Source organism: Ambystoma mexicanum, chromosome 10 (assembly GCF_040938575.1).
Source record: "Ambystoma mexicanum isolate Mex_15411 chromosome 10, UKY_AmexF1_1, whole genome shotgun sequence".
NCBI lineage: Eukaryota > Metazoa > Chordata > Amphibia > Caudata > Ambystomatidae > Ambystoma > Ambystoma mexicanum.
This window is the reverse complement of record NC_090932.1, coordinates 437,423,105-437,495,193: the sequence shown is the minus strand read 5'-3', so window position 1 is coordinate 437,495,193 and position 72,089 is coordinate 437,423,105.

Below are 72,089 nucleotides of genomic sequence, written 5' to 3'. Positions count from 1 at the left end.
GAACTGCTATCTTCCCCCCCTCCTAGTGAGGCGAACTAGTCCTTCCCCGAGCCTCGTGTGTCTGCTCGATTGGGCATCTGCCCCCGCTTGTATCTACCATGTAATATGTAGCCGCTCATGTACCTGCTACCATATTCACCTGTACACTTTGCTGATTGTCTGTTCTTTCGCTATGCCAATAAAGAAAGTTTAAAAAGAAAATATATTGATGTATGCACTGGTGTTTGACATCACTCCTAATTATTTACTGTTTTTTTATCAATGGTGATAAATGATTTACAGGTGTGCTCTATTATTATACTCCTGGTAATTTCAATGCATCATCACTATGGTTTCATTAGAGTAACTGTTAATTGTTTCTTAATCCTGATAATATTCTATTTTTCTTGATAATTTCAATGAATAAAACCATCACTTCTTGGAGCCCTCCGTGAGCTTAATTAGTTAATTCATCTTTTCTTTAAAAAATCCATTCTCTGTCGTCCGAATCTATTGGCAATTAAACTATCCGAAACATTGTTTAAAAAGGCATAGTTTCTTAATGGCTTCTCCGGAACATTGCTGGGAATCTTGTCTCTACTGCAACTCTCTCTCCCTACAGGCACTCCAGCGTCGGCTCGTCAGGTGGGAGGAGTTGTTCCAGCGACTTCTTCCAACACATTTACAGCAGATCATCGACAAAAAAAAGAAGCGGGTTGTAAGTTCTTCCTTTTTTCGGGCACCCAGGCCAGGGGATTCCTGGCCAGGGGATTCCTTTCCAGGGTCTTCTGTTTCCGGGAGAGGTCCAAGTGGCTCTTGTAGCAGGGTTCTCTCTGAGGTGTCCTGAAAGGGATCAAACCTGGATTGTCGAGGTTTCGCTGAGGCTCCCTGTCAAGGGGCTAAAACTGACAGATTTTTCTCACAGGTTCCCCACCTGGCATTTCTGGGGTTCTTCAACCTGGTTATTCCCAAGGTTTCCCAGTCTGGGACCTAGTCTCGAGGTTTCCTCTAAAGTGACTACAAATACTGGGGGTCACTCCCGAGGATCCACAAATAGGGACATTAATAAAAACCAGCAGGATCGCGGGGTCCCATTTAGGGACTCTGGCTACTGGGTGTGACCCTAAGCATTCCCACAAGTAATCTTGTGGTCGTACTGGTCCTGCTGAGGGGGCAAAGATGGAGGGAAAGGGCCCTAAATCTTCAAGCACTGGCCATGCCGTAGCTCCCTCACAGAAGGCTAATACTTCTGCCAAGACTAAAGGGGCTGAAAAGGGTTCCAGGTCTTCAAGTACCTGCTATGCTGAGGTTCCCATGTCAGAGGGCTAAAACTGATTCCAAAGCCCCTACAGTCCCTATAGTGACAATGGCCTCAGAAAAACCTGTGACACAGAACACTTCAGGCAGTACCAAAATGGCGGCCCAACCCACGCAGCCTGAGTCAGCCATTTTGATGAGCTCCTCCAAACCAACATTTTAAACGGCTGGTACAGAGGGGCCTGATTTTGGGGCCGAGCAGCTTTTCCACGAAACATTGATAATAGAAACCCTTTTTGCCCATCATCTGACTGGCGTACAAGGTTTCTGCGGCCACACACAGTCTCGCTTCCTGCCATGTCCACTCCTTTAGTTTATGTGGATGCATCTGGAGGAGGGCCATCTTGGCTACCGGCTTCTACCCACTCCTCTGCCTAGACCTTCCTCTGGGGATGCGTTCATTGGCAGAATCCAGGCCCTCATGCACACAAATCTGATCAAGGCTTCCTTTAAGGATCTGTTCAAAGAAATATATCCTAAGCCTCTCGAGCCACAGTCTGCTCCTCCTCCTCCTCAGCAGGTTTTGGTAGTGCCTAGTCTGCTTCCAGTGGGGTCCCCTCCTACACTGCCACCATTGCCTCTGCTTTTACCAGTTCTTACATAATCAGTTGTGCAAATGGATATGTCCAAGGTATCTGAGGTACCAATCAGTATTCTGTTCCCGCCAAAACAAACAGCCTAAGAGCATGCAGACCAGGATAGTGAAGACCCACCCTACTCCACCAGAGCTTTTCATGACCGAGTCTTGGGTATGATGGTGTTGCTGGAAATTCCAGTACCCAAGCCTCCAATCCACAAGAAGGAGTATTCTCAGGAGCGTTAACTCTTACTGCACAGGAGCATGCAGGTCTTTTTCTTCAAAAAGATGTGCTAGGTGAAGCCCGTGGGAAAAACCTAATTTCCAGGCAGCATATTAATAAAAAAATCAACGCTTGCTACAAGCTCCACTCATCAGAGGACATACCATTGACTGCTTGTCCGCTCCCTTCGTCAACAGTAGTGGAAGCAGCTACACTCCAAGCTAAGCCTTCTTCACCATCCTCCATGGCTGCTTCTCAGGTCCTGTCCAAGGAGGAGAAAATTCTAGATGGCATCAGGACATTTTCTCTTTTCCCAATGCAGGTCTTCAGCTGCGTCAAGCGAATACTGAAGTCATTCTGGCAGTGGCACACCTCAAGCTATGGAGAAAGCTTTCGGCATTTCAAGATTATATCCCACAGGACAAGATAGAAGATTTTAAATAAAACCTATCCGATGCCCGAGTTCTGGATCAGGATATGCTGGACCCTGTGGCCCATCATGTAGATACGTCTGCTCTGGGCCTTATGTTCGGAATAGACAATTCTCGAAATAGGTTCAGGACAAGGTATTCAACCTCCTCTTTGAAGTGAAAGAGCCGATGAGGAACTCAACAAGACAAAGGCAAGAACATTGATGGCTAAATCTTTGTTGGTCCTAGCAAAACAACCTCCAGTTAAAGCACCCTATACACAGAGGTCGGGGGCACAGACAAGGTCCTTTTCAGGATTTAGAGGTTTCCAGGAGCATCGATTAGACCAAGCAGAAGGTTCCTCTGGTGGGTCTCGGCGCAAGCGGCAAAGACAAAGTGGCCGGTTTTTCTCTCGGTCATCAGCCTCCTCCTTGGCAACAGGAGTTCTCGCCTCTAATAAATCATCCAAATGATGTTTTCCATCGGTAAAACAAGACTTCAGTGGGAGGACGTATATCATCTCATCTGGAGGTGTGGAAGACCATCACAGAAGACAGATGGGTTTTGTCTGTCACCCGAGGTGTCTTCCACCTTCCCCTCCCTCATACCCCACCTTGTCACCCTCCTCTTCACATACCCGGTCTCCCTTCTCAGAGCCGAGGTACCAAAACCTCTGAACCACAAAGTGGTGGAACCTGTTCCCTTGTGGGTGCAAGGGAAGGGCTATTACTCCCGCCTGTTTACAGTGCCCAAACCCAAACAGGCTGGCCTGCCACTATCCTCGACCTCTCCAACTTCAACCTTTTCCTTCCCCAAGAGAAATTCATGATGATCACGCCCAGTCAGATAAGGTCCTCTCTTCAGAAGGTAGTTTGGCTCTGTGTGGTAGATCTCCAGGATTTCCATGGGAACAGAACTGTTCCAATATTGAGTGCTGCCGTTTAGTCTCAGCTTGGCACTGCATGTCTTTACAAAGATGATGTTGATCATCGCAGCGTTCCTCAGACTGCAGGTAGTTCATGTCGTGTGGTGTATTATTCCAGGCAAGAAGCGGCAGGGAAATAGTTCAGTGCAGGGGGTTAACTCACCCTCACACATGCTGGCAAATCCACCACGAAAACAGCCCAGTGACCACCCAGCAACCCTGGCACCCTTCTCCCAAGCTCCCAGCATGGAGGGTGATGCCCAGCCAGAGCCGCAGCCAAGAGCCAAAACACCCCAGCCAATCAAGCAAACTGAACGCTGTCAATAAGGAGACACAAAGCACAAAACATGGAACTGAGCTTCCCCAATCTCACCAAGCTCACCAGTAGTTCATTGTGAATGAACACCATGTCTTTTCAGAGCACCAGAACGTCCATGCCCACAGCACTCCTCCAAATGCTACACACCTGCACGCGATAACTGGAGCAGGAGCGGGAGGCAAACAAGAGAAAGAGCATAGGCTGATAGCCCCCAGCCCCAAGTGTCTCTCCCCGATGTTCCTGCTGTTCCCACTGTCCCCCAGGAGGCCACACCACACAGGGGTGGGGAACTTACTTGGCCGCATTCGACAGAAATCACCAAAACATATCCTTTTTCCCAGATTTGGAAGCCAATGAAGGCAAGTTGTGGGATGAAAAGAAAGTAAATAAAGCCATGCCTAATGGAAGAAGTCCCATCACATATGCTTCAGGTTTGCTAGCATCATGGGGTATATGATCCAATGAGTGAAATGGAAGATGCTATGGATCCAGTGTAGGTCCTAAAAGATCGTGGGCTTCACACAACTCTGCAGAAACCTTTGCAATCTTAATTGGGAAGCTACGCCAGTCAATGGTTAAACATGTAAAGATAATCTCTGTCATACATGACATTGACAAATGAAGTTTGTCCAGTAGTTGGACCGCAATGACCCAAATAGTCACAGTTTAGGGACGCCTATATCCAAACACTCTAGGGATCAGACAAAATCCTGCCAGTCCTGTCTGGATGCTGTCTCAGCTATTCAGTATCTAGAAAATCATATATTAGAATAAGGCTTCTACGAATAGATGACAGCTTAATTTGGTACAACAAGGCATCTATTTTCGTTGAAATGTAATTGTGGATCTTGCATCTTTTTCCACAGGGATAGGCCGTAGCCCGTTACTTTGTTTCTAGCTGTATTTTGATACTAGCTAAAGTTTTGTGGCACTACCTTGCATCTTTTTCCCAGGGATAGTGCTGTAGTCTGGTATTTTGAATCTAGTCACTGTTTTGTGCCAATACCTTGCATCTTTTCCCACAGGAACAGTGTTTAAGGCCTGCACTTTGAATTTCACTTCTGTTTTGTGCCACAACCCTGCATCTTTTCCAACAGGTGCAATGTTGTTGGCTTGCATTTTGAACCTCTCTGCTCTCTGGTGCTACTGTCCTGAACCTTTCCCTCGGGGATGGTGCTGTAGGCTTGCATTTCAAAGCCTACAGGTACTCCCTGGTAGGTATAACACTACATCTAAATGGAACATACCCATATCTTGCCCGGGGCACGGCCACTCACCGGAATACATCTGCAGAAATTCACAATGCACATCACCTCTGCCATTAAAGTGCAGCTGAGCCCCATAACAAAGTCAAAGATTCGGTCCAGCTGGACAAATAATGAGTCTCCTTGACTCACCTACTCTCCTAACAGTCTATCACACCACCCATCCACTAGCCAAATCTCCATGGGTCGCTACCAGGGACTTAGCCATCCCTCCCTATTTTTGTGATGGCTAAAATGCACACAAGAATTCTAAATATTGTCCTTTCAATTCTCATATCTCGAACTTTGGTCCTCCAAAGACGTTCACCCTACAGCACTTTGCGGGTCAATGGACTCAAATGGGAATGGGAGTAATTTATTCCGGCGCCTAGCAATGGGTAATTCCCGGGTCCACCTGGGCAGTAATGCCCCAGTAATTGCCCATTGCCAGGCGCCGAAAAAAAATTGACAACACGAACCCACAAACACCTTTCCAACTATGCTGCACCCTTACGCCTTGCTTTAAAAAACATATTTCTCCTGGTATTGTTTTATGTATAAGATATGTATGGTTATTATCACTTCCTCCATTTTTAGCATAGTGATTTTCAGTGAAAAGGAATTTTTACCTCTTTATTTTCAGTACTCTTATATGGTGCTGAGTTATTTTTCCTGTGTACTGAAAATCTGCAAGTATAGCACCATGTCTTCTTCTGTGAAATGGCAGTGGGGCTTGCATTCCTTGCTGAAAGCGAAAGATTCTGAAATATGGATTTTTCATTTAGGTCTCCCTTTCTTTCATTAACTCACGCCCCCTGACATTGGAGCATTTCTAAACATGTCCTAATCAGCACAGTTTACTGCCTGGAAATCTTTTACTCCAACTGATCAAACGTGTGAGTGCTCGCTTGTGCCTTCGTGTAGGTTGGAGCTCCATCTCAAACATAGCTACTGAATGAATGGTAACAGAACAGCTATGTTAAACAGAACAAACACATATCATCAACATTTCAAGAAAAACAAAATGTAGCCCGCCACTTACCAGATGGTAATTGAAATGTGGGAATAATTGCTGGGGTTTCTTCCAAAGCAGAAAAAGTTGCCTAGAAAAAATAAACAGACATGGGTAAATGAACACAAGTCTGTGCCACAATGTTAAATGAAGCAGCATTATGTCACACTTGTTCATTCAATATCATCTTTTTAATGTTCTACTCTTTATATTGGATTTCGGTACATGCAATTGTATGGGAGCGAGGGGTCCTCAGGCCCCCTCGCATCGTATGCTCCTCAGTACAAGGCTTGTACTTGTAGGCCGGTAGTGGTATTGCCCCTTGCTCTTATGTAAAGTTAACCACGGTTGACCGCTACATAGATGGGACTACTGAGCAGGTCACGGGGCATCCATCTTTTGTGCCCCCTTCCGACTCCATCTTGGGTAAACAGGCCTCACTGCGATAGTACAGCAATGCTCAGCTCCCCTTCCACCACAGCAGCCAAGGACAGAGACACACACACACAAGGCGCGCAGGCAGCTGGCTGGCCCCCACCCTTGCACTCCCCCTGCAAAGGAAAGCTCTGCGCTTCCATTCTCACGCTGAAGCCGGAGAAAGTTGCAACAATCAAATGCTACAGTTTTCTTCCTCTGAGATCACTGTTCGCCTGAGAACCGGCATGTGAACCAGGATGAGCTAAGCACTTTCTGCTCGATTCGTCCTCATAAACGTGCAAGCCACCCACCCCCATTAGAACAATTTATTGCTATCCTGACCCTGCACCCCCTGTAAGGTATTTCTTTCAAGTGCCAGACCCTCGCCTGTGCTGCGAAACCCACCCAACACACCCACTACTAACCTTAAGCATTTTTTTTTACTATATATGTTTTTACTTGTACTAATGGGTTTGAAACCTAGAAGAGATGCGAAACATAGCCTGATTCTTTTACATGCACAATAAAGGTCAAGGGCTTCAATTAAAGCCACGAATGACCCAATTGTACTGACAATGATCATTGTGTGTGACTTATGTAGAAATGTGACAAGTAGCATAAAATGTTTTAAATAATTTGTTATTTAGGATGCAACATATTAGCTTAGGTAGGGACCACAGTGACCGGACCCTGACCTGCCTGGAGCACAAGATGTTTGACGTCCGTCAGCTACTCAGCCAACCAGGAGAAAGAGATGCTACCCACACCTACATAACCACACCGTCTGGACAATCGGGTCCATTTAGTATTTTTTGTTATAGAGTTACTTTAACTAATATAAATGTTGGCACTGATGTAAATGTGGGAGAGTTTTTTGGGTTTTTTCCTAGCTGGAGAAATAAACCATCCTTTGAACTCTTGCAGCCGGGTCTCAGTGCCTCTTTCCCCACAAGGGGTTTTGTCTGCTATTTTATTTTTTCTCTCACACGTAGTAAAACGGGAAAGGCACCTACACAATAGAAATCAGACAACCAAAATATTGATCAATTTGAATGTAGAAGCACAGTAGTGTAGCCTGCTCTAGCCCGGTAGCACCAGCTCAGTAATGAGGCAGAGCGCAATTTGTTGGCTAATCATCTGCTTTACTAACTATATATATATATATATGTAATTGGTTACTCATAACACGCTTAATACCCAGAGGTTTCTAAGCACAGACCTGGGGATCGAACCTGTGTTGCTCTGCATCGTCTTTCTTCCAAGGCAAGTGCGCTGCCCCTGAGCTCTCCTCCCTATTCCGGCAGTAAATCTGCTGTAATACCACCCAATTGTATTACCGTTATGCCACTTAGTCCTGTTGATTTACCACAGGATTAAGAATGGTGGTAAATCCCCATTTTCTTAATCAATTTTTGGTGGATTTCACGCTTCTGGAATTACTGTGTGGTAAATGCATGTATTCCTGAAGGTAAAGTGAAGGATTCACCTCCAGCAACAAGCTGGAGGTGTATCTGCCACTTTTGCCTCTTTAAATCAGTAGATTTACCACAAAGTAATTCCACAGGTGGTCATTCCGCTAAAACATATAATTTGGTGGTGTGGGAAAAGTGTCTGTAATGAAATTATGGTCACTTTTTTCCTGCACCGCCAATCTTGTAAAGAGGCATATCAAGATGACCAAAATTGGAGCAAGACTTTGCATATTATGAAATGCATGTTGAATTTGAATCAGCCAAGATTATCATTGAAAAAGACCTTATGGTCAAATCAGTTGTTGGTTTAAGGCTTAGAGGCACATAATTGACTGGGCAATCTAACCATTGGAATCAAGTGGGCTTAAGGTTTATCACAACATAATTGATGTGACAATGTATTATTGGTAAGAAGTTGGATAATTGACCAAACCAGAAATCGATTGAATGGGGCTCAAGGGTTAATCCATTCTAACTAATGTGGGCAAGTAATTGATTGTAACGTAAATTGACAGAAATGTAATGAACTGATAATTGGAGTGAATCAATGGAGATCATTTTTTGAATAGACAGAGATTGATTAAAGAAGCACGTGACCTTAAAGGAACATCGGAATAAATATACATTTTAAAAATTGGATGTTCCACTTTAATAACGGCCAGGTAAATGTTTTGTACAGAAGCGTGATTAGTATAGGAAATCATTTACATATAAATTGCAGTAACTAATCTCTGCACCACAGCTGAATATAATCTGTCATATTCAGATCTGTGAGATAGGTGCTCAAAAAGCAAAAATAACATGATCAGTTGAAGCAGGTGTTGTGAAGATTGGAAGAGGCTCAGCAGCAGCAGAGTGAGATGACAAGGTGAAAAAGCGGAGAGCAGAATGAACAGCAGAGAAGAGCAGAAGTGGGAAAGTCAGAAGGCAGAAGAATACAGGAGGATTATGAATAGAACAAATAGCTCTCAAGGGCAGTGAAGAATGTTGGTTAGATCTTGAGGCGAGAGGAGAGAATAAGGAAAGCAGAAGAGATCTAAAGGAGAGGTGAGAGAGGTAAAATGGGACAGATATGTCAGTGAGGCGAGAGAGAGAAGGAGATCGAATGCACATTAAGGGAAATATTAGAACAGATGAGAAGACATGGGGCCTCATCACGAGTTGGGCCAACACTTAAACGCCACATTTAAATGCTGGCCCAATAATGAGTATGGTAATAACTGGATGCAACATTTGAAGCTCAGAGCTGGAGGTGAATGCGCCAGTGGTACGGCCATTTTCAGCTCTGTTACCGTCAGCCATTTTTGCACCGGCAGTAATAGTGCCACCCATTTCCATTGGGTCCAACTTACCACCTTACCACTATTCGTGACCCAGAGCAAATTGCGCTGGGCCGATAGCAGTAACACAAATTGCGTTAAGCGGTATCCCAGCACAATTAGAGCCAGGATACCACCCAGCTCGTGATAGAGCTCATAGAGAGATCCAGAGGGGGTTGTAGAAAGGATACAAAAAGTCAAAGGGAAGAAGTGTCTCAACATACACTTGCAAATACTTGAAGAGCCAGGTGTGAAATAGAAGAAAATAATCCAGAGCGGTGAAATGTCTAAATCATCCACTGAGGAAAACATAATCTAGGGGTGTAGGTGCAGTTGGCCAGATTATTTTGGGGCATCGAGGAGTTGGAGAAAACAGGAGATGAGATAGAAAGGGATATCGACAGGTCCTACGAATGGAGCACCTGCCTATGCTGTGCTGGCAAAGGCTGTGGCAGAGTTACTTGCCAGTATTATGATGTGCATTCCTCAAGCTCAGGCAAAATGAGATATGACTGGGGAGCAGAAAGATGTAGGAGCAAGAGAGAAAAGTGAAAGTGAAAGAGAAATGGAGGAGGAGAGAGAAAGAGAATGGGGGGAGAAATATAATGAATCAGGGATGATTCACTGCTGAGCCCATACACCACATTATTTCCCTGAGAGAGAGAAAGAGAATAGAGAGAAGAGCAGAGAGAGAGAGAGAGATTGAAAGAGAGAGGGGAAGAGACAGACTGAAAGACAGAGAAAGAGAGAGAGAGAGAGAGACAGATAGAGAGAGAGAGAGAGAGAGAGAGAGAAAGAGAGAGAGAGAGAGAGAGAGAGAGCAAGAGAGAGAGCGAGAGAGAGAGAGAGAGAGAGAGAGCGAGAGAGCTGGATAAAGAGGGGGGGTCAGTTGTTATTCACCATTGAGCTTGTGGGCTGCATAGTTAGAGAAACTACTGGTGTTTCTAAAAAATCATTAAAATGATGCAGTGAATCTTTCTGGAACAAGGGCTTTATTCTTAGCTAATGTTGTGATGGCCTTCTCAATTTGCTTTTTTTCTAAATTTTCTAATTTTGCTCTATGTACTTCATTGTTTTTTGGACAGAAAAACAAATTAAAATACTTCTGCTAAAGTGATTGTTTCCAAACTGTTTTTTTCTGTAGGGCCTTGGGAAAAGTCTGTTATGATTTCTATTTTGGGATATTCTATGTATTTCATACTCTGTCACAGTTGCTAATATATTTGATGAAATGTTTAGTTTACATCATTTCGAGTTGAAATGCTCACATCCTATTAAACATTTTTTGTCAAGGTACAGCGGTTTGGAATTCAGTTAAAAACACCTTCAGCCAGCAATGTTTCTAATGAACCCTTTATGATTTCAACTGTCCCATAATTGTATGCGCACTAATGCTTTTGTGTTTCCTTTCCAATTCCAGTAGTTTTTCTAGCAATTCTTGGAGAGGTGATTTTTTTTCCAATGTTTGAGCCCAATTTTATTGTTTCTCCTCTGATTACTGCTGGCTGCATGCTAGATCGAGTCACAGGGCATCAAAGGTTGGTATTTGCTTCCAAATATCTCTCGCATCTCATCACTTGCACCCAAAAATATTTTTGAGAATCTGCCCCAGGTTGTCTCAGTGGAAAGTTGTTGATTGCATCATGGTTTGCAATGCCTCTGCTTTTTCTTCTCCCATGCAAATGTGATGCTATGTCTCTAGAGGTGTATTTCTGCCTGTGTTGTCTTTCAGGTATGATTTAGGGGTGATTACTAAGTTAATAATCTTGGTATAACCTTTATGGATGAATAAGTGGATCTGTCTGCCACCAGATGTCCACCATTTAAAAATCCCACAATTTAACTGGTCAAAGCAAGATGAGTTTTGCAAATTGTGTATGCGTCCCAAGTGTCCCATGTGATCTGTCCTTGCTGTAGGTCAGCACTTTGTTTAAATCGATTCCCATAATCACCTCATCTCCACTCCCATTAGTTCTGCCAATACCCTCCCAGAATCCTCTCACCTCCCATTAGATCTGCCACCCATTAAAAGGATATTACTACAGAAAAACCCCTATTTCATTTCCGTATCAGAAATATAGATTACTATAGAGTTTCCCTTCACTCCAATAGCTGCAAGATCAATGCATTGTTTCCCTAGAGGTTGTTGTTTTGCAATTCTATCTTTAGTTCCCTGTGATGCCTCTAGTACTTGTACATGTTTCTTTTGGATTTCGTCATGTGAAGAACTTTGTTTGCATTGTAACTACCTCTGCTTCTGTTTGGAGAGTCGTAACTGTTAAACAATAGTATCATTTATAATATCAATTATTATAAAAAATAATAAAAAACAATAATAATAGCAATAGTAAATGATTACCTTGCAAGGCACAAGGGGCTGCAGAGGAAGGTTTATATCCGTAATGATTTCTTGGGCCAATACATCAGGGGCAAATTCTTTTCACGTGGCCAAAGATTCTGCCAATGCTTCTGGAGTGTGCACAAACTGCAGGAGCTGCAAAGAAACTGCATTGGCAACAGCCGCAAAGTGTCTTTCATCATAAAGACGTGTGTTCAGGATGGACCTATTTATGATCCATGTTGATCCACTAGTTATGTGCTTCATTATTTTGTGCCTTAGTGGACGAGAGAGTTCAGCACATTCATCCTCTGATAAATTTGGTTGTCTTTCAGAGTATTGACTGATATTGGAGAGCTGACACAGGATGTTTGAAACAATCTTTGGTAGGTGGAAGTGTAACCATGTGCCAACAGACTCTATTGGTGTAGACTCGCAGGGAGTCTTTCCTTTCCTAACATCCTTTAAAATCTTCAGGATCATAAAATCAGTCTTCAGAGCTGCAGGTGAAGTGAGTGCTACCTCTATGAAAGCATCTCTTTCAAAAGAAAAGGTGGATGACATTTTGTCTATTATTAAGTCAATTAACAATCTGACAAACATATTATTGCCCTCAGTAAAGGTTTTGTAAACCTCAAAGTCAGATCCATAGTGTTCCAAAAGACAGTTGAAAACAGTATCGGCAACAAAATTGATGCCATAGTTGTCTATTGATGGAAAACAGTCTATTGTTTCCATATTTCTTACAATAACAACATGTCTTTCTGCAAGACAAAGTGAAACGTAATTAAAAAAATGTCCCAATATCTGAGATAATGACTTTTCATATTGTTTGTCCTCCATGGGACAGTCACAAGACGTGCATATTGTAGATAGAAGTTTGCAGAGGATGCATTCTAAGAGTTCCGCAGAGTAAATGTTTAAACCCTGACAATCTCCTTTAGTTGCAAGACTGGGGGTTTCCTCATCAAAGGACTCTTCAGATTCTGAAGAAGTAGCAGCGGAGAATGACGTGTCTGAAGGTAAACATTCTTGTGGGTCTTTAGAAATCGACTCTAATATAACTGTGTGGGCAAATGTCTCTCCTTTTTTGATTTCGTTTTGCAAATCATTCTGTGACTCTGTAGCTGACGCCTCTGCGGCTAAGTTTGTATTTTCAAAAGCAAACGGCTGTGCCAGCGGGTCAGTCTCCTGTACATCAATGCCCTTTGCAGATTCAAGGTCCAGCCGATGATGTGATTGCTCAAGTTTTTTTCCCATCCAATCTTGAAATAGTGTGAGGGCTGGCAGTAAAATGCATGTTACTGAGTATGCCACCAAAAAGGCAAGTTGGTCAAATTTGATGTAAGCTTCTTCATAAGATGCCTGTGGGAAAATGCAAGTTAAAGACATATTTAGCTGTGGACAGAAGTCTGAGGTGTTGCTGACAGAGATTACCAGTACAGGCGGATCATACATTTTTATAGAAGTCATCACAAACTGTGTTAAATATTATCATTTCACTGTAAACACTCCCATTCTAAATGAGACATAAATAATGTAAGCATAGATTTCCCATTATAGAAAACATTCCTTGATGAACCCCAGTTCCTTTTCTTATAGATTTTTTCTACCACTAACACAGATAGGATGGTACAGGAAGAGGTGTAGAGGGACCATTCTCCCTTTCAAAATAATTGTCTTACATTAAAGAAAACCTCTGAAATGATTCCCAAACAGTTACCAGAAATGAACATCAAACCAGCTTATGGGGTCGGAGAGCAATACATCTTTAATTCCCTGCTATATGGATTGTACAGTTCAAAAATCTTCATCCATAACACCCCTCTGATGGCCAATACTTTGATAACCGAAGCTCTTGAAAAAGGTTCTGTAACTCAAAACTCAAAGCACACAGGGAAGCTACAGTTCTTTCAAACGCTGCCACCTGATATACATAGTTCTGCACATGTGCCTTCTCTCAGATGCAATTCCAATGGTGATTCCTTGATTTAAGGTACAAGTCTTAGGTGAACAATTTAACCCCCTCATTGCAGGGTGGAAAATGGCTGTCACGGCCTGGCAGTCCAAGTCAAGAAGGTCTCAGGGATTTCACCAGCCATGTCTACTCTAATGAGGGAGTTAATGCTGTTAGCACATGGACATCCATGTAGGGTGTTAATCATTGTTTTCTTTGGGGGAAATAGGCACTGTGCTGCTTGCACCTACCTGATTGCCATGAGAAAAAACTACACAACCAAAGTTGAGCTTGCAACAGAAATGGTAGAGGGAACTAGTTCCTTTTCTATTTTTATTGCCAGGACATGGATAGCCTTGAAGTGTAGCTAGGAGATGTGGCATGCATCAAAGTGGTGGACAGGAGGAATGTGTAGAGCTCTGAAGTGGGAGAGCTGCTGTGTGGGGTGAGGGTAGTGTGTGGGGGAGCGCGGCACTGGGCACCAGCTATAGAAAATGGCTGACCCGCATTAAGGCTAAGGTGGCCAGGAAATGCATAGGCACTTACTGAAGATTCTGCTGCCGCTCATGACCACCCGATTGACTGGCACTTCTCACACAGTTGATAAGCGAGCAAGAGTAATTCTAATGAAGTTATTAATAAAGAGAAGCAATGCTTGGCTATTAAAATGGAATCTGATGCATTTCTTTAATCCTACCCTCTTTAAGAGTACAACCTAGTTAAGAATAATGCCACAAATGGCTTACAAGAACATCCAAAGCTCAGAGGCAGTTCAAGGGTATTATTTCAGTTTTGTGATGGGCTCTAGGGCCATCCCTCTATCTTGACTAAATGCACAATTATAAATCAAACCTAGCTGTTCCTACTTCTCGGGTAAGAATATACAGAATGTTTCTTCATACTGTCTAGACTCTGCTTTATATTAGAAGAGAACTACTTAAGGGCTAGTGGCATATCAGTCTAATGTCCCACTCAGACATCCGAATGGTCCGTACACTATCTGGTGTTTAGTGATGCGAAGGGGATAGTGGATTATGCCATTCAGACACTCGCCTGATCTATACTGTTTCCTGTCAAGCACATGTGAGCCTTGAGCTATGCTGTAGCTGAGAAATGAGATGGACGTGAGTGAGTGGGAAGTGGGTTATCAACCAATGCCAGAGAGGGACCAATGAGGCAGGAAACACCAAACGTGAGGCTCTTCCTGCGCCCATCTGTGAAGCCAAAAACCTCGGGTCATCTTCGACTCCACACTCTCCTTCTCTCCTCACATCTCTGATGTTTCTAAGAAATCTCACTACCAGCTACGCCACCTCAGAGGTATTCTTCCATTCCTCTCCTTCTCCCAGAAGCTCACTGTCTCCAGAGCTATGGTAATCTCTAGGCAGGACTATTGCAACAGCCTCTTTCTAAATCTGCTTGCCTCTACTCTCCGGCCTCTGCAACTTATCCAGAACAGGATTGCAAGACTTGTCCTTGGCCTCAATCTCAGGGATCGCATCTCTCCAGGACTGAAATCTCTGCACTGGCTCCCAGTGGCTGTGAGGATTAAGTTCAAACCCCTCTGCATTGTCCACAAAGCCTTCTGGGGCCTGAGTCCTCAATACCTCCAACTCTCTCTGCCTAAATATCTTCCTTATCAAGCTCTTCGCTCATCAGCCTCCAACTCCCTTAGGGTCAGTTTCTTCTCTAAAGCAACGAGTTGGTGGTAGATCTCTCGCTTCGGCTGTGGCCTCCCTCTGGAACAGCCTCCCTGCCTCACTGAAACTTGAGGAGAACGATCTCCGGTTCCGGAAGGACCTCAAAACCTTTCTCTTTGCTTCTGCTTTTTCTCCTCCTCTCCTCTGCTGAATCCCTGGCTTAACTGCACTGGTTACCTGGCCACCCTCTGATCTTGGACCCAGGTCCCCTCCACCACCAGTCGCACATCTGCACTGCCTTCCTGGCAACCCACGCACTCAGGACTGTCTCTGTATCCCTACAGTACCACTACCAGCACTTGACACAGAATGTCTGCACTTGACCTTGCGCTTGTCACCAGCTGGCCGTACTTACTTGTTGTTATTCTATTATCCCATGTACTGCACGTTTCCCTCCTCCTCTCCCCTGCACCTTCCCATGCACTTGTGTGATCTGAATGAGACTTGGCCTAGTAGGATGGTTGTCTGTCTTCCCTCTGTTCCCCCTCCCTTGCCTCGTCGTGCCTTGAAACACTTGTGTATAGGTGTGTTATAAATGCCATATCATATCATATCATCATCATATCATATCGCCACCACTGAAGAAGAGAGGCACCACTGTCCTGGAAGGAGGACTACGGCGCTCCCAGCAGGATGAAACAGCTCACACCAGCGACATGGAAGGGGCCAGAGGAGCCCGAGAAGAGCTCACCAAGAGCATACCCCAGTAAGGGGTGAAGGAAGCGGAATAAACCAAGGGGCCAGCGGAGCCCAAGAAGTGCCAACCGAGAGCATACCGCAGAGTGGGGGAGCTGAAACAGCACAAACCAAGGAGCTAGAGAAGCCAGTATGCCACAAGGGAAAACCCTACTTCTATCTAAGGACGGAGTGATCAAAACTGCAGCAGCAGAAAGACCAGAGAGGTCTGTAGCCTGCATCGGGAAACCGAGAACATACCCCAGGACGGGATGACCAAAAACAAAACAGTCATCTGGGCTAGAACTACCCAGAGCCCACCCGGGGCTAAGAACAGTAGAAAACAACAGAAAGGTGAAGAAACAGAGAACCACATTGTGAAAGCACAGTATGTATCAGGGAACATCAGGTGTGAAGTTAGGAGGGCCCAGGATTGAATATTCTCGGATGAGGGGTACCCAGACCTCCAGTGTAAAACAGCATAGCCCTACACAAGGGATACAATCCAATGGTGAGGACGTTGTTTTTGAACATCACAAGAAGAAAGTTTGGGAGACCATTTTTTTCCATTCTAGACATTCTTTGATTGTTTGCAACTCAAGAGACATTTCAAAATCCGGGGTGAAGTAACCCATAACTAAGCTGTATTTTAGGATCCTTCGTTCTATTTTCTTTTACATAGAAGCGCATAGTATTAGGTTAGATTTAGTTCAGGACAAAAGGCTGACTTTAGTTGTGAGACATCCTGACAAGCACCTTTTTGTTATTTTGTAGCAACTGGAACTCATCTTAGAAGTAGAGACTAGAACAGGTTTTCTTTATTTTCTTTATAACTAAGCTGTATTTTAGGATCCTTCTTTCTATCTTCTTTTACATAGAAGAGCATAGTATTAGGTTAGATTTAGTTTGGGATGGAGGAATTACTTTAGTTGTGAGACATCCTGACAAGCACCTTTTTGTTATTTTGTAGCAACTGGAACTAATCTGTGAAGTAGAGACTAAAACAGGTTTTCTTTATTTTCAATAAAAGAGTGTGCAATATGCCCCTGTATCCACATCCTCTGTTTTACCAACCACACCTCACACTGTCCTAGTTGCCTAATTAACAACCCTAAACTTCAGTTTTCTTGTTTTCTTTGGTCTGTGAACCTAGCAACTTATGTGACAGAGAATTGGTGTGAGAAGTGGGATTCCAGGCATAGCCAATGAAGACCAGCTCCCAATAGGATCCCATCTGCACTACAGGGGGTCCAGCCTCCTACTAAAGGACACAAATGTGGAACCTCATAGTAGACAGAAGAGAATGGGGATAACACCATGCCTGGCCAACCCTACTTTCAAGTGCTGATAATGGTTTTGAGTCAAGACCCAGATGGGTTCTAACTTCAGAAGATCGATTGGCCAGTCAAGATGACATGGATAGAGGTGAAGAACATCCCAAATCCAACCACTAAAGTGATGCTGAGACAGACAGCTGACTTTCTGCCGGTCTACATCACCGGCCTGAATATCAAAACAATGTATGTCCTGATGTACAGATGATTTTTTTTAATTTTTGTAATTGTTATTTGGTTAACACAATAACCTTAAACACATTTTTAACACAATTCATCACATTAAATTCATCTTCATAATTAAAACATATGAAATGTTTAACAACAATGATTTCAAAAATATAAAATCACATTCATTCATTTACTACACATATTTATATCATTAAAATCCACTCCTAATAAAACATCTGTACAAATATCATCCTTACATACTCAGTCTCAGTTAATGTGCACAAAACTAATCATATAATTGACCTGATTAACATTATGCATATCCCAAAGTAGTTCTTTAAAGAACCTTAAGTCAGTGGTCACATCTTTTCTGACAATAATTATTTTCCAGTAAATCGACCAACTGACGACACTGGATTTGACTAGTGCCTAACAATATCACAGTAATTTACATGACATTATGGTCAACCTTATCCAAGAACCAGATTAAAGTGCATTAAGATGTAGATAGGCCACTTCTCATTTCAAAGAATCCAAAAAAACAGCCACAGCCAATACTATTGCAGCAGTTCTCCCTGACGGACAATATTGCCACATAGTTTGTTTATCACCTGCAAAAACCATTGATCGCAGCAGATGTTTTTACAAGGTGTCTTAACGTTTCCTTGTGCTGTTCCTTCTTATAAAATTGACAATATCCTTGATTGGCGCCCAATAGATTGTATCAAATTAATACTTCTTTGATTAAAGTTAAATTCCAGCAGAAAACCAAGAAACCTCTTCTTATTTGCATATCCGGATAGATTGAGAGATACGGAGCTAAAGTCCCCAACGTTTATGATCTCAAATCAGATTTAGAGATCGATAAGAATGCATAGAGTCCACATTGTTGGACCAGTCATGTAAATATAACCACCTTTTACTTTACATGGGTTGGTAACCAGGTCCACAACTGTTGACCCAACCATCATAAGTTGTCACAGGCAAAACAATGAAAAGGCATTAATATACCTGTCCCCAAATGTTTACAAAATAGTTTTCAAATTGAGAAACAGGGAATTCTTGGTTGGGCAGACCATTTTTCTATATAAGTTTAAGTACCTCCAACACGTCCTAACTTTTAGGGAGGAATTTCCAAGCTTGTACCTAATGGCCGAAATGGGCACACTGTTAGGGACCTGAAGAATCTTCCTCCACATTATTCCCTCCAGGACGCATAAGTAATCCAGAATCCCAAAATCTGTCAATTCAATCCCATAGAGAATTTTAGGAACCACCTTTATTTGAAGAATTTGAGTACGGGATGCAATTAACATTTTCCGTATTTGAAATCAATTTGGCGTAACTGATTTAACAAGGCAATCATGCATATTTTAAACTGTTCTCTAGTAAGCTGTTTTTGTGATTTTTTTCTGAACTGGAAAGCCCAAATAAGTAAGATGATCAACCAACTTAATCAGCAGCATTTCCAAACTCCAGCTAAACTTGGTGTCACATTTCCGCATTGCACAATTAATAACTTTTGTCTTAAATGGATTGACTTTCAGACTATGAACCTTTACAAAATTAGAAAAAGCATTGATCAGACTTTGTAGGACTTTTTGAGTGCAATCAAATAAAAAGGAAGTCATCAGCGTATGCCAGTCACATTACATTAAGATTTCCAATTTTTGAGCTTGCAAACGCTGATGACAACAAGCATTAGTCCCATATACTAATTATCAAATCTCTTGCCCGTCAAGCTGGGAGTTCAGGCTTCAATTGCAAACTCCTCAAAACTGACCTTAAAATTAAGGCACAAGGGAGTTCTTATGGGATGCTTATTCTAGCCTGACCTGGCCAAACCCATCAGTAGTTCCAGATTTCTAACAATTTAGAGCCAGAAAATACAGAAGACAAAGTGAGCACTCTCTTGAGAAACCAATCCAGCTTGCTGATATGGAAATGAGAGGTAGTGGTGTATCTGCAAGGGGAGCCCTGCCACTCTGTGAAAGATGTCTAGAGAAGCCATCTCTCTGAGAAAGCTGGGCCGGATCCAGAGTTGATGGACCTGCAAGTAACCTTATGGGAATCAATCGCGTGGCAAAAAGATGCTGCGATCAAAAAGAGTCCTGGGGGCCAGCAAGGAGCATCGGTTTGCAACCCTTGGGCAGATCCAATACGTTCCATATAGACCAAGATGGAGAGAGGCGTCAGGTCAGGCTGAGGATACAGAACAAGGGTAAACAGCAAGCTTCTTAATGCTTAGATGTGAATGTAATTTATTTAAAAAAAAGTCAATTCCAGTCTTCCTTCAGAACAATGTTCAAAACAGTAAGCATCAAACTTTCACACATATATGGTGCACAAACGTTTGACACATCATACATTTTTCAGAGAATGGAACATTTTTGAGAGAAAGATATTGTGAAAATCTTCCTTTCGACAAAATGTTGCATTTTTGCAAGGTAAATAAAAAAAGAAAATAATAAGATTTTGGGGGAGGATTTACATTTATCACAAGAGTATTTCCCTAATTCCCTCACACTAGTTTAAGACAGAAGGAAGTTGGGTGGCAAGTGTTATTTCTCATCTCATAGGGTCTGAACTGATTACAAGGCCGGTCAGACAATATCCAATTGCAGTATCCGTCAACTAATAACCATTTCTTTTACCGGCCTGTATCATGCAACATTCAGCCAATCATGGATCTAAAGGGCATGCAGGTAACTTGCACCCTAGGAGAGTGAGAGACCAATGAGATAATGGAGAACTTGGGCATTCTCTGCCAGAACAAGTCTGCTTAGAACCTGTTCTGCTTAGTGGCAACCATTTTCATTCTCTGTGCCTCGGCATGTCCCTGCCAAGTTTGTATCGTTTCCTCACGGCTCCACGGACGTCATTTAGGGGTCGCCAGGGGTCGCACTTGCGACCCCTAAGCTCTCCCTTGCTACACCTAAAAAAATAAGAAAAATGGAAGCTCCTCTCCACTCTAGAGTGGCTGGCTATCTTGTTCAGGTTTCATAAAAAAACAGGGGTTTCCACGAGTGTAACAGTTTGAGCCGTGACCCTAAATAAGAAAGACTAGGAAAAACAAATAATGTGTCTTTCTGGGAATCCATACAATAACTGCTAGACTCATTAAAGTTTTATTTCAGGCACACTTCAGGGGGTGAGTCACTGATTTAGTCTGTTCTTAAACACCTCAAATTGACAATGCAGACAAAATACTTCAAAAAGCATTTATAGTAGAATAAGCATCTATTTCAGACTATGTATTTTGCTTTTCGCAAGTTGCAGTTATAGCATTTTTTTTCTGTCGATACATATGGTGTTCCATTCTGTATGAAATGTGTATCACATTACAGTGATATTAACCATATTTTTCATAGTGTATTTAGTGTATGTCATGTCACTTACTGTTTTGTAAAGGGGTAAATGGTTGTGTTCCATCGCTGCTCGCGATGTCGCTTCGGAGTGGGGTCACATGACATCACTTCCTCTGATGTCATCAGAGGTCCAGGGTCATGTGATGTCACTTCCGCGACCCTTGGCATTTTGGTGAAATGATGTACCTGCACAGCTCCCCCTCCTTTCCCCACCTTCCACCTCTGCTCCTTGCTCCTGTGCCATCTGCCCTTCAAGGGATGTTGTCTCGTGCGTGCCTGCTATTCTGGATCATGCTTTTTTCCCCTCTTTTTTTTCTTTTTTCTACTAGGCACAATTTTGCCTGCACCAGATGGGTGGTTATTTAGCCCCACTGAGGGAGTGGCTTTTCACAGCCTGAGCATTCTCAGGTATGCCCAAAAACCTTGTTTCCACCCTGGTGTTAATTGATGGGACTTGACCTGGCATGCCACACAGGAGAGGCCCAGAAAATATGCACGTGGAACCCTCTTTTGTTTCAGCACAGAGGTTGCAAAAGGCCCTGCTTTCAACTACACACATATTACATTGCCATGAACAGGCGAGTTACCTTATTGTTCAATACAGGCTCCTTTGTTTCTTGTAGCGTCTGCTGACCTGGTTGTGTTTTAATTGATACCTAAGAAGAACACACAATATATTACTACAAAGTCTAAATTCTACAACATTTTCTACTTAAAACATCAGTGCCTAGGTATACATTGTGGAAAAAGGAAGAATGACATTTGTTGAACTTTGATTGTATTGTGTGCAAATAAAAAGGAATGTTGGTCTTAGCCATTAAATCCTGTATAACACAATCTATATTCGGTTTAGTGTTAGGTTAAATTATTAATTTATTACCAATTTGATGTTTAAATAGGAATTCAAAATTGACAACCAACAATGTTCTGTTATTTATTTTATTAATTGACTTTCTTTATTGAGATACATTCTCAAAGAAAAACATAAACATTAAAAGTTCAAACAACCAAGTGTTAAGTGACCTTCTCCAGCTGGTTCCAACCGGAAACCAATTAACAATCAATTTCTGCAAGGGCATGAAGCTCTGGTCACTACTCGATGTCTAGTTCACCGCTATCAAGCACTTAACTAGAGCCAGATCCAGGGATGAATATTTGTTTACCGTTGCCTTCTCATGGGCCGCCGACTTTATAGGAAACCTTTCTTGTACATAAGATGGTGTTGGACGAAATCTCTTCAAGAACTGTGTTCCCTGCATGGGGAGGTCCCAAACCAATCTAACAAGCTCCCCTTTCCAATATCATCCGGTCACGTAGTGTAGCTATGGCTATGGTCATGCAGCAAAGGCAACGATCGTTGGATGTTATGTTGGGCATTAAAAACACAATAAACACCTTCGGACTCATAGGAGTTGCGGTATATGGACGCTAATTGCGCTGGGATACCACCCAACACAATTTGCGTTACTGTTACTCAGTCCAGCGCAATTTGCGCTGGATCACGAGTAGTGGTAAGGCTGTAAATCACCATTGGGGCCATTGTGGACCCGATGCGGTTGGGGGGCACTATTACCGCTGGCAGTAATTGCGCCAGTGGTAATAGCTCCGAAACGGCCAAAATGTGGCGTTAAATGGATATTTTAACCTCCAGCAAAAAGTTGGAGGTAAAGCTCCAACTAACTGCCCAACTCGTGATTGGGCCTACCCTTAAATGCGGCAGTATTAGTGTTACAACTGCATTTAAGGGCTGAAGTCCAACTTGTGATGAGCTCCCTTATTGTATCTGGGAAAGGATTGTCCATTTTGTGCATTATCGTAAAGAAAATGCTTTACTTGTATTTAGTTCAGTGTGATGATTTTCTACTAGAGTAAGTAAGTAATTAATGTTTAATAGTGAAAAGAAATGCATAAGACTAGTCTTTAGAGCAATAAGGTTTCATGCGAGTCAACATGGGATAAACAGCAAAACTGTGGCAGATTTTACGCATGAAAACTACAGTTCTTCTTTTTCGGCCTTACATCATCAGGAAAGGGTTGTGGGAGTTGTCATGGTATTGCAGTGGATTACTAATATTGTACTGGAATGAGCAACAGTGAGGTGGGGAAATGCAACAGATTACTAATGGGGTATTGGGACGATCAAATGTGAATTGGGGTAATAGATAAATAGGACGAAGAAGAGAGAGGCGGGGTAATGGAAGCAATTACTAATGGGGTTCTGGGATGAAGAAGAGTGAAGCAGGGTAATGCAATGGATCATTAATGGGATACTGTGAAGCAGAAGAATGAGGCAGTTGTAATGGAGTAGTTAAGCTGCAGAAGAGAGTTATGGGGTAATTGTGTACAATGATAAGGAGGATGGTGGTTTTGGTAATGCAATGGATTTCTAATGGGGAGCTTGGATGAGGAAGAGGAAGTCTGGGTAATGCAACAGATTAACAATGGTGTACTGGGACAATGAGGAAGGAGACAGGTAATGGAGTACTGGTATGAGGATGATGGAGATGGCGATAATGTAAAGCATAACTAATGGCGTAATGGGATGGGGAAGAAGGGGTGGGGGTAATGCAACGGGTGGTACTAGGGCAAGGAATATGGTGGTGGAGGCACTGCACCAGATTATGAATGGAGCACTCGGATGATGAAGAGAGAGATGTGGGTAATGGAGTAGTGGGACGAGGAGGGAGGTAGGGTTATTTTAATGGATTATTAATGGGGTACTGGTACAAGGAAGATGGAGAGGGAGATTGTAATACATTATTAATAGGTTACTTGTAGGAAGAAGAGGGAAGCAGGAGTAATGGAGTATACATAGGAAAAAGAGTGACGTGGTAATAATGTAACATATTACTAATGGGGTACCTGGTTAATGAAGTGGGACATGGGAGTAAGGCAACACATTACTATTGTCTTACTGGGACGAGGGGGAGAAGTAGGAGTCATGCAAAAGATTACTAGTCGGGTACTGGGAAGAGGATGCTTGCAGTAATGTAATGGATTACTAATGGGGTACAGGGTTGAGGAAGAGAGAAGCAGGAATAATGGAGTACTGGGACCAGGAAGAGGCATTAAGCGGTAATGTAATGGAATACTAATGGGCTACTGGCACAAGAAATAGGGAGATTGGGTTAACACATCAGCTTACTCTTGGGGTACTGGGATGAGGAAGAAGGAAGTGGGAGTAATTCAATGGATTACTAATGCGGTACTGAGTCAAGGAGGAGTTAAGCTGGGTAATGGAGTACTGGTATAAGAAAAGGGAGATGATGATAATGCAACACATTACTAACAGGGTAATGGGACAAGGAAGAGGGATGTAGGGGTAATGCCACACATTACAAATTTAATACTGTGACAAGGAATATGGTGTTGGGGACAAGGTACTGATTATGAATGTGGTGCTGGGATGAGGAAGAGGGAGAGGATGACACTGGAGTACTGAGACGAATAAGAGGGAGATGGGCATAATTCAATAGATTACTAATGGGGTATTAGGACAAGGAAGAGAGAGCTAAGGGAAATTCAATGGTTTACAAATGTGGTATTAGGAGGATGAAGAAGAAGCTGGGGCTAATGGAATACTGAGATGAGGAAGTGAGAGGTGTGGGTAATGGAGTACTGGGCTGGGGAAGAGGGAGTTTGGGGTAATTTAATGCATTGCTAATGGGATTCTGGGATGAGAGAAATTGTGGTGGCAGTAATGTAACAGATTACTAATGGGGTACTAGGACGATGGAGAGAGTGGGATAATGCAACAGACTACTTTTAGGGTATTGGGATGAAGAAGAAGAAGGTGGGGGTAATGTAATGGATTACTAATAAGGTACTTGGGCGAGGAGGAGGGAAGCAAAGGTGATGGAGTACTGGTACGAGGAAGACAGAGATGACAATAACATATTGGATTGTTAACTCGGTAATGGGATGAGCAAGAGGGATGTGGGGGTAATGCTACAGATTACTATCCGGGTGCTTGATAGAGGAAGTGGGATGTGAGGGTAATGCAAAGATTACTGATGAAGTACTGGGACAAGGGATGTGGTGGTGGGCACAATACACCAGATTATGAATCAGGTACTGAGACGAGGGAAAGGGAAATAAGGATAATGCAGCACCTGGCTGAGGAAGAGGGAGGAGGGGTAATGGCGTACTGGGACAAGGAAGAGGGATGTGGTGGTATTTTAATGTATACTTATGGAGTACTGGAACGAGGAAGACAGAGAGGGGCTAATGTAATGCATTAATAATAGGGTGCTGTGACAAGAAAGAGGGAAATAGGGGTAATGGAGTACTGGAACAAGCGGGAGGAAAGCAGGGGTAATGGAGTACGGGTAGGAGGGCGAGTGAGGTGGCAATAATTTAACATATTACCAATGGGTAATGGGTCAAGTAAGAAGGCAGTGGGGGTAATGGATGAGGATGACGCAGGTGGGGGTAATGCAATGGATCACTGTTGGGGTACTGTGATGAGGAAAAGCGAGGGGCATACATGCCGCAGATTAATATTCGGATACTGGGATGAGGAAGAGGGAGGTGGGGGTAATGCAACAGACTACGGTTGGGTACTGGGATGAGGAAGAGGGAGGAGGGGTTAATGGAAAACTGGGTAATGGCTTTCTCATAGGTTACTGAGAAGAGGGAGGTTAGAGTAAAGGTAGGGTTACTAATGGGTTACTGTGAGGACAAGGATGAGTGAAGTGGCAAATGTGCAAAGGATTTCTATTGGGGTACTGGGACAAAGAAGAGGGATTTTGGGGCAATGTAGTACTGGGAGGAGGACGAGACAGGTGTGGTAGTGAAGTACTAGGATGAGGAAGAGGGAGATGGGGTAATGTAATGGATTTCTAATAGGGTACTGAGAAAAGGAAGATGAAGGTGGAGGAAAAGGTCGGATTAATAATGTATTACTGTGACAAGAAAGTGGGATTTGGGGGATATGCAACAGATTACTACTGGGATACTGAGACGCGGATGGGTGATGTGGAAATGGAGAGATCTTCACTGCTGACGTGCTGAGAAAATTGAGAAAGATCTTCAATTTTAAAACACAGAACGCTTGCCCAATCAAAAAAGGACTATTGAAAACATGCCTTGCCACTACTCGAGCTTCGTTTGCATGCTTTCTTTTCACGGTCATTAGCCAAAGTAAAGTTTTTAACGCTAACCCATCATCCCCAAACACTAATAGTCCCCTAATACCATAACCCCATACCTTGCAGGTGAATTTGGGAAGCAATCCTTGTATTTTTTCATAATTAACATTCACAGATTGCTTCTTAAATTAACTTAAAATACGTCTCCAGCTAGCATTTGCTATACTTGCCACATCTCAAAATTGTATATTTGTAAAGTATTTACTATTTTCTTTTGTCACTCGTAAAAAAATATATCTATTTGTCGGAAGAACACTGAATAACAAATCTACACTATCCTCAAGACCCCAACCTTCACAAATCCTGTTTGATTACCCTGCCCACGTGAACCCCACCTTCAACTCTACCTACTGACTCCTCTTATATGATTTTAGGGCTGTTTAAAAAAAGGAATCTAGATCTGAATCTCGATTTTCAAGATAATACATTTTCAGAAATGAAAAGCCATCAGCCAGCAATGCATCTTGGTAGATATAAAAAAACTTTTTCGTAGAGGACACACCACTCTGTCCACTTTTTTACAAACTACTTGACAGATTTACGTCAAACCAGCAATGGAGTTCCTTTGAGTGCTTTGCGTCCAACTTTTTTCTTATTTTGCGAAAATCCATCCGTTTGGGGTGTGCACAAAAAAAACAATAAAAAAAATGAAGCAGTTTTGTGCCTGATTCATGGAATAAAAATGTGTGGAAAAAGGGACGGCTTGCGTGCAAAACGCGCGCATGCGCCCTTTTGTCGATTCATGGAACACATTGCGCTTGGCTTACCCAAGACTTGTGCTGAATCCGTGCGGGTCCAACACGTCACTGCGACACCACAAACACGAGACGAGATGCCCTGTGAAGGCGCATATCGTCTAGTACAGTCACCTAAAAAGAGGGCAGAAGACGTGGAATAGGGAACAGCAAGGGTAAATGTGGGCGTCACGCAGGAAGTACCACAGTAAAATAATTGCAACGCCCACATGCGTGCTAACAACACGTATTCATGGAATTGAACAGTGCTCTCCGGCGCACTAATCCAGAAACACGTCCACCACGTGAAAACTGGCATAAGCGTCACCACGCACTCAAAACAATGCATAAAAAGTGAGCGCAAAAGCCCACTCATGTATACAGCTACGATGAATGTACCATTTGTCGCAGCTGTGATCGTGGGACACCGCAGGAGGAGGAGGATAGCCAAGGCACGCATTTTTTTAGCCAGGGCCAGCCTTTTTGGGATGCCTGATGAACGGTTCTATGGCAGGTATAGGTTTCCACCTCATATCATATTAGACCTGGTCACGGAGTGGGAAGATGTCCTCACATCACCCACCCTGTGCTCCTAAGCACTGAGCCCCTTGGAAAAGGTGCTCAATATACTGCATTGTTTGGCAACTGGGTCATTTTAGCGGACAACTGCCATAGTCGGGGCTTTTCACAGGCGACACAATCACGCTGCCTACACCAGGTGTTGGCAATCATGATTGCACACCCCTCAGTCCGCAGGCACAAATACATGCCCAGATCACCCACAGAATGGCAGGCCATGGTCCAGAACATTTACGGCGTGACACACTTCCCTAAAGTGCCTGGTGCCATCGATTTCACACATGTGGCCCGACATCCACATAGGGCCACAGAGCACATCGATCGCAATCGCAAGCACTGGCATTCCATCAACATGCAGGTTGTATGTGTTGCCAAGGGAATCATTACCTCTGTATATGCCAACTATCCAGGTTGCACCAATGATATTTTCATATTTAGAAAGTCACCCCTACAACGGGTCCTGGAAGCTGCGGGGAATGGCAACACATGGCTCATTGGTGAATACAAATGGCCCTGCAAATGCATGCATGTCTCACACAGACATAGCCACACCACTGACAACCCATCTCACCTCAACAGGGGACAGTGCCTGCTTTCTGAGCACCTACCTGATGATGCCAATATGGAACCCGACCACACAACCCCAGGTAAGATACAATGCAGCCCATATTGCAAATAGGGCCATAGTGTAATGCTTACCTGGTATCCACTGGGACGTCACTCAGCCTGTTCTGACCTCTTACGAACTCGAACCCTTCCCTGGAGTCTACTCGACTGGAGACTGGGCCTTGTTTTCTTGGAAAGTGTGCTCTTCATCCTGCTTTCAGCGCTGGGGCGCATTGATTGATGCGGGCTCGTTGCTGCCTAGTTACTTCACTGGCAAGAGTCCGACAGGTAAGTATAATGAGTCTTTTGAACAGTTCTCTAACTTCGTTCATTTCCTCCCTTAGATGATGGCCGGCGTCCGGGGATGGCGACGTGCTGCTGAGATGAGTAGCACGATGCGCGATGCGACCCTTTCGCATTTGTATTGAACTGAGTTCTTTTTCTGTGTCTTTTAGGTGCCGCTACGTTTCAGCGTGGATTCCGGTTATGGAGAAGAAATGCGGTGAGTAAGCGCGGTATGCGGCGCCTATAGATGTTTCCACACTAACCTGGAGTGTCTTTTCCCTCTTGCAGATGGATGAGAAGTTCCGGAGACAGAGTTCCCCCAGAGCGGCTGGGATTCAGGTAAGCATTTGAAGCTCGTACAGTCTTTAAAAATAGCAAAGATTTGCTGATAGCTTACTAATGCCTTTTTTCTGTTCTTTTCCCTTTTCCTTAGGAAGCGGCGTGCCGAGATGGGAATGACACCGCCGAAGATGCCCGCAGAACAGAAGGAGCGATGAATGATGGGCAGAGGCGCCGCAAGGTAAGGCTGTTCCTAACAGTGTTCTTGTTCTTTGAGGAGCTGAGCGCAGAAGAAAGATGAAGGCCTACTGGAGACCGATCCGAACACGGTGAGTGTCACTCTGCAGGTGCAGAAAACACAAAGCATGTTTCTCAGCCTGGGAGTGGCTTAAATTGTCTCATGGTATCCCAGGTGTCTCTGGGCTGAACCACACCCAAAAGACTAGACTGCACATGCAGTTCTGGGAACCGAAATATGTTGGGACATCCATCTTGTCCCCATCAATGCACTACAAGTCCAATCCCCAATGTTATCCTATGGGAGTGAGTGGGTCTGGTGCCACAAGTGCCAAGTCTGACTTCAAGTGGGTCTTTGGAGGGATGGAGAGGCCCTTGAGGGCCATGTAGGTGATTGTGGCCTGGACATCTTGGAGGGCTGGGGACATGAGGGGCAGGAATTATGACACATAGTGGAGCGCACATTTGTAGTGTTAAAGTCACGCTTCCGCTCACTTGACCACTCTGGTGGTGAGCTACTATATGCACCACCAGTAGTGTGCAGAATCATTGTGGCAGCATGTGTCCTGCACAACATTGCAACACGATGTGGCGTACCGATGGACATGGTGGAGCCCCCACATCCCCAACCACATGCACGGTGGCTGCGCATGGGAGGGGAAAGGGCATGTGGCGAAGCTGCCCGTACCCAGTCTGTGGCACAATTTTTCACCTAAATTCCAACCCCTGCGGAGTGCACACAGCTTGGGCATATTCCAGGTGACAATCGATGATGACAAAGGGACAATCATCTGTCCCAACCTTAACACTGACTGCTGTCTCCCAGTACATGCAAAGTTAAATTGACCCAGCACACACTAACTTTCTATAGAGTGCTGGAGGGGTTGCCTAGAATCCCCTATGTCTAAACACTCATGTAACAGTCAAATGTTACCCGTTCCTCTTGAAATGGCTGGTGGCAGTGGTTTTAGAAAAAACTACCATGATTGTTTCCGACCGCGAACACTGATAGCTAAAAATTGGGTCAGCCGTGTTTTTCAATATGGCGCTCAAGACCCCTATGTAAAAACAGACTCCGGTCATCTTTTTTTGCCGTTTCTTTTAGGAAAGGTCCTTCTAGTGTTTGTCTCTGCCCACCAAACCAAGTTTTGTCCCTTTGTTAGATGTCCTTTGGCAGCTTCAGTGCTGAAGCCCTCCTCTGGTGCCTGAGTGTCTGGGGTGGACAGAATATGAGGGAGGTGCTCGAAACCCCCTGTGCTTAGTCTCCTAGGAGACCTGAATGCACTCTGGCATGATTAGCTACCTGACTGTCGGCAAGCCACCCTGCTGGGTGAGAGACAGCTAGGCTGGAATGAATGGGAAAAAACTTTTTGAAAGCAAAAATAAAAAAAATAAAAAATAAAAATATAATTTCAGGTCTCTGGGACTTGGAAGGCAGAGTTGACCACTGGAACCAAAGAAGCGAAGACGAGCAGAAGGAAAATGACTGCTGCATCTCCCGGACCATTGATTTGCTGTTTGAAGCCCTGCTGCAGGTCCAAATTACCTAAAACTCCTTTGACAGAGAAGAACCCTCAAGGACGACTTCTTCCCTTGATCTGGTGGGAACAACCAACTCGCAAGGCACCTGGACACTGTCTCCATACTGGTCAAATTTTCATCAGAGTGCTGTTGAAAACCGGAAAGCCAGTGAGAAGGATACCCGTTTTTTGGGCTTTAAGGCCGTCACACCTTAAAACTGACGTTTAGCCAAGCTAGTGGTTTCTTCCCTGGGCAGTGCAGGAACCTCCCAACATCCTCCTTCTTGTCCCCACGACTGACGCTCAGGGACAGCAATATCTGCAGGAACTGCCAGGAACAACTGCCTCAGCTACAGCTTTTCTTCATCCACAAGGTACTGTGCAAACGCTGTGTGGAAATCCTTTATGCCGCGGTGAAAGTTCGTGAAACTTTCCCAACTTTGGAGTCTTGTTCACTCCTAAACTGACATATAACTCTTTCTCTGACAAACTACTTCTATGAACATTGGCTAAGACTTAACCGTTTACTACCAGAACTGTGCTATACTATCCAAGACACTAAACCATTGCCTTTGACCCAGGCCTATTGAATTGAATTGCCTCTTGTAGTGAACTGAAACTATTTGCCCTGCCACTGAAAATAATTGTGTTTTGATTCTTATAACTTTTGTCTTTCTACCCCTTTTGAAAGTTACTGAAGTACGATTTTGCTCCCACTTCAGGGGAGCCTAACTTGTTCAGAAACGTATTGGTTGTGTACTGTAGTGTATTATAGTGTGATATTGAGCTGATTCTTACTATTGGAATGTTTTCTAAGTAAATGTGTAAATAAATGTATATTCTTTTACCAAGAAACCTTCAGTAAGGATTTGTTTGAACTACTGTGATTGCAAGTCCTTTGTGTAACATCTTGTACTGCTTACATCCCTCTTGAGATAAGTCTGGCTGCTCAGCCACTGCTACCACATAACTGTGTAGTACTGTGTAGTACAGTCTTGTACCAAAGGTGATATTGTGCTTACACCTCTAGTCTTAATTGTGTGTAGTGTTCCCAAAAGGTACTGCATGTAATTCTGCCTAACACCCTTGCAGGTAGCTGTACCTGGGTGCTGGTGCCACGACGTTTCACAGCATGTCCCTTCCCCTATGATGCACAGATGACATCTTCCCCAGCATTTCAGTGGGCTGGGGTGGGGAGCACCACAGGCCTGGCTTTGTGAACTGGAGGGTGGCTGGTGAGGTCTGTAGCTGCCCCTGCAGTTACCTGACTCTGGCAGGTGTGGACAGCAGTTGACACTGCTGCATCTGGACCCTGTGTGCTGGAGGAAGGACGCTGCACAGCATCTCCCTTCCCCTTTGATGCAGAGATAGCATTTGCCCCTGCATCTCAGTGGACCGGGGTGGGCAGCACCACAGGCCTGGCTGTGTGACCCGCAGGCTGAGTGGTGAGGTCTGCAGCTACGCCTGCAGCTTTCTGACCCTGTTGGTTGGGGGGCATAGCTCTCCCTGCATGGGCCAGGGCACCACGGACACCTCGCTCACCTCCACCATCTCCGCCACGTCCGCCACCTCGCCCACCTCTGCCAGCTCAGCCACCTCCGCCACCCGGGCCACCTCTGACACCCCGGCCAACTTTGCCTCCCTTCCCACTAGTTGCCTTCCCAGTTATGGCACAGATGGACTAGTGCAATGGGAGGTGTAACTATCGATTGTCCTGGGCAATTTGAGTGAGGGGGCAGTGTACGTGATGTTAAACATACAAGTGTGCCCTAGCAAGGCTCGATATAACCCCTGGGGAAAAGGAGAAAAAATAAAGGGCTGCGTAATGCCCAGGCACCCCAAATATAAAATATATACGTTTACGCGACCCCTTGGCAGCCCACGTGTAAAGGAAAAATCTAACACAGTATGCTGTGAAACCCAGAAACACAATAAATGTATACGTTAAATAAGGGGTTACGCGACACACAGGGGCACCCACAGAATTCAAAATGTGTACGCAACTCACTGTAAGCCTCAGAAGTTCACATGCATGTGCACCGAGGCAATCCCCCACCAAAAACAAGAGGCTTGCATGCAGTGAGGAGATCACGTGGAAACGAGGTCCACACGTCCATCCGCTATAACGCTATAACATGTTATGCTCGCCTAAGCACTACTTTATCCTGATCCTGAACGCCACACCCAACGTTCAGCACATGTCACGTAAGTTACACGCTTAGGGCCTTTCCTCTGAATTGACGCTTAGGCGATATTTCAGCACATGTAGAGTTACTTTGTTTCAAGTTGTCAATGCGAACTACCCGGAAGACCCATGTACTGCCTACCAACCAATTTACCTGCCTCCAAGTGCCTCGAGCTGCCTCCTACGAGCCATCTGCTGCTGCCTGCCCACTGTGTGTGCCTGCTGCCCACGTGCCCTGAAATTTTGGTGCCTGCTGTACAGCCATTGCCAGTGATCCTGTCAATGGACCTGTGACCACATATGCTGATCCAGAAGACTTCCGACGTGCCAGACCACTGCTCCACAGCCCAGCACCACTTTTCCCACCCACACTTGCCTCAGGGGTTGCCATGACTGCAGCAACATCCTCGGAGGCAAATGGCAAAACCCCATGGCAGCGAGGCAGAAGGCTGTCAGCTTCTCAGCCAGGGAAGTTTAAAACTGATGGAGCAAGTCCTGGTGCATTATGATGCTCTCCTCCATAGACCATCGCAAGTCAGCAAGGAAGGACGGAGGAAGATCTGGGCAGACATCGTGGGTGCCATCAACACGGAGAGGTTGGCACCCCACGACTACCACCATCTCCACAAGCGCTGGGAGGACTACAAAGCCAAGACCCACAACAAGGCACAGCGCTTCCTCAAGGCTGGCCTAAACCAAGAGGGGCACTGGGGCCGGTTGACCACCAACAAGTGTGTCCTGGAGCAGTACTACCCAGCGCTGTATGCCCAGGTCATGGCTTTGGAACTCTGTCTGGAGTCGACTGTTAAGTGTCCATGTGTACTTGTCCACCATAGTACATGTGCATGTTGATGTATGGTTAGAGTGTTTACCTTGGCCTTATGTCTGGTATGCCTCTTGTACAGATGGCTGTCTGAATGTCCCAGACAGTGCTACTGTCAGGGCTGGCTGGGGTAGATGGTCTGGTAGCAGGAAAAGGAGCAGGAAAGGGCCTGTACATTGAATAGGAAGCTGTTTCCTTAAGTATAAACATTGTTGGTTGCCCAAGTCAAGATGGATAGAAGGAAACATTATCTGATTGGTTTAAGGAACAATGATATGTTTGCTTTGTCTGATTGGTGGAAGGATAATGGGTTGGATTCTTGGGAGGTGAGCAAGATTCTAAACTGCCTTTCATCCATAGTGATTCAGTGGCTGGTTGTACATTTATTAAGCTCCTTAAGTAAGGCCTTTCCAGAGTTCAGAGAATCCACTAAAGAAGTAAGAAAACCGGTTGCAGTGCCCGTGAGAACGTGAAGACATCAGGTAGGATTGTTCCTTTAAAAGTTCATAGACTTTCACAGAGAATGTTCAATCTAAAGTGATATATACGTTGTGAAAGAGAAACCTTGACACCAGAGAATAAGGAGGAGACATATGTGAATAACTGTGATGCAAAAAGAGAGAAGACTTAGCATCTATATATATACACACATACGTCTCTGACTCACCCGCCAGGCAGGCTGATTGTCACATTATGTGGTTCCTTCTTGAACATATGGCACAGTTCATTGATGAGACTCTGTTCCCGTTTGTTTCAGTGTTACCTTGCTATCTACGGGATACTAAGGACTTTCTGAGTCACATTACTGATATACCTTTGGAGGAGGGTCTAATGTTGGCAACTCTTGATGTTGTTTCTTTGTATACCTCCATTGATCACATGACTGGGTTGACAGCTTGCAAATATTTTTTGGACACTCGATCTCAGAATTTTGCTAGGGCACAGCTGTATCATTTTGGATATGCTTCTGTTTTGTTTAACTAACAATGTTTTTCTATTTGAGGGCTTCTTTTATCATCAGGTTAGAGGTAGTGCTATGGGCAGTACCTTTGCCCATCATACGCTAATTTGACCATGGGGTGGTGGGAGGCTACTTTTCTGTCTGATTTACTTTCATCTAGTTTCCCTACACAAATTATTGGTTGGCGGTGTTACATTGACAATGTTTTTTTTTTCAATTTGGAAAAGAAATGAAAGTGAGTGGGCATCTTTTTTGGACAGCATTAACAACAATGCTATGAATTTGAAATTCACTGAATGTCACAGTTCCACTGAGATTGTATATTTGGATGTCAGTGTGAGGCTTGACAACCGTGGCATTCATACATGCCTTTACAAAAAACCCACCAATACACTCCTCCCTCTGCATGCCACGAGTTGTCATTCGCCCTCATGTAAGAATAGCATTCCCTATGGTGAATTAATTCGCTTTCGGTGCGCCTGTACAGATATCCTTGAATTTGACTGGTGTTGCAATTTGGCTGCTGTCGGTTTTTTACAACAGGGTTACCGAAAGAAGACTATAGAAATGGCCTTTGTTAAAGCATGTGCACTTTCAAGGGAAAAGCTATTGCATGGTCCTACCAATAAGAAGAACAAGGACCATGATAATCCCCGTCTTATTGTCACATTTAATAATGCTTCTAATGATGTCCGGAAGATTATTATGAGACATTGGCGCATCCTTATGCTTGACAAAGTTCTTGGTCCAGTACTGCCGAAGTGCCCTATACTGACCTATAAACAAGCACCTTCGCTGAAGGGCAGATTGGTTTCTAGTTATTTATCTCCTGTTCAAAAAAACTCTACCATGACCAATTGGCTAACAAGTTTTCCAAAAGGGTTTACCAAGTGCCAAAAATGTAAGGCCTGTCCACACGCTACTGCCTGCAAATCCTTTATACATCCTATTACAGGCACTGAATTTAGGCTGAAACATTTTATCAACTGTGATACCCCTTTTGTATGTATGTTCTCGCGTGTCCCTGCCAAAAATGGTACATAGGGTCCACTACATGTATATTGAAGCTCAGAATTTTGAAGCACCTTAGAGCCATTAAGAATTTTGACCCTACATACCCCAAGGCCAAACATTTCAGGCAGGAACATGATAGTGATGTTCACCTACTAACGTTTTTTGCTGTGGCCCCTGTCCCGACTCAATTGAGAGGAGGTGACCGAAACCTGAAACTTAGACAATTGGAAACCAGGTTAATTTTAGACTTTGATGCTAAATACCCCAACGGTCACAACGTGGATGAGGATTTGCATACTTTTATGGGAATCTGATACTTTGTTCCTTTAGCTCTAGTTTTTCTTGTTCTTGTCTGTCTGATTTTGGTTACCTAATATTGCTTCTCTTAGGTACTAATAAGACATATTGCTCTGGCCTCGAAATGCCTTGTTTATTTTAATTTTATTATCTGTGTTATTCAACCAGATTCATTTTCTTCTAGGTTTCATGGCTTTCTTGCCATTCTGATACATTGGGGGAACGTAACTTTATGATTATGATATAGGTTTATTTTAAATCTATATTTTCTATGAATAAGGCTTTTTTTCTTTAAATCTTTTGCCTTCTCTCCTTATCTGGTATTCTATTAGGCTGAGTACTGTGTAGATTTCTTGTTTTCATATATTTGCTTTTTGACTGTGTGGGCACTTGATCAACAAAAAACCAACTACTTTTTAAAGAATTTAGGGTATATAGTGTTTTTATTTAAACCCTATCATGCAGCCATATGTATTTTGATATGGAATTTTATTGGAATCTACTTGCACTTGCACTTTAGAAGTATCAAAAAACTCTGGTTGATTGCCTACTGCTGCTAAGTCGCTATGTTTACATAAAAATGCACTTGCACTTTATGAGTATTAAAAAACTTTGGTTGATTGTCTACTGCTGCTAAGTCGGTATGCTTACATAGAAATGCACTTGCACTTTATGCTGTAGCTGTGAGCTGTCCCACTTTCGCTATTGCACTTGCACTTTATGGCCCATTTTTAGAAACATGTTTTAATTCGATGGTCGCTTTTTTTTTATAGTGATGCATTTATTTTTAACAAGCCACCAGTGGCCTCATAGCTATATTGTTATTCTATATATGGATTTCGTTGACTTTATACTGCTGCTATGTTAATATGTTTACATAAAATTGCACTTGCACTTTATGTGATAGCTATTGGCTGCACGTTTCGGAAAGTGATGTTTTCATTTCCAAAAAAGATATCTTTATGTATGCATCCATATCCATAATCCTTCATTTTCAATTATGGGACTTATATTTCAGTATCATGCTTACCACCTATTTGGTGACATTTTAAACATGTTTCTGAAATTATTTTACTGTGCAATGTATTATACTGCCATATCTAATTGTTTATATCATTGATATGTATTAGACTTTACTCCAGTCAAATATGGCCGCCCTGGTTTTTACTGCATAGTGGTTGACTTGTGGAGACAGGCAAAATGGAAGAGGGACAACTGTGCAATATGTATTGTGTTTTTTACTCTGGTTCCCTAACGTGAGCCAGCGCTCAGGGATGCGCGAAACGTGTCGTTCAGGACCCATACTTGGCGTCCTGCTTTGTTTGCTGTGTGTGTTTTGCTTATTTTCTTACCATCATTAAAACTCGTGTCTTTACATTGATTCGAGTTTGTCATTTTTGGGACCAGCAGTACCTCATGTCTGGAGTGCGTTTTTTTTCCTTTGCTGTGCTTTTCGATATATATATATATATATATATATATATATATATATATATATATATATATATATATATATATATATAAATATATATATTTTTTGTGTAAAAAGTTTTTAGTCAAGATGTTAAATCATTAAGCAATTGGTCAAGTTTCAATACTTAAGGAATTTAACTCAGTTGAAGCTGTTTAATGATTGTATAGTGTCTGAACAATATAAACACTTTTTAAAGCAATAAGAAAGAAATAAGACTGTGCGCGATAACTTTGTAATGTTGTTTTGCGTGTGGGGAAATTTCAAATGGCATTAGCGAATCTTTAGCAGCGTCGTTCATGGAAGCGCGTGTGTGGTGAGCGATAGTGCGCGTGTCCAAATGAACTGTGCGTGAGATCGTTTTTTAAAGGAAGAGTGCGAGCGCAAGTCTTTGCGTCTTCATCAGCGTTGTTCATGGAAGCGCGTTTGCGGTGTGCAATAGTGCGCGTGTCCAAATAAACTGTGCGCGAGATCACTTTTAAAGGAACACCACGAGCGTGAGTCTTCGTATCTTTTACAGTGTCGTTCAAGGAAGCGCGTGTGTGATAGTGTGCGTGTCATAATGAATTGTGCATGATACTTTTTTGAAAGAAGAGCGCAGGTGCAATCAGAAATAAGAGTGTGTACGCAGATTTAAAGCACAGGTCGATGAAAAGAACTAGCACAAGGTTTTTTCTGAGTTTTGAATGTGTGTTGTTAAAACAGTGTGTGCGCATGTTTTATTTTTCTCGTCGAATATGCGCGTGTGAATTACTAACTCATGCGCGGGAGGAGCTGCATTCAAGGAAGTTAAAGCATACCTATTTTCACGCAACACTTATTCTAAAAGGAGATTCGATAAAAGGAAAAAACTGCATTCATTAAAGCATATGAGTCCAGACTTTACAGAGCTATATGTAATGAAGCAAAAATGTAAAATATCCAAGACTGTTAAGCACTTGCAACAATCATTCACTTTAGAGTTTTAAAGAGACTATAGTGGCGCGTTTCATTGAGAGAACCAAAACAGTTTTTAAGGGTTTTCAACATAAATATTTAACCTCTTTGCCACAACAGAGTTTAAAAAAAGATACCAGAACCTACCAGAAGGTTGCAGGGCAGCAGTATCGCGTTTGTTATTTTCTCCACTTCCCCTTTCCCTTTCTTGGGGTTCACAGCTCAGCTTTTGACCAGCATCAGCTCCTGCGGAATTTTGACATGCGGGACCCTGACAGCTGCATGTCAGTCCATTCAAGCATGTGTCACATCAACAGTGTTTGTATAGCATGTAACAATGTGCACATGGTTGATTTCATGTGTCTTGACTTGGCCATGTGAGAGGTGTCACACATGGGTGCTTTTGGCAACATCATGGACATGCATGGTGCATATGTGCATGTGTCTGAAGAGTGAGTGTGTGACTGGCAACACTCCGGGCACTTGAGCATTATATTGTTTGATTGACTCATGCTGCCAAATTGAACTCTAGTGTACTCTGACGTGATAGCTCCATGGCCTGCTTCATGTCTGTCAGCTGATGTGTGTGAATGAGATGTGTATGTCCCATGGTGCATGTGAGGTGAATGCACAATTTTGAGGTGCTCATAGTGCCTTGTCCAAGGATGTGATTGTCTGTTGAGAATGCCAGACATGATTGTGCATGTGTGTTAATTGCACTAACCTGTGTATTGTAGACGGTGATGATGGTTGTGACTTTTGACAGTGCCACTCATGTACATTTGCTTTGTGCAAAACACACATATGTTCAGTACCCTGATGTTTGTGTTCTATGCCTCCCTATCCACAGCGATGATGGAAGAACAGGGCGGAGAAGGCGCTGTGGAGCAAGGCAGCAGGGAGGCCTCTACCAGGCACAGACGCAAGGCCCAGTCACGCTGCCGGCTCATATCATCTTCGGGGAGCAATGAGACTGGTGCTTCGTCTGAGACAATGGCTGCAGCTGCTGAGGGGAGGCCCAAGAGGGTGAAGTCGGTCGTGGGCTCCTTGGCAGTGGGAGTGACCGGTGAGGTAGCACAAGGGCAATCCAATGCGGAAGACGGTGGGGAGGCATCCAGGTTGGCGGAGGTGGAGGAGTAGGAAGAGGCCTCATCAGCCCAGCTCACAGGGCCCGGCAGGGGAGATTACGTGGGTATGACTGGTGCAGTCCAGACCCAAGGGCAGGAGGCTGTACAGGTCGCTATGGAGCGGCCTGTGACTGATCCTGCCCCTTGGACTGCGTCTGCACCAATGCACCTGCAGGCATGCCCTAGGCCGGACCCATCCGCAGGTGGTGAATGTTTCCATGCAAACAGAAACACCAATACCTGCGGATTAAACAATTCGGGGCAGGGTGCAACCGTTGCTAGCTGGTATCACAAGAGGTACCAGCACCATCCATGATGATGTACAGGCTTCCAATCGGGGCTTGCACGTCATCACGATGAGCTATGGCCTCTACTGAACTGGCTAGCACATTTCCTGGTCTCAAATTGGGTATGTTGGCTGGACACTGCTGCAACCCCGTCTTCGTCTTCCTCCTCTGTGTGCTAGTCCTCCTCCCTGCCTTCTTCCACCCACATACCACCAGGGCCCCCTGTGTACCTGTCCCGACCCCGGCGACCAGTCTGGTGGAGATCACATCCCTGCCAGAGTTGGGAGTTGAAGTTGGATCAGCCTAGGTGGTCACCACGCAGATCCAGCTGGCGACAGGAACTGTAGCAATGGAGGAAAAGCAGGCACCAAGGAGCAGGGCACGTGCACGACATCCCCATGGGTTGTCATAATCCCAGAGGATGTCCTTGAGGTGCAGGCACGCGGCTGTTTGGCAGCAGCAGGCTCGGAGTAGGAGGCTACAGGACTCGGGGCATTCAATCACAGGGAGTATGGTATCAGCCATCAGGTAGGAGGCAAACGTGGACCTTACACAAAGGATGTCTTCCTTGTGGTAGCTATTGGGCCAGCAAAGTGACAGTGGGCATGGGAGGCAAAGACTCACCTTGGCCAGGGTCGAGAATTCACTGTGTCGGCAGAGAGGCGGGCTGAGGGGCTCGAGGAGACTTGCAAGGACTTTGAGAGGAGCATGTTGGAGTCCCTGCAAGCCCTCGAGGGGGAGGCGGAGGTCCGCCTATGGGAAGTGGAGGCAGTGTTCTATGATGCCCTGGCCGAGACTATGAGAGAGCATGGTGAGGAGGAGGACTAGCCCGCTGCCATTGTATATAGTTATTTAGATGTAAGTTTCATTTTTTGGTTCATTTTTTGGGAGTTATTGGACTGTGCTCCACTTTTTGTATATATTTATTTTTTGGTGTGTCATTTTGTGGATTGTTTTTTCATGTTTTTGGTATGCATTTGAGACAATGGACCTCTTATACTTGTACATAGTTTTCATCTTTTTGGATCCTTTTGTGTTCACCATGATGGCATGGATTTCTTTTGATTTTGGTTTTAATTTTGAGAGTCGTTTAAGGACATGGACCACATTTTTGTGTTTGACATATATTTTTTTGTAACCTCTGTTTTTTTCATCTGGACATGCTTACCTTTTTGGTGATTTCAAGCACATTTTATTCATTTTCAGGAAATGATTGTGAATTTCTTATTTGTTTTTATATATTTCTATGGTGTTTGGTCTCAGATTTTGTGCAAGTTTGACGCTTCATTACTTTGTTATGTGTCCCTGAAGATGACCAATGTGGTTCATGTGTGTGCACACAAGCATGCATGTGTCATGTTTGACATTCGCATGAGGCCTGTCCAGGTGTGCATGACCAGTGGATGGGTGTTAAGGTGGAGTTGGAGTGGAGCTCGAAATTGACACCGGCTGGCCAGATTAACTTATTTGTCATTTTTGGTGTTTTTCTTGAGGTGTCCTTCACATGTCCGGAAAGCCACCTCTGCAACCACATTTCATCTATCAACAATTCCCAGGCACGGGCACCGTCTCAATGTCACCTGCCCAGACACATTTCTAGTGTCTGTCTTCACTCAGTTCCCCCTCCCGGGACTCTTTGTCCCTTTCTACACTTGTGTACATGTGCATTGCGAATGTCATGTGATTTGATTGGATGTCATGTCCCTCACACATGGGAGGTTCACTCTTGTGTTTATGGGGTAATAGGTTCATGTGATATGTGCTCATTGAGGCTCATGCCATGATACGCCAGGCAAATTTCTCTTAATGTGACACAAATCGAGTGTGCTTTGAATTCTGTCACGGTGTGTGTATTTGTACATGTGTTTTTTTACATTACTTTGTCACATGCTATGCGGGGCCGCTCTTTAGCATACACTTTTGTGATGTGTATGTTGGGATGTGGTTACAATCAGCAATTGTGTGTGATCAGCTGGGACACTGATGGTGTGGGCCAGGTGTATGGCTTTTCTGCTGTTTGCTTTTTTCTTTTTGTGGACAGGATGCTGAGGGTGGTGTCAGTACTTGGCATGCAAGTTCACTGACACACCATCGATGGAGTGTACATAGTGATGTCAGCATCCAGCATGCAGGTGGTGTCCAGTATACGGGGCCTGCCTGCAGGTTGCCATGATGGGTAATGGGGTTTGTGGTGTCCCATGACACAGGGCCTGCCTGCAGGTTGCCATGACAGGTAATGGGTGGGGTTGTCCCATCACATAGGGCCTACCTGCATGTTTCCATGACAGAAGATGGGGGTGGGGTGTCCCATGACACGGGGCATTCCTGCAGGACGCCGTGGCAGGTGATGGGGGGTGGGGTTGTCCCTTGTGGTGTGGACTGCCTGCGGGGTGTGGTCACGGGTGATTGGGGTCCCATGTGGTGTGGGCTGCTTGAGGGGTGTGGTCACGGGTGATGGAGGTGTCCCATTTGGTGTTGGCTGCCTGTGGGGTGTTGTCAAGGGTGATGGGTGCTAGGGAGGTCCCTTGTGGTGTGGGCTGCCTGTGGCATGTAGTCACAGGTGATGGGGGTCCCATGTGGTGTGGGCTCCCTGCAGGGTGTGGTCACGGGTGATGGGGGTGGTCCCTTGTGGTGTGGGCTGCCTGCGGGTTGTGGTCATGGGTGATGGGTGCTAGGCAGGGACCCTTTTTGTGTGGGCTGCCTGCCAGGTGTGGTCATAGGTAATGGGGGATCCCTTGTGACTTGGGCTTCCTGCGGGGTGTTGGCTGCCTGTGGGGTGTTGTCAAGGGTGATGGGTGCTAGGGAGGTCCCTTGTGGTGTGGGCTGCCTGTGGCATGTAGTCACAGGTGATGGGGGTCCCATGTGGTGTGGGCTCCCTGCAGGGTGTGGTCACGGGTGATGGGGGTGGTCCCTTGTGGTGTGGGCTGCCTGCGGGTTGTGGTCATGGGTGATGGGTGCTAGGCAGGGACCCTTTTTGTGTGGGCTGCCTTCCAGGTGTGGTCATAGGTAATGGGGGATCCCTTGTGACTTGGGCTTCCTGCGGGGTGTGGTCACGGGTGTTGGGGGTCCCATGTGGTGTGGGCTGCCTGCTGGTGTGTTCATGGGTGATGGAGGATGGGGGTCCCTTGTGGTGTGGGCTGCCTGCAGGGTATGGTCACGGGTGATGTGGGCTAGGGTGTGGCTGTCCTGTTAGGAGGGATCTGCTTCCAGTGGATTTGTGACGTGTATCGCAGGGTACGCACTGAGTTTACAAGCGATTGGGCTGGGGTGCGTCCTAGGTAATCACGTGGAAACTCAGCGCATACCCGTCCTACCCTGCCCAATCACGTGGAAACTCAGCGCATACCCCGTCTGCACCCCAGCAAATCCTGAGGAAACTGAGCGTACCCAGTCCGCACCCTAGACAAATTGTGTGGAAACTCAGCATGTACCATGTTCGCACCCCCATCAAATCACGTGGAAACGCAGCACATACCCCGTCCGCACCCCACCAAATCGCATGGAATCTCAGCGCGTACCCCATCCGCACCCAGCCAAATCACGTGGAAACTCAGCATGCACCCCGTACGCACCGAGTTATCACGCAATTTGGCTGGGGGGCTGTATGCCGGACCAGGGAGGACGTGGGTGCTTGCTCCGTGTTTGGCATTTCAGTTGCTTTTTAGTGCATGTGGGGGCATGTTGGGGGCATTACTGGTGCTGCTTGATGTTCCTTGCACCACAGCTAGTGATGCCTCTGGAATCCATGAATATGCGTGCTGCGCAATTGTTTGTTTGCGCCATGGCTGGCACACACATGGCGCCAGTTTCTTCTCGCCGCACGGTGCTTGCGCCTTTTCTGCGCTGGATTCGATGAATCAGGGCCCTTTATATCTTTTGAACCATAACACAGATTTCCATGACATTTTCCAGTTTTGGGGGAGGAGGGGTCCTGGTCAGACAATTGTTTGTAGAATTTCATACTGATCCGACATACTTTTCAGAAGAAATAGCCAGCTATTGGTATCATTTGTCAAGGGATTCCTCTTACATCAAACATTAATCTTATTAATAATAGAACTATGTTTTATGACCATTCATATAACAAAGGGATTATGTGAATAAACCACCTTATTGAAGAAGGCCAACCCATTCCCTTTTACTCATTTGTTGACCTGCACAACCTTTATTATTCAGATGTGTTTTGTTATAACAATATTATTAGCTCTATTATCAGTGTTTCATTCTTCAAACACAGTGACATTTCCCTCTGAATGTGTCCAGTCTCACTTGACCAAACCGCATATCAAATCAGCTATGTGATATTCTTTTGCATACAATACTAGAACTGATTCACAAAACAGAAAATTAACGATAGGGATAAGAAATTGTCTTCATATCCTTAAAATAATGGGAGAAAATTTGTTAAAGTGTTTTAAATGCTAAAAAGTGGCTAACTTTACACAAACTATGTTTTTTTATTAAGTTTATCTTTCACCACTAAGAATGGCTAGATTCTCTTTACAATTTTTACATTTGTGTTGGTCTTGTCAATTCGCTAATGCTAATATTTTACACATGATCTTTGAAGGTAAAATTGTTAATGATTTCTGGTTACAAAACCGGTCACTTATGTAGACGATTTTCTGATTTTCAGTTCCTTTATCTATATCACTTATATTATTAGGCCCTCCTGATGATATATATATATATATTACCGATGCTGAATCTTTAAATGTATGCAATTCTTTTATTGAATTGACTTTTTATGTAATTACTCTTAATTAGAAATCCTTTAACGATGTATCAATTTCTTCATCGTGGAACAATGGGTTCTCTAGTTTTCGGATTGAAAAAAGCTGTGCTAATTCTGTAGAAGAGTATGATAGATTCTGTTTAAAATTGTCTCTTTTTACAGACTTTTTGAATTACTCAAATTATGCTTGGTTCAAATGTAAGCAACCCAGATGTAGTAATGTTCCAGATCCACCTCAAACATGTTTAAAGTTAAATAATTGTATTATTGCTCTTGTTCCCCCTTTTCCTTGTGCCATTATGCTGTCTTTTGTCTTCCCTTATTCAAAATACAGAAAAATGTTTGTTATAAATTCATATTCACATCTTCATAACATGTATTATTATCTAATTACTCAATCATGGATATATGAATGTTTTATGGTTCATATCTTTATGGATACATCTATTATTATACTGAAAAAATTGCAATAAAATTATTAAACAAAAACAAAAGAAAGGAACTCAGTCAAACCATACTACAGGAGGAAGAGAAATATGTCTGACAAATGGTTGACTCTGGTTCTGAATGTTATTCCACGCCAGACATACGAAGAAATGGTTGCCAGAGGTGCTGTACAAGTAAAGAAATTGCACTTCCAACCCATGGCCTATGTTGGATCAGAAGTGACAATCTTTGGATACAAGAAGTGCAATATTAGCTGCAAAGGTTGTGCATGATGAACACGCCTATACTTGGCCGAACATGGACCTGGCACATTAAGATGGTGTGACTAAGCAAAATTATACATTGTCCTAGATCTCAAAGGTGAGGAGTAGGTTTCGTCCTTAAAAGCAGATAACCTGAAAACCATACTCAACAATCACAAGGCAGTGTTTTTCAAAAACGATAGGCAACATTAAGAAGTACAAGCACAGAAACAAGCTGCGCCCAGGAGCAGTTCATGTCAAACACAAAGTAAGGCCAGCCCTCAACACCGAAAGAGAAGGGCTTGAAACTCTACTGAAGAAACTACTAAAACTAAGTAAACAGAGAGACAGTCAAGGCAACTAATGCTACTAAAGAAATATCATCACAACAGCTACAACTTTGTGTAGACCTGCAAAGTCTCAACAAACAAATAATGACAGACAGATTCCACTGCCGAGCATCTCCATGCTCATCTTATTGTTATGGGATGCAAAAATATTTACTAATCTTTACTTACGGGACACCTACCATGAGATAAAACATAATAACTCTTCTAAATCCTTAACAGTGTTCATGATGTTATTCAGAACATTCAAGTATATGCATATGCCATTTGGACTCTAAATCCGCAGCCCCAGTCTTTCAGGGAATGATAGACTCCCTACTGGGGGATTTTCAAAATGTTGCCTACTTTCAGGAAGACTTATGAGAATGCGGGATGTCGAATGAAGACTGCAATTCTACCTGCAACTCTGCACAGTAGACATCCAGCTTAGCAGGGGCAATACTATACAAAGAGAAATGTACTTTCCAAGCTCACAAAGTAAAATATTTGGGTTATCCCATGTCAGACCAAGGTATCAAGCTAAAACACAACTCCTAAGCCCCTTCACTATTTCCCAAACACCAAGCCACATAGAGAGATTAAAATTGTTCTTGGGCCTATCAGAAGAGTATATTAAATTTGTGCCCAGGTTCGCTGGGAAGGTAGAGCTGCTCAGATTTCATCATAAGAAGGGGCAGGAATGTGTGTGGCCCCATACAAAGTGATTCCTTATGGACAATGAGCATGTGACTAGCTCCCTGCCTGCCACCAATGAACTCTATGATAGGAACTGTCATTACTGTTGGTGCCATTGCCTGTGGCTTGGATTCCCCCCTCACACAAAGGGCCTCATCACGAGTCGGGTGGTATACCGGCGGTATTACTGCCAGAATACCACCTGGGCTAATAGCGCTGCATTTAGGGCTACCGCCAAACTCTTGATGAGGCTGAAAAACTGAAAGAAAGAGACAACATTATGGCATTTGCATTCAAGTCCCTACCAGCAGCAGAGAGTCATTACTTTGTGATGGAAAAGGAATTGCTAGCCTGTGTATGGGCAACTGAATCATTGTGCACATGACATGCATATGGAGAAGAACACTTCACCATGATATGAACCAAATGCCCTGTGCCAAAATTATGCATTTAACATACTGCATGTTCCTGGCTGGATGAATAGATAAGCTGACCGCATGCCCAGGCTACCTTATCCACTGGGACATGCTGGATGGTTCCTAGAGGATGAATGCATTGTAGCCACATTATCCGACATACATGAAGGTGAGAGTGAACAATCTTGAAAAACCTCTGAGACAGGATGTCAAGAAATCAGAAGGATGAAGCAGCTAGTATCACCAACACCCAGCCGAGGTTCCAAAGTCAACAAAGGACACTTTGGGAACACTATCACTAAAATAAGGATATTGGTGTCCTAAAAGGACCAGGATGAGTGCCTCAAATGTCTAAACAATGACAATAGGATATAGACAAGGCAGGCCCCCTCCAAACCAATGAATAACCATTAGCATAATTGGAAAAATTTGGGTTGGACATTATTGGCCCTCTGGACATCATGGGTGAGGAATATTGCTTTGGAGTGGTCTTTATCGAATACTTCTCCTAATGGATAAACCCAGAGGAGTAACTGTAACGCTCACCTGATTCCCGCAGAGGCGCCGGTCTTGACTGGGTGAATCCCGTATCTTCAAAGGTGATGTGTAACACACGGTTGGCTCTTTGGGCTGGACCTCTGTGCACTGTATGTCTGACTCGAAGAGTAAGATGTCTGCAGATAGAAAATATGGGATTAATGAACTGGGGTTATTGGGTGCCTCTCTCCTCTTCCCTTTCTCTTCTCCTGTAGAACCCCAAAGGTTAACGCCCTCACCTTAGGTAAGTGAACGCTGAGCTCTCCATCTGCCTCGGGGCAGGGTGCCGTAACCAGTTCCTTCACTGAATAAGGGTGCAGGCCTCTTGACCTCAGAGGACTGCTGTCCGTCGTTAACTGCACGAACGGTAAGTTCTGGGCCCTTCAAATGTCTTAAAAGTCTTTTGCAATGATATCTCTTGTTTTGCAGAGTTCCGGCGATGGCGGATGGCGGGCTGATGAGAGTTGATGATCGAACCCGCGTGAGGAATAGAAGCGCCTGGAAGCACGTAGGTAAGCACTTGTAGCCTGCTTCACGATGCGCACTAACTGTCCCTTTCATCTTGCAGGTACAAGTTCGGAGCTTTAGAGAAGCTAAAGGGTGCTGGAATACCCACTGGATTCGGCGTGGGAAGGAGTGATGGCACGTGAGTAATAAAGTTGCCCAATGTCTTTAAACGCACCTTCTTTTGTCTTTCAGATGCGGGATGCAGCGCCGAAGGCCTCCGGAGCGTGCGAAGAGCTGGTAAGCTTTTGTCTTTCAGATGCCGGAATGCAGTGCGAAGACCTCCGGAACATGCGAAGAGTAGGTAAGCCTTTGTCTTTCAGATGCCGGAATGCAGCACGAGGCGTTGGTGACAGCCGATGGACCAGGTAAGAGATGCGCTTCCACTGAAGACCGTAGTGCTAACCTGTTCTTTCTTTGTCTTTACAGGTGCTGCTGTAGACTGGATTCCAGGATGGTAAGCCTTTGTTTCCTTAGGCCCAGGATCAGAAGCAGAAGACACGATGAGCGTTCTGCTGCAGAGAATGCAGAATAACGCAAAGCAAGAATCATCCATCGGGTGTGGTTTAAATAGCCTCCTGTAGTGCTTAGGTCCCTCCTTCCACAGCCACGCCTAGGTAAGAAAAGAGTTCCTGCTTTCCAGAAGAGTTCCAGTGTTCTGAACCTAGGGAGTGGCTCCTGCCCCACCCAACAGGAAAAGTAGTCCCAAACAGAAGAGGATCAGGGGCTCAACTGGCAGGTAAGTAAGCAGCATGGTCTGCTGCAGGTAAGTCCACCCAAGCATTATGAGCCCGGCGCTTCCAGCGCTGGGACTGGGCATCTTTATGAGCCTGGTGCCACTGGCGCCAGGACAGGGTCCAAAAGGTCCCAATTGGGACTGGCTGCACTCGGAACCGGGGTTATGGGTCTGCTTCCAAGGGAGTCGGGCAAGTCCTGATCTTTTGGAAGCAGAGATCATGACAGAACCCCCCCTCAAGGCCCCTCCCAAACCGGGCTTCTCCGGGGGTTTGGGCTTGTTAGGAAATGTTCGATGAAATCTTTTGATTAGACGAGGCGCGTGGACATATCCTGCAGGTTCCCAGGATCTTTCTTGGGGACCGTAGCCTTTCCAGTCAATCAGGTAAAATAGTTTAGATTTGGAGATCTTGGAATCCAGGATGCTTTGACTTCAAACTCGAGTTCTCCATCAACTAGAATAGGTTTTGGAGATGTAGTTAGTCGGGTTTGAGGTTGCACGGGTTTTAATAGAGAGACGTGGAAGACCGGATGTATCTTCATGTGAGGGGGCAAGTCCAACTTGACCGCTACTGGATTTACTATGGCAGTGATGGAATAGGGACCAAGGTATCTTAGGTTGAATGTGCGTGGTCCTTTTAGAGGTAGATATTTGGTGGATAACCAGACTTGATCTCCTACTTGATATTGGGGGGCTTCCTTCCGATGTTGGTCTGCTCCTTTCTTGTATTGTTCTTTAGCCCTTTGAAGGTGAGAAACGGCTTCCTTAAAGGCTTGGGTGATTGTAGAATGCAGGTGGTCTACTGCTGGTGTTCCAAGATCTTGGAGTGGATCCAACTCCGAGGTTCGAGGGTGACTACCGTATAAAGGAAAAAACGGGGTCTTCCCAGTTCCCGAGTGGACAGAGTTATTGTAGGCATATTCGGCTATCCAAAGGATATCTTTCCAAGTTTTTTCAGTTTGTTGTAGCATGCAGTGCAAATACTGTTCCAGAGTTTGATTGGTCCTCTCGGTTTGTCCGTCGGTTTGAGGGTGGTGGCTGGTTGAAAGTCTCACATCAATTTGAGCTGACCGACAGCAACTTCGCCAAAAATGAGAAATAAATTGACTACCTCAATCCGAAATTAGAACTGAAGGAAAACCGTGCAGTCGGACGATGTTTTCGAGAAATTCTCAGGCCAGAGTTGCTGCTGTTGGTAAGCCTTTGAGTGGAATGAAATGCGCCATCTTGGAGAATAGGTCCATGATTACTAGGATCGTATTGTATCCGGAGCATGGAGGTAGATCGGTGATGAAGTCCATAGAAAGCGTATGCCAAGGACGAGGCGGGATGTCAATAGGGCGTAAGAGGCCGGCTGGTTTTTCCTTTTGACTCTTGTTTTGGGCGCATACTCCACAGGACATTATAAAGTCTCTGATATCTTTTTTCCAAAGCGGCCACCAGAAGTAGCGCTTGATCTTTTCCGAGGTCTTGGTCATACCGGGATGTCCTTCCATTAAAGAATCGTGATAACAAGAGATTACCTTTTTCTGTAAATCTGTGCTGGGCAGGTATAACCGTTCTTGGAAATATAATAGGTTGTCCTTCACCGTAAAGTCCTTTCCCTGCAGATGCCAATTCTGTATGTCTGCTGGAGTTACCAGTAGCCTGGCTTTATCCTTAACTTCCTCTATGGCTTGTGTGGCGATTACACCTAGAATTCTTTGTTCGGGAATGATAGGTACAGGTTTAGGATTGATCAAATGTTCTTCCACTCCCATCCGAGAAAGGGCATCAGCTTTACCGTTTTTTGTACCAGGTCGAGAGGTAATTATGAAGTCAAACTCGGCAAAGAATAGTGCCCAACGGAGTTGCCTAGAGTATTGAGCTTTTGCGGTTTTCAAATATTGCAGGTTTCGGTGATCTGTAATCACAGTAACGATGTGTCGGGCCCCCAGAAGATAATGCCGCCAAGCCTTAAAGACGGACTTGATAGCTAGAAGTTCCTTATCAGTAATAGTGTAATTGATTTCAGGAGGTGAGAATTTGCGGGACCAAAATGTCACGGGATGCAACTGATTGGTTACTGGGTCCTTTTGTGATAGAACTGCCCCCATGGCAAGGCTCGAAGCATCAGTTTCAACGATGTAGGGTAGTTCTGGGCGAGGATGTTTTAAGATCGGTGCAGAGATAAATCTAGTCTTCACATTCTGGAAAGCTTGTTCCGCCTCGGTAGACCATTCAAAACGTTTGTTTTTCTTTAACAAGGCGGTGATGGGCTGGACTATTCGAGAGAATTCAGGGATAAACCTGCGGTAAAAGTTAGCGAAGCCTAACATGCTTTGAACACCTTTTACGGAGGAAGGCGATGGCCATTTGAGAATTGCATCGACCTTCTTTGAATCCATACGCACTCCGCTAGGTGATAATATGAATCCCAAGAATTCAACTTGGGTCACGTTGAAAACACATTTTTCCAACTTAGCGAAAAGTTTGTGTTGATGCAATCTCTCGAGTACCATTTTCACGTGTTTCCGATGTTCAGTTTCCGATGAAGAATAAACGAGGATGTCGTCAATGTAAACAACAACACACACATCTATGAGCTCTCTGAGGACATCGTTCAGAAAATATTGAAAGGCGGCCGGGGCATTGCAAAGTCCAAAGGGCATGACCTGATATTCAAATAGCCCATACTTGGTGCGGAAGGCCGTCTTCCATTCATCGCCCTCTTTTACTCGTACCAAGTGGTAGGCTCCTCTAAGATCCAGCTTTGTATATATGCATGCTTTTCTGACTTGGTCCAGGAGTTCAGGGATCAAAGGTAACGGATATCTATTCTTAACGGTGATCTGGTTCAGGGCGCGATAATCTATACAAGTTCTAAGGTCCCCTTCTTTTTTGGGAATGAAGAACAAAGCTGAGGAAGCAGGGGACTTGGAAGGACGAATAAACCCATTCGCTAGGTATTGATCCAGGTATTGTCAGAGGTGAAGATTCTCAGGCTCGGTGAGGGCATAAATTCTACTACAAGGAGGAGTAGATCCAGGTATCAGGTCTATCTGGCAGTCATAAGACCTATGAGGAGGTAGAGAGTTAGCCTGATCCTTCCGGAAAACATCTTGGAATTCTAGGTATTCAGGAGGTAACTGGGGAGCCTACGAGGAAATTGCTGCCAGTGCAACACCAGGTCGAGGGTGACAAGTAGAGACACATTCTGGAAACTGAACCGTTCTTGCTCGCCAATCGATCTGAGGATTGTGCTTCTCTAACCAAGGAATTCCTAGAATAATCTGGAACTGAGGGGCCTTGATCACATCGAACAAGATCTTCTCATGGTGTCCATCTTGACTGACTAGCGTCACTTCTTGGGTGGTATGCGTTACTGGTCCGGAGGCTATCTCCGTACCATCCACCGTAGTAATGACGTCCTTTACAGCCTTTGGACAAAGAGTCAGATTCATCCTCAAAACCATTTCATGATCCACATAATTGCCAATGGCACCGCTGTCGACGTAAGCTTCAATCGCATGTAATCGATCCGGATGTTCAGGGCTAATGAGGACTATAGGTATCACGAAATGCGAGGTCACGGAACTGGTTTTAACGCTCGGCAAGAGGACCTCTATTCTTGTCGGGCGAGGTCGTTTCCCTGCTCAGAGTTTGTGACCCTGGTAACTGCAGCTCCTACTGCCTTCTTGGCTGGTTTCACCGGACAGTCTCGAAGAAAGTGCCCCGAGTTTCCGCAATAGAGGCATAATTGCAGCTGTTTTTTCCTTTCCCGCTCCTTTTGTGTTAGTGGTCCTTTCAGGCCCCCTATTTGCATGGGTTCCCCGGAGTCTACTCCTTTGGTAGGAGTTGGTGGTTTGGAAAATACTCGAGCATCAAACTTGGAACGATCGGCCTTCCTGTTCTGCAGTCTGTGGTCAATTTGAACAACTAAGTCAATATAGTCCGAACAGTCTTGCGGGGGATTCACTACTTGGGCTAACACATCTTTGAGCTCTCCACGTAGACCTCTATAAAACAGCGTAATCCTTTTGTCCTCAGGCCATCGAGTTTCCACTATCAGTCTGTTGAAAGACGCAATATAAGCCAAAAGGTCTTGATCACCCTGTCGCAATGAAAGGAGCTCATTGTCCAAGGCCTGCCCCTGTGAATGTCTTGCAAACAGTTTTTCCATACTGAGCTGAAAAGCTTGAAAATCATGGAGAACCGGATCATCTTGATTAACTAGAGGGATCGACCAGTCTGCCGCATTGCCACTAAGGTACGAAAGCACGAAAGCTACCTTAGCTTGATCAGTTGGAAAGGCTGCTGGCCGGCATAAGAACTGCAACCGGCACTGATTAATGAATACTGCAAACCTCTTTGGGTCACCAGAAAATCGTTCGGGCGGAGCCAGAGGAACATTCCCAGGTAGGTTGATCTGCACTGGGTTCGTAGAGGATGTTGAAGGAAGATTTACCCCTGATGCGGGTAACGGAGTTTGTCCGGCTTGTGACTGTAGCAATTGTCTAGCAAGATCATCTGTTCGCTCCTTGGAAATAATCAGTTCCCTTCTTAGAGCATTCGTTTCCTGACGGGCAGCATGCACTTCTGCTCTTAGTTCCCCAAGTAACTGGGCTAGTTGGTCGGTATCCGAGGTTTCCATAGCGCCTGGGTGGGAGTTTTGCGGTAGGCTTTGCGTTCTGTAACGCTCACCTGATTCCCGCAGAGGCACCGGTCTTGACTGGGTGAATGCCGTATCTTCAAAGGTGATGTGTAACACACGGTTGGCTCTTTGGGCTGGACCTCTGTGCACTGTATGTCTGACTCGAAGAGTAAGATGTCTGCAGATAGAAAATATGGGATTAATGAACCCGGGGTTATTGGGTGCCTCTCTCCTCTTCCCTTTCTCTTCTCCTGTAGAACCCCAAAGGTTAACGCCCTCACCTTAGGTAAGTGAACACCGAGCTCTCCATCTGCCTCGGGGCAGGGTGCCGTAACCAGTTCCTTGACTGGATAAGGGTGCAGGCCTCTTGACCTCAGAGGACTGCTGTCCGTCGTTAACTGCACGAACGGTAAGTTCTGGGCGCTTCAAATGTCTTAAAAGTATTTTGCAATGATATCTCTTGTTTTGCAGAGTTCCGGCGATGGCGGATGGCGGGCTGATGAGAGTTGATGATCGAACCCGCGTGAGGAATAGAGGCGCCTGGAAGCACATAGGTAAGCACTTCTAGCCTGCTTCACGATGCACACTAACTGTCCCTTTTATCTTGCAGGTACAAGTTCGGAGCTTTAGAGAAGCTGAAGGGTGCTGGAATACCCACTGGATTCGGCGTGGGAAGGAGTGATGGCACGTGAGTAATAAAGTTGCCCAATGTCTTTAAACGCACCTTCTTTTGTCTTTCAGATGCGGGATGCAGCGCCGAAGGCCTCCGGAGCGTGCGAAGAGCTGGTAAGCTTTTGTCTTTCAGATGCCGGAATGCAGTGCGAAGACCTCCGGAACATGCGAAGAGTAGGTAAGCCTTTGTCTTTCAGATGCCGGAATGCAGCACGAGGCGTTGGTGACAGCCGATGGACCGTGTAAGAGATGCGCTGCCACTGAAGACCGTAGTGCTAACCTGTTCTTTCTTTGTCTTTACAGGTGCTGCTGAAGACTGGATTCCAAGATGGTAAGCCTTTGTTTCCTTAGGCCCAGGATCAGAAGCAGAAGACACGATGAGCGTTCTGCTGCAGAGAATGCAGAATAACGCAAAGCAAGATTCATCCATCGGGTGTGGTTTAAATAGCCTCCTGTAGTGCTTAGGTGTCTCCTTCCACAGCCACGCCTAGGTAAGAAAAGAGTTCCTGCTTTCCAGAAGAGTTCCAGTGTTCTGAACCTAGGGAGTGGCTCCTGCCCCACCCAACAGGAAAAGTAGTCCCAAACAGAAGAGGATCAGGGGCTCAACTGGCAGGTAAGTAAGCAGCATGGTCTGCTGCCGGTAAGTCCACCCAAGCATTATGAGCCCGGCGCTTCCAGCGCTGGGACTGGGCATCTTTATGAGCCTGGTGCCACTGGCGCCAGGACAGGGTCCAAAAGGTCCCAATTGGGACTGGCTGGCACTCGGAACCGGGGTTATGGGTCTGCTTCCAAGGGAGTCGGGCAAGTCCTGATCTTTTGGAAGCAGAGATCATGACAGTAACTTTGCTGAAAAAGTTGGGGGGGTCATGACATCTGAAGAAAAGGTGCCCACGCCAAATGAATGTGGACAAAATGGTGAGCCATGAAAGTTGGGTGGGACGAACACCTCTATCCCCCCCTAAAATTACGCCCATGGATAAACCCCACATTCATATCTAACATCATTACAACCACACTCATCTAGGTCCTTCTGAAAAATGTTTCTGAGGAAAGAATGACCAATACATATGGTATCTGACAAAGAGTTCAGTTGGTCTTCGCAGACATGAAGGAACCTTTAGCTGCCAACTGCAAAACCTAGCACAATGCACCTTTATACATCCCCTTGGCCTACGAGTATGAACAAAGGGCAAATGGGTTCCTTAAGACCAGCCTACAACTGGGCACATCCTCCAAAAAGGAGACAAATGAGACAGCGATGGAAGCCATAGCAGCATATTGACTGGCACCCATCTCAATCACAGGATTCTTCTTGTTTCTGTTGATCATGGCAAAAAGAGTATAGCCATTGTTGATTACACTAAGGCTATCACACATAATAGAAGACAACATTCGATTATTGGAGGACATATTGTGAAGAATACAAACGAAAATAAGAGCCTGGATGTTAGTCTATGACAAGAAGACACCACTAAGAAGTCCATCCTTCAAGGTGGAGGATAAGATGAAAATGAAGAGAAACCTTGAGATAGCATACACACTTAATAAATATGGCACACGATAGAGGGTGGTGAAAGTGGGCTCAAGCCATGCAGTCACAGACAATGAGGAAAAAAGTAACATGCTGAGTCTTTTTGAAAAGGACACATATCTGAGGTTGACCCACGCTATTATTTTCTGGCAGAGGATCAGAGGAAGTCACAAACAAAAAAAACAAAAAAGATCCAATGCACCTTTGAATCAAACTGTATTTTGCCAATCATTGTCTAAGCAATAAATGATTTATTGAGAGCATACAAAAAACTGCAAAAAGTACAAGAGTTTAAAGAACATGGAGTGCAAAATTGCTGGTGCTGTTGCTCTTGCAGCTACAGATCTGAGAGCGGGCCCAGAAACCACCACCCTTTGAAGAACTTGTCCAAGAGGTGCATACTCTGGAAGGAGTCATGGAGGACGCAGTACACAGTCTGTCGAGCCAACTGGTATCTCCATAGACTACTCTGAGTCATCAAGTGGAGAAATTGTGCCAAACCATCCAGGCCATGCAGCTGCAGAGGGTGCAGTCAAGCCACCGCCTATAATGACATCCAGTCCACCAGAAAACTGAAGAGGCTCTACACTACCATCCTGATAGAGAGAACACTAGCTCTTCCTGCACGTCCAAGAACCATGGCACCTCTATGTGACCAACAGCATACCACACCACTCCAGTCTTGGGAGTTCCGCCACAGGTGTGAACAGGAGGGCCACACCTTCTGTATGTGCATGAACCCACCAGATTATATCCAAGGCATGACAAGGTTCCTGACATTGAACCCTCCAACACACGCAAAGGTGGGAAACACCACCGAAGACCAGATAGCAGAGCACCTGAATCCGCAATACTACTATGCTCTGACCTCACAGAGACACACAATAAGTCTGGGCCAAAAGACAGGTCCAAGGCTGCAGTTACAGTGGTCAAGTCGTCTACAAACCAGCCAGACAGGCTAGTCCATACGAGAGGAAGATCACCTGTAGTCAAACTGCCAGCAAGAGCAGAACCCGAACATTATTGGCAATACCTGATGAGCTTGTAGGACCCTCAGCCACCGTGAATATTGCCATCGCTGGACGATGAGCACAAGCGCTTCTGGATAGCAGCTCACAGGTGATCATCATCTATGAGCCGTTCCACAGAAAACACCTGGCGCATATCCCATTGGATCCATTCAGCTGGACTGAACCTTCTCGGCATGGGAGACAGTTTCAATGCGAAATAGCTTGAGTTATTACTTCTATCAAAACCCTTGCTCTGGTCTGCAGCAGTCGGAGTGAAGATACCGCAACACCGGTGGTGATTGGAAGTACTTTCTTGATGTTGGACGCACTGGTTGCATTATGTCAGGAGATGGCTGGACCACGATATGCGCGCATGTTGTCCATGCACCCCATGTGTCAACAGCCATACTTGCCGAGAGTGATGCGGTCCAGAGCTCCACCTAATGGACCCATTGTAGATGTTCACAACACTCAGTTTGTGCAGATCACAATCCCAGCACACACCACAGTGTTGGTTCCTGGCAGAGTGTGACTCAAAAGGGAATAACAACCAAAATGTCTGGTGATGGAAGAATCACAATGTGGGGAGCTCCCAGGGGGTTTACTGGTACAGCAGACCCTGGTGACAACAGATGGAATGGACCTGAAATCCATCAAGGTACTGGTCATTAATGTGACCAAAAGAATCATCCACTTACCAGGATGCACCATCATCACACAGTTCCACCTGACCGATTCTGTAGCCCCAGCGAGTGTTGCCACTGGCCCATCCGAGACAGCAGTGGATCCAAAGACCTTAGACTTTGAGACTCCCCGATTTCGGAAAGGGACAAGGACAACTTGAGGGAGCAGCTCTCCCCACATGCCCAGGCATTCTCCAGGCATTCTCCAGCAGAGAGCGGAGCACCAGGTCTAACGTTTTCTACCCCCTAGGACTGTTCACCACAGCTGCCCAGGCCTCCATACTGGACCTGCGCTGATTGGCAGGCGAGCACCCAACAGCACAGCTGCCTCTCAGGCAACCTTGCTTATACCACTGCGGCCCCAGGCACACTAATCACTAGAGTACGCAATGTTGCAGCCCTCACAGACTGTGTATAATAAAACGGGCCGACCACTTTCAAGCAGCCTACTAGGACTCCCTGGGCCACACCTGGCAGATGTGGCCCAATTTGTGAAGACTTGTGTGGGGCACCCAACTGCTGCATACAATGCTATATTGCATCTGATATATGAATCCCAGCCAACTTAAAATAAGGGACTCCCCCTATGCTGCTGCTACCTGCTTGGCTGCTCCTACCATAAGCAGCCCAGCCATATAAAAGGCTTTGGGGCTCCCCAGACACTGTTGCTGCTGCTGCTGCCTGCTGCCTAATGCCTGTAACACCAGAAATGCTGGCCAGAACCATTTTAACCCAGTGTCTTTCTTCCTGAGGGTTATTTGTGGAAAATCCTGTCCTAATCTTTTCCTCCCTATCCCAAGCCGCAGAGTGGCTCAATGGGGTGATCTTGGATCCAGATAAGCACGGCTAGAGACAGGTAACAGCTGCATCAAGTATTCAGTAAAGATATATGAGAATATTATGTGCACACCTACAATGTCCCCCCCCCACCCCCCGCTACACAAACATCTTTCAGGCAGAGTGTGCTGCTAATGATCCGTGTATATTTTACATAAAATCCACTTTGCTTGAAATGAGAGCTACATTTTCTGTTCAACTAATGCACCAGGGGTGTGTCTGGATTGGAAATGTGGTCCATGGTAACTGATGTCCCGAAAGAAAAGGGGCCGGTGGGCACTGATGACTCGAAAACAGAGAGGCGCGCGTGACGATAAAAATATGCGTGACATTAGTGAGACAATTAAGGATTATTGTGGTTTGTGAAGCACCCATCTACTGCCAGTATGGTCTTGTAGCACTTCTGAAACACTGTGTGCACAAGCAGGCAATGTTCAGATTTTCAAGAGGACTGCACATGAACATTGTATAATAAAAAGGACTACACATTACTGAATGCTATCTTTTGGCACGTTTTTTTTTTTAAATGGACATTACTATAACAGCACATTCTGAATGGTATAACAATTTAGCAGAACTAGCGAGCTGTTCCTTAACGAAACATGTCTTCATGGTAAAGATGCATATGGGATGTGCAGTGTTGCAATGTAGCATGTGAAGATGGCTCTGTCACTTGCTAATTCATGGCTCAACTCTGGCCTCATTGAATCATGACACTATGTAAGGGTATGGGGCAGAGTAATTTGGGTCTCTATGAAGTATTGGTGGGCAGTCAGAAGGGAGGCCGTGGCCAATTGACTAGAAATTGTGAACCATGACTGCACACACTGTTATACAATAACATTTTATCTCATAATATGGCCTGACAAAGCCTAACGAGACATATCTTGGCACAATGTACCAATGTGCTTGGACAAAACCACCACTGACATACAAGATAACATTGCACGACAAATGCTACAATGTCTTAATGCGCATATGGGTGAACAGAGGATAGTTCAGGGGTTCTCTGGTCTTGGGAGCGAGACCACGCAGAGCAACAGAGGTTTGAATCCCGGATCTGCGCTTTGAAACCGAACTCAGGTATGGTATTAGGTGCGTTATAAAAAACAAATTAAATAAATAAATACATTCCTTGTCATTAACTGTCAGCAGTAGGTCTGATTGGGGTGTGTTTGGCTGTGTTGTGTGCTTGGTTATGCCAGATGCTATTAGTGCCTCGTGTGTGTGTGTGTGTGTGCAGTAACATTATACCATGATCACATGTAAACCTGAGTGGTGCTGTAATAAGTGTCGTGGGGTGTCGGTGCTCAGTCGGAAGAACATTCAGTGGGAGGGGGATTGGCTATGGGTGATTGAGAACGGGTAGCATAGAGGAGGGGATAGGGTTGAGATGAGTGGGTGGGGGTGAGTGGTAGGATTGACAATGTGACAGGGGCTCAGGAAAGAGAGGTTGCAGGAAGGAGGAGCAAACGGAGGTGGGGGAAGATATTGGGGTGATAGGGGGAGAAAGAGGGTTGAAATTTGGTGGTGAGTGGGTGCATGAGAATGGCTCTGGGTGTTGCTGGTGCAAAGGGATGTGGTGAGGTGGTTGGGGGATGTCTGAAGAGGGTGGGGATAGGGAGGAGGCAGTGCGTGGTGATGGTGGCTAGGGTGAGCGAAGGGGTTAGATGGGGTGATTTTGCATGGAGATTGGGAGGGCAGATGGCTGCAAGATAAGAGTGGTGATGCAGTGTTGTGGGGACATGGAAGAAGGAGGTAGGTGGAGGGATGTCATTGTGGAGGGGTGGTGCATGGGGATAGGCAGAAGTATAGTTGAAAGGCATCTGGCAAAGGGCTGTCAGTGATGGGAAGGTGGCTTGCAGGTTGGTACTGATCGCAGATTAAGTTAGATGACAACATTATGTTGGATTACTGGTGAAAGAACTGATAAGGTGACATATATTATTACGTTTATTTACCTTTGTACCACTTTTCATTGTTCAGGGTAGATGATTGCCATCTGGGTGCACGGGTGGCTTTGAGCCAGGCACTGGTTTGGAAAACGTGCTTCCTTTTCCTGGGTTTACCTCTAAGCCCTGCAAAATCATATAACAGGTTATTGAGAAGGCTGCTTTACCTTAGCAAATAATATAACCATTCCTTTAACATTCTTTGTCCTGAAACGTTTATCTCTAGCCTCCCTTTCTAGATGCCCTGCAGCACATGAGACAGCATGTCCTGAAAAGGTCCACGTACGTGACAACCGCGCCTAGTCCCGACAACTGAAACACTCTGCTCAGTGCTCTGCCTCCCAGGTTCAATTAAAGGAGAGCAGGTGCTTGGTGATAGTATGAAGAAAAGGTGATGAGGGTCTAAGACTATTAAGTTTCCAAAGTGAGTAACTTGTTCTTACGTGTAAATGCCAGGTCTACTACTTTCCTACATATGGGCAGAGCATGTAAGAATTGTAAAAGCAATTTTTATCAATATCTCAATTAAAATGTGTGCTTTAAAGTGATCTGCTACAAAAGCACGTAGAGCAGAAAGGAGAGGTCTTTATCACTGATGTATGCAATCATTTAACAATGCCTGTGGTTTGGGAGAATCACAGGAAAACCTTAGAAACATATAAAAAATCAAACTGAGGTGTATGAAGCTAGTTTGGGAAATAGGCATCTACATCCCACATAGTTCCAGTGTTGGCTTGATTTCCGAGGGGTCCTGATCCAGTGATGAGAGACAGGGGCTTGCCCACGCACTGACAGATCTGTATTTTCAGAAGCAGAGGTGATTATTAAATGGGTGTTGTGGTTAAGAAGAGGCTTATGGAAGCACACCATGCCATATTAAAATTGGTGGCTGTGTGCTGCTACTGAGTGAGATGGTGAAGCTGAATGCATGTGAAGCAGCGGGTTTGGACTTCTAAGTCAGATGTGTGTGGAGGAGGGACAAGGCAGCATTCCAGGGCCAGACTGTATAGAGCTCTGGACTTAAGTCTTCACATAGGTGGGCCATGGGAATGGAGGGACCTAGGGAGAAGCACTTTGGCCCATCAGATCTATGCCTTGTTTCCCTGGAGGGAGGCGTTGCCATGAACTGAGCAGATGTTTAGGTGCCCCATGCAAAGCATAATGCGTGCTACATGCTCACCTGCCTGAAGCCGGGAGATCATAGGCATTGTCTGACCAGATGAGGACCTTTGAACAAGGTGAATGAAAGAAGATTGAGAACAGGAAGGCATTGGAGCAGGAACCATCTGATGCCCTTAGAACCTGCTCTACTTCTTTTGTGGTGTGCTGCAACCTTGCAACTCAGCAGGATCACACTAGATCCTTCGGGCCAGCTGTTGACTGACCTACTGTGATGTCTGGAAATTGCTTAGTGGGTGTCTGAAGCATAGGCCTCTTTTGTGTGGTTGCATTGCCAAAACAAACAGAACTCTGCACACCCTACATAGGCTAGCATATGAGAGTTCTATTTGTTCCTTGAAAATAGTAGGAGGGTGGTCCTGGCTCCTATGAGAACATTTGGAAATAAATGAGGTTACCACACAAAAGGGACCCAGGGTGCAGAGGCGTACCGTGAAATCTCCAGTGTTCCCTATAGTCCAGTCCACCCCTGACTTTACCCCAATGTGCAAGTGTGGCTGCTGGCATGATATTCCCAGAACTGCTGGCATGGTGGAGGGTGAGGAGTCAGGATTATGCCTGTAGGGCTCTGTAGGAGTACAAAGGCTGTCAGCTGGAAGACCTTTGATAATGTGCAGCCATTCCCTGCATCTTTGGGCTCATAAATCTTGGAGATGCACAAAAATGAGTTCAAAAACTATATTGTCTAGAACCCAAAGCAGACCGCCATCATACTGGAGATTCTGTATGAGCCTTGTGTTCCATGCCACCATTGAGACTAACATGCTTAGCAAGGCATGGCAGGTGATGGGCTTTCTGCTTATCTCTCTGGTGAGGTGTCCGGTGACAGTTGGCTCGCCGTTCATCCACAGCTCTGGTTCCCACTGTCTGGGTTCTGCTGGCACTTCAGCGCCAGCTTTTAAACATTTTTTTATTTGAATTGTATTGATTTTTGAAACATAAATAACAAGAACAGGTACACTTTCGCTATCATCGTATTGTTACAACATTTTAACATAGTATTTGAACAAAACTATACAACTGTCGGTATTAACCCTTCCCACCCAATTACGTTACTAAGTCCCTTCCCCTTCCTCCTCACCCCCCAGACAGGCAACTATTTTTGCAGTTCGTTGGCAGAGACGTAAACTCCCTAGAGATTGGGACATTTTTTCATAATTTGATCGCATATCTTCATGGCTTGCGACAGGCCCTTTTACCTGCAGTTAATGAGTGGTGTTCAGACCTCCCTCAGTTGTGTAGATTGAAAAGGTCTCTTAGTCATCGGTTCACTTTCGTCCTGGGTTTGGGACGTGTAGTGCAGCAAAGTCAAACCAGATTTCTTTGTTGCACGCTGCTTTTCCATGGAGAGTCGATGTCATTTTCTCCATCGTGCATTTATTTTTTGCAATACTAATCCATTCCTTTTTTGCTGGGAGATGTGGGGATTTCCATTTAATGACTAGACCTGCTCTCGCTGCCATTAGCAGTGGGGATGCTAGTCCCTTTATCCGGACTAGTTCCTCTTCATCTTCTTCTAGACCAAATAACTTCAGGAGGGGTGTTGATTTCCTTTCGATGGCGTCTATCTTTTTAATCCATCCCAGCACCTCATTCTAATATATGCGTACTTTGGGGCAATCCCACCACATGTGACAGTAGTTGGCAACCGTTCCGCATTCCCTCCAGCATTTTGGGCTATTAGTCTGATGCATTTTGGATAGTCTGTGGAGGTCATATTGCCATCTATGAAGTAATTTTACAGCGTGAAGCTTGTATTGAGCAGCAATTGATATTTGAGATGGTGTTTTACAGATAGTGTGCCAGGCGTGTTGGTCGAATTCTCTGTTAAAGTCCTTTTCCCACTTGTCTCTGAGGCTTGAGGTTCAGTCCTGACCTTTGTCGATCAGGGCGCTGTACATGCATGATATCAGACCTTTATTCTAGGTGGTCGTGTCGAGGATTTTCTCAAATGTGGTGAGTTCTCTGTGTATCTTGGCACACCATTCTCGTTTAGCTAGGACGCCCTTTAGGCGTAGGTAGAGGAAACTCGGTATTGGGTGCAGTTGGAGGGCTTCCTCAAGTTCTGAGATTGCTATGAATTTGCCTTCTCTCCATAGTTGGCCAACTCTTTCAAGCGGTGAGAAGTTGTGGAAAGTTGGCTTTGCATATATCGGCAATACTTCCCATCAGGTTGATGCCCAGATAGCGGAGTGTCGGTCCTCCGATGGTGAGCCCTAGTTGGGCAAATTCAGATAGTTGGTGAGTAGTGGGCTCGTATAGTGGGAAGAGCATGGATTTGGTTCTAATAATTTTGAAGCCCGATAGCGAACCATATTCGTCGATGAGTTGTATGGCGCAAGGTATTGACGGTCATAGGGTCTGCACATGGAGTAGAATATCGTCTGCATATAGGGCCAGTTTGTATTCACATCCCTGTACACGGAAGCCCTCCACGCCTTCGTCTGCTCTAAGCTGTTAGGAAAGATTTCGTAATTGTAGGTAATTTTCCTTCCATGTGGCAACCCCTAAACTTTTTGCTGTTGTTTTTCACCTTGTTCTTGACTTTGCCAGAGAAGTGCAGCCTTCTGCCGCACTCCTCTGGGCTTTCGCTCCTTTCTTACGGGGAAACTGACATGCCCTTAAGACTGTCAGTACCGGGGAACGCTGTTTCCCGTAGTTTCTTTTATCATGTTGCGGCTTTCGTGCAACATGACACAAGAGGACACTGTAAGCTAAGTTACAGCTCTCTTGGGTCTCTAGCCTTCTACAGGCCCTAGATACCCGTTTAGGATTGTATCTGATCGGTGCAAGTGATTCAGGGACGGGAATGGTGGCAGGGATCGTTTCTTGTGTTTTGAGCTCCTTTTGGCGTTCTAAGCGCATTTCTCGCGCTTAACCCAAAATGGTGGCCTGGCTCCCAAAATGGCCAGACCACGAGGCTCCTTTGTCCTGTCCGCTGACCGTCTTGCTCCCTTCACCTTCCCCAGGTCGAGCCGACCCGGGGCCTTCCTTATTTGGGCATGTACTTTCCCGCGAAACACGGATGCTTTCGCGGGCTTCTACATGTCTTGTGTGTGCCTCCAGGATGTGGGCTGGGATGTCTGGTCCCAATACACATCCTGGGTGCCAGAGAGTCTAGGGTGGTGTGAATGCCTGGGACCACCGTGGTCCGTGATTGGTCCACGAATGGTGTGAGTGTTGATGAGCGGATCTCCCATTGGGTCCCCTCCGTTTTGGCGCGAAGGGAACCGTGGATAAGAGGGGGCTGGAAACACCACTACCATGTCGATCTCCTGAGTTCTCACGAACGAAGGAATACAGGAGCCAAGTATCCTGCAACCAAGAGGCTGGACCGAGGAATCGCTGGTGACCCGCTGAAGGACTTCTCCTCTGCACTGCTGTCGCCTTGTGAAACCCTTTTCACCTTTGATCGAACCAGAAGGCCTGTACTGGTACTTCGACCCTTGGAATAGCGGGAACAGCTTTCTCGGCATCTTCACCATCTCCTGCCAGTAAGCCTTCGGAAGCGTCTCTGGGCCATCCAGCTGACTGACCATCTTACACGGGAGTCTTGCTCTGTAACCGCCGCCAGGTTGTGTAGTATTTCGAGTCCTTGTCACTCTGACACGCTTCGTACACTTGGCGTTCCCAGGTCTGAAGTGAGTAGTGTACATTTGGCTCAGATACACACGGCCGCTCCGTTGCCCTGCTGTGGTAACAAACTGTGCGGGTTTCTTCGATTGGGACGTCTTTTTACTCAACACGACGATGAGGTGTTCCCTGCTCTTCTGAACCTGCCAGATGCTGAAACTGACGCAGAGAAGCCTGGGTCTGCTTGCATCGGGGACCGGTGAGTAGCATAGCTAGGATCTGGTCGCCCTCCTGCAGGAGCCCATTGCTTTTCCCCGCTGTGTCAAACAGCACCCTTTTCCGTACTCGCGCTCTGCTTCTGCCCACTGTGGAGGCTGCGCTTGAGTCGCGGAACTTGTTCTTCTTCTTTTGTGTACTAAACTGAACTGCCTGATTTCCCTCGAAGAGCTTCTCCTTTTGCCCGTTGGCACCAGCGCGTGCAGGTACTTTTGAGCACAAGGCTCCACTCTTCGCAGGGCTCGGACTTCCATCTAGTTAGGTGCCTCTGAAGGCGAACTGGGTCTAAGCATTATTGCGCACTGCCTGTTTTCCCTCCCTTTTAGGTGGACTACACATTTCGTGCATATAACGCTTGAGACTTGTTGTATTTGTATATATATTGTGTTGCTATGGTATGTGTTGGTTTACTATCGTTCTATTGTGATTTTCTCGCTACGGTCATTGTTTTAAAGGCCTTTGAATAAATGTGTATATATTTTTAATATAACAACTGTTTGGAGTAGTTTGTAAGTGATCTTGCTTTGTGTGCTCATTGCGGGCTTTCAGTCACCCTCACCCCTCTTGAGACCTAGTCTTGACCGCCGCGATCGCTACCTTGATTGGTCTGGCTCGTCCAGAGGTTACCCTGTTCCAAGTAATTAGGTTGGCCTTCTGAACTTCTGCGCCACCAGGACAGAGTTCAGAAATCCATCTTAACAAATTGGTGTACAGCGGTGGGATACGACTGAAGGTATCCAGTGTTGCGCACAAACTAAGGCATTTCAGGTTATTCCAACCAGGACACGTAGTGAATTGTTGTAGTATAACTTTAAAAAGGCCATAGTCCTATCTAACAGTATGGAAACAAATACCTTGTTAACTTTAAATTCTTCCAAATCAGAAACATTGGAAAAGATGTGTGCGGAGAGAGGTGTTTCCTCTCAAGGCACGAAATTGGAAATGATCCAAAGAATCGTGGCGTGGCAAGAAGCGCAGCTTGATGCTCTAACTTCTGAGGACAGTGGGGAAGGAAGTGGGGCTGCTCTCACTGGTAGAACCGACGGTTCTGCCGCTGCACTGATCCATCGCAACCACGATGACAGGGAGGACGAGATGTCTAATGTTTCCTCTGCCAGTGCTGATGGGGAGGCTATGCTTGAATTCAAGAAGCAAGAGCTGCGGATTAGGCAGCAGGAGCTTGAATTCAGCATAGCCAAACTAAAAATCGAACAGGCAGAAAAACAAAAAGACAGGGATCACCAGTTGGAACTGGCCAAGCTTCAGGTTGCAAATGGGTCCAAGGGTCCTGGACATGGGTCTGGGGCCTCCTCTCATCCACGGTTTCCGAAAGATATGCTCAGTGTGTATGAAGAAAGGAATGACATTATGGACTGGCTGAATGCGTTTGAGTATGCACGCGAAGTTCAACAAGTTGACAATGCTGATAAGATTGCCTGGTTACTCAGCAGAATGCCCCATTCTGGCTGTAGTGCCATTATGGAAATGTTGAAGGCTGCGCGAGCTGATTTCGCAATATTAAAGCAAACTCTCATTTTAAAGTTTGGGAAGACTCCGGCCCAATATTTGAAACGTTTCAGAGAGTAAAACAAAAAGGAAGGTGGTACTTGGGTATCTTATGTCACTGAATCCTTGAAAAACTTAACTGGCTGGGTCGAAGGTTATAAGGTTTCTACCTTCGAAGGCATGATAAATCTTGTCATGCTGGAACACATTTTTGCATCTTCTTCCCCGGAGCTTAAGCAGCATTTGGCCGATTCGAAGGAGATAGATCCTAAGAAGCTGGCCATTGCAGCCGACTTATGGGTGTCACATCGAGTGTCCCATAAGGACAAAACTCATCCTGGTAAGCAGGAGGAAGGGAAAAAGTCCAAAGATAAGGAGGGTGGAGAATCTGATAAATCTTCTTCTCATAAGGGCCACAAAAAGAAAAATAAGGGTAAGACACAAGAGAACTCACAGGGTAGTGGAGGTCAGCCTCCGAAACAGAACTCTGGTTACAATAAGCCTCCCTATGTAAACAGACCCAATGGATCTTGTTTTGCTTGTGGAGCAACTGACCACGTGAAGGGGGATCCCCGGTGCAATGTTAGACCTTTGGGGGTCCACTCCGCTAATCTGGCCTTCTCCTCCTACGAGGAAGAAGAGATTACAGGAGCATCCTTCTCCTCAGACTCATTTCCCAGCGGGATAGAGGCTGAGGTAGTTTTAGTTTCCCTGGGTTCCTGGGAGCCTAAAGTCGCAGAGGCTTATGCTAGGATTCCGGATGATACCAAGCACTACTTTAAAGACAGTGTGCCGATCAATGGAGTAGATACTCCAGCTCTTAGGAATAGTGGGTGCAGTCGCACTGTAGTGGATTCTACCTTGGTAGACTCAGAGGAAGTTGCCAGAGCTACTCTGATGCCCACTAAATTGGCTGACGGCCCACTCCGTATGTTCCCAATAATACCTGTAAATCTTACTTTAAATGGTACAGCAGTCAGGATTCCAGTGAGCATTCAGAGAAACGTCCCGGGAAAGGTCTTGTTAGGTAATGATCTCAGAGCTTTAGGGCTCGTAGGAGACACTGCCGAAAGACCCTACACACGGTCTCAAGCACGGGCAGCATTGGCCAAGACCAATACGCTGCCCCAGCCGAAGGGGAAACCCAAGGCGAAAGGAGTCGACAAGTCAAGACGAGGGAAAGAGAATATTCCCCCGAGCTCGCCTACCACTGCGGTGGAGGAAGTTGGTCAATCGCCCGGGCCTGACGAGGAGGTGGCGATGCCTGAAGTATTTGACCCCAACGATCATCCTGAACTAAAAGACTTGTTAGTTGAAGGAGGTCCTGATAGGGACGAATTCAGTAAAGGCCAACGTGAGTGCCCATCTCTGGAAGGCCTAAGGAGACAGGCCTGCTCCCAGCTTGAGGGTGAACCTCCTGGGACGCATAGGATTTATTGGGAAGGTGGACTCCTGTATAGTGAGCCCACAGAGTCTACAGAAGGAGACCATAGGAGGTTGGTGGTTCCCCTTGCTGTTAGGCCCTTCCTCCTGGAGTTGGCGCATGAAGTTCCCCTTGCTGGTCACCTTGGTATGAAGAGGACCAAGCAAAGGTTATCCATGCACTTCTATTGGCCCAAGATGGGGGTGCAAGTAGAAAGTCACTGCAGGAGTTGTGCCTCCTGCCAGTTGTCTGGTAAGGTTGGCGCGACAATCCAAGCTCCGTTGGTACCGCTCCCAGTTGTGGGGGTACCATTTGAAAGGGTAGGGATCGACATCATTGGTCCCCTTGACCCGCAAACATCCTCAGGCAATAGGTTTATCCTGGTGCTGGTCGACCATGCAACCAGATATCCTGAGGCCATCCCATTGAAAACTGTAACTGCCAAGTCAGTTGCAAAAGCTTTACTTGGCATATTTACTAGGGTTGGCTTCCCTAAAGAAGTTGTGTCGGATCGTGGCAGCAACTTTATGTCGAAGTATATGCAGGCTATGTGGAAAGAATGTGGGGTCACCTACAAGTTCTCTTCTGCTTACCACCCCCAGACCAATGGTCTGGTGGAACGTTTCAACAGAATGTTAAAGAGCATGATTGGGGCTCTGGAGGAACCTCAGAGAAGAAAATGGGATCTTCTTTTACCATGATTACTGTTTTCCTACCGAGAGGTACCACAGGAGGGTGTTGGCTTCAGTCCCTTCGAACTTCTGTTCGGTCATCCCGTACGGGGACCCTTAGCCATCGTCAAAGAGGGATGGGAGATGCCCACTCCCCCTGTTACTACCAATGTAGTTGATTATGTGCTAGGGCTCAGAAAACGGATGGTACTTCTGATGGGCTTGGCTAGTGATAAATTGAAGGCAGGACAAGCGCTGGTGAAACATTGGTACGACCAGAAAGCTTCCCTCATCAACTTTACACCTGGTCAGCAAGTCCTGATCATGAATCCCATAAGGCCTCGAGCTTTACAGGACAAATGGTCATGCCCTTACACAGTGGTGGAGCCCCTGGGTGAGGTTAACTATTTAGTGGACCTTGGAAGGCCTGGACAGGCTCCAAAAGTGTTTCACATGAATAGGCTGAAGGCTTTCGTCCCAAGAGTCGCAATCGCAGCACTGCTACTGGCTTCAGATGTTGAGGAAGAGGAGTCGGAACCTCTCCCCGACCTGTTCCAAAGCGGTCCTTCAGATAGCTCCTTTGAGGGTGTCCGAGTGGCCCCTCACCTGACTTCTGATCAGCAGGCTGAGGTGAAAAGTTTGCTTAGGCAGTTTTCCCCCCTGTTTTCACAGTCGCCTGGTTTGACACCTTGGTGCAAACATAACATAGACACAGGAGACAGTGTACCTACCAAAAGTATGGGATACAGGATGTCAGACAAAGTACGGTCTTATATTAAGACCGAGGTCAACAAGATATTAGACCTTGGGGTGATTGAACCCTCTAGTAGTCCTTGGTCCAGCCCTGTGGTTTTGGTTCCAAAGGCAGGCACTTCTGAATTGAGGTTCTGCGTGGATTACAGGGCTCTGAATGCTGTCACCAAGACAGATGCACACCCCTTGCCTCGAACAGATGAGCTGGTGGATACTTTGGGTGCTTCCAAGTACCTCAGCACGTTTGACCTCACTGCTGGCTATTGGCAAATAGTGTTAGCAGAGCATGCCAAGGAGAAGACAGCATTTTCTACTGCAGACGGCCTTTACCAATTCCGGGTAATGCCGCTCGGGTTGAAGAATGCACCTGCCACTTTCCAGAAGCTTGTGAATCATGTTTTGAATGGGTTGGACGAATTCTGTCTTGCATATCTGGAAGATATTGCAGTTTTCAGTGCCACCTGGGAAGACCATGTGAAACACCTCGGAATTGTGCTCCAGGCTCTTCAGAAAGCACACCTGACTATAAAGGCTAGTAAATGCCAGATTGGACAAGGCTCAGTGGTTTACCTTGGACATGAAGTAGGTGGAGGGAGGATACAGCCTCTTCCCAGTAAAGTACAAGCAGTACAAGACTGGCCTACCCCCACTACGCAAACCCAAGTGAGAGCCTTCTTAGGACTCACAGGGTATTACCGCAATTTTGTGGCAGACTATGGCACCATAGCTGCTCCTCTGACTGCCCTCACAACTCCGAAGAAACCCAAGAAGGTAACTTGGACCGACGAGTGTGAGAAGGCCTTCAATGGCTTAAAAGACTCCTTGTGCCAGGCCCCTGTCCTCAGGGCCCCTGATTATCAAAGACCTTTTATCGTGCAGACGGACGCCTCTGACACTGGGATAGGAGCTGTACTATCACAAGTAGATGAGAAGGGTAAGGAACACCCTACTGGTTTTATTAGCCGCCAGCTTAAGGACAGAGAGCTCAGATGGTCCACGGTAGAGAAAGAATGTTTCTCTGTTGTGTGGGCCCTAAGGAAGCTGAGGCCCTACCTCTATGGGACCCACTTCACTGCACTTCACTGTGCATAAGCCCTTAAAGTGGCTAATGAACATGAAGGGGGAGAATCCAAAGTTGCTTCGGTGGTCCATAAGTCTACAAGGCTTCGACTTCACTATTGAGCATAGGCCAGGTGTCCAACATAGCAATGCTGATGGGTTGTCCAGAATGTTTAACCGACCTGAACAAGAGACTCATCCAGGGGTGGATTAGTTCCCCCTGTCCATAGTCTGGGAGGGGCGAGTGTTAGGAACGATTTCGTAATTGTAGGTAATTTTCCTTCCATGTTGCAACCCCTAAACTTTTTGCTGTTGTTTTTCACCTTGTTCTTGACTTTGCCAGAGAAGTGCAGCCTTCTGCCGCACTCCTCTGGGCTTTCGCTCCTTTCTTACGGGGAAACTGACATGCCCTTAAGACTGTCAGTACTGGGGAACGCTGTTTCCCGTAGTTTCTTTTATCATGTTGCGGCTTTCGTGCAACATGACACAAGAGGGCACTGTAAGCTAAGTTACAGCTCTCTTGGGTCTCTAGCCTTCTACAGGCCCTAGATACTCGTTTAGGATTGTATCTGATCGGTGCAAGTGATTCAGGGACGGGAATGGTGGCAGCGATCGTTTCTTGTGTTTTGAGCTCCTTTTGGCGTTCTAAGCGCGTTTCTCGCGCTTAACCCAAAATGGGGGCCTGGCTCCCAAAATGGCCAGACCACAAGGCTCCTTTGTCCTGTCCACTGACCGTCTTGCTCCCTTCACCTTCCCCAGGTCGAGCCGACCCGGGGCCTTCCTTATTTGGGCATGTACTTTCCCGCGAAACACAGATGCTTTCGCGGGCTTCTACATGTCTTGTGTGTGCCTCCAGGATGTGGGCTGGGATGTCTGGTCCCAATACACATCCTGGGTTCCAGAGAGTCTAGGGTGGTGTGAATGCCTGGGACCACCATGGTCCGTGATTGGTCCACGAATGGTGTGAGTGTTGATGAGCGGATCTCCCATTGGATCCCCTCAGTTTTGGCACGAAGGGAACCGTGGATAAGAGGGGGCTGGAAACACCACTACCATGTCGATCTCCTGAGTTCTCACGAACGAAGGAATACAGGAGCCAAGTATCCTGCAACCAAGAGGCTGGCCCGCTGAAGGACTTCTCCTCTGCACTGCTGTCGCCTTGTGAAACCCTTTTCACCTTTGATCGAACCAGAAGGCCTGTACTGGTACTTCGACCCTTGGAATAGCGGGAACAGCTATTCTCGGCATCTTCACTATCTCCTGCCAGTAAGCCTTCGGAAGCGTCTCTGGGCCATCCAGCTGACTGACCAGCTTACACGGGAGTCTTGCTCTGTAACTGCCGCCAGGTTGTGTAGTATTTCTAGTCCTTGTCACTCTCACACGCTTCGTACACTTGGCATTCCCAGGTATGAAGTGAGTAGTGTACATTTGGCTCAGATACACACGGCCGCTCCGTTGCCCTGCTGTGGTAACAAACTGTGCGGGTTTCTTCGATTGGGACGTCTTTTTACTCAACACGACGACGAGGCGTTCCCTGCTCTTCTGAACCTGCCAGCTGCTGAAACTGACGCGGAGAAGCCTGGGTCTGCTTGCATCGGGGACCAGTGAGTAGCATAGCTAAGATCTGGTCGCCCTCCTGCAGGAGCCCATTGCTTTTCCCCGCTGTGTCAAACAGCACCCTTTTCCGTACTCGCGCTCTGCTTCTGCCCACTGTGGAGGCTGCGCTTGAGTCGCGGAACTTGTTCTTCTTTTTTTGTGTACTAAACTGAACTGCCTGATTTCCCTCGAAGAGCTTCTCCTTTTGCCCGTTGGCACCAGCGCGTGCAGGTACTTTTGAGCACAAGGCTCCACTCTTCGCAGGGCTCGGACTTCCATCTAGTTAGGTGCCTCTGAAGGCGAACTGGGTCTAAGCATTATTGCGCACTGCCTGTTTTCCCTCCCTTTTAGGTGGACTACACATTTCGTGCATATAACGCTTGAGACTTGTTGTATTTGTATATATATTGTGTTGATCTGGTATGTGTTGGTTTACTATCGTTATATTGTGATTTTCTCGCTACGGTCATTGTTTTAAAGTCCTTGGAATAAATGTGTATATATTTTTAATATAACAACTGTTTGGAGTAGTTTGTAAGTGATCTTGCTTTGTGGGGTCATTGCGGGCTTTCAGTCACCCTCACCCCTCTTGAGACCTAGTCTTGACCGCCGCGATCGCTACCTTGATTGGTCTGGCTCGTCCAGAGGTTACCCTGTTCCAAGTAATTAGGTTGGCCTTCTGAACTTCTGCGCCACCAGGACAGAGTTCAGAAATCTGTCTTAATAAGCGTTTGTGCTAGGGGTTCCAGAGACAGTGCAAACAATATTGCAGAGAGAGGGCATCCTTGCCTCGTGTCTCTACTCATTGAGAACCAGCGAGAGTACTGTGAGTTCACTGTTACGGATGC